Below are 72,089 nucleotides of genomic sequence, written 5' to 3'. Positions count from 1 at the left end.
ATAGGAGAGTTGTACCTGCCTGTGACTATTAATTAAAAAACCCCAGTCTGACTGGGGCATGCAGTGTGGGCCGAAGCCCCCCTGTATTTTATCTGACGTTAGCTCAGCTGTGCAGGGCACTGCAATGGGAAGTATTTATGTACCGCCGGTGGGTTCCAGGGAGCCACTCATGCTGTAGGTGCACACGGAATTCCCATAGGGGAGTTGTACCTGCCTGTGTCTATTTGTAAAAAAACCCAGTCTGACTGGGACATGCAGTGGGGGGTCAAAGCCCACCTGTACTTTATCTGACGCTACCTCAGCTATCCGGGGGACTGCAATGGGATTTATTAATGTACAATTGGTGGCTTCCTTGGACCCACCCATGCTGTGGGTCCACACAGACTTTCCTGAGCGGAGTTATAGCTACCTATGACTATTAATTAAAAAAACCCAGTCTGACTCTGGCATGCAGTGTGGGCCGAAACCCACCTGTATTTTATCTGACGTTAGCTCAACTATTCGGGGCACTGCAATGGGATGTATTTATGTACCGTTGGTGGCTTCCTGGGCCCCACCCATGCTGTCGGTCCACACAGACTTCCCAGAGCAGAGTTGTACCTGCCTGTGACTATGAAAAAAGGCCAGACTGACTAGGGCATGGAGTGTGGGCCGAAGCCAACCTGTACTTTACCTCACGTTAGCTCAGCTATCCGGGGCACTGCATTGGGACAAACTAGAGGAGCTATACAGCACTAATGAGGCGTTCACAGCTACGCTAGCATTGGAATCCGCAGTAGGCCCACGATTGCTGAGGGTTTGTGCAGAGGCCTATGTCCTGGGTGTAGTGAAAGTCCGCTTCCTGCCTACGATTGCTGAAGCTGTGGGCAAAGGCCTATGTCGTCGTCGCGCGGTGCAAGTCTGCCATGTTTGACCACTCTGATTTATTTATTTTTCATGTCTTGGGTTGCCTAGGACCCACCTATGCTGTTGGTGCACACTTAGTTCCCATCGCGGTGTTTGACCTGTCTGGCACAAAGACACTGACTGACAGGTAGGGGCAGAGTGCAGATGGCTTTCCCCTTGCAGTGTTGTTTGAGCTATGCAACACCTAGACAAAATAAATACTGTGTGGGCACATGGATTCCCCATTGCTATGTAACTCATGCCCACAATTGCAGCTCCTGACAGAGGTGACACTTTATTGGAATGAAGATCGAACGTCAATTACTCTTTGATTCTCTACAGCATTGTGGGCTATCGCCCCGCCCCTTTTAAAGAGGGTCGCTGCCTGGCCCTGCCAACCCACTGCAGTGTGTGCCTCCGGTTCCTCCTCATGGCAGACGCACTTATAAATAGACATGAGGGTGGTGTGGCTATGAAGCAAGCATGTGGCATGAGAGCAGCTGAAGGCTGCGCAGGGACACTTTTGTGTGCGCTGCGGACGCAGGGTCGTGCGGGAGGGGGGAAGGGGGGGTTGGGCAGCATGTAACCCAGGAGAAGAGGCAGCAGTGTGTCCCGCAGGCAGTGCTTGTGCTTGGTTGGACGTAGTTTGGTGCTTAGCTGAGGTGTGCCTTACTAATGAGAGTTTGTCCGAAGCAAAAATTGTTGGGGGGGGGGGGGCTCACTCTTGCCGCTATTGTGCCTTATTAGTGGGACCTGGGAACCTGAGATGCAGCCCAGCATGTTGCCCCTCGCCTGCCCTATCCGTATCTGTGTCGTTTCCATCACTTTCGTAGGTTTTTAAGATTTGCACAAATGAAAACCTTAGAGAGCATCGGCGATATACAAAAAATGCTAGAGTCACCCATTGACTTCAATGGGGTTCATTACTCAAAACGAACCCTCGAGCATCGCGGAAAGCTCGACTCGAGCAACGAGCACCCGAGCATTTTGGTTCTCGCTCATCTCTAGTATTAAGTCAAAAAACCTATATATATAAAATATATATACATACTAGCTGATATACCCGGCTTCGCCCGAGTTAATTTGGTACTGGTATTTATCTGGTGTTCACACGGAAAATCTTATGAAGTCGTCGTTACTTTAGAGGTACCGAGTAAAAAATTATGTTCACCATTTTGCATAGTTCTTTGCGTTACCCAGGAAACACCACGTGGAGGTAACCATGCGACGTTTCCTTTATATAAAATAAAAAATAAAATTAAAAAGATTTGTGAAAAACAAATAAGAAAATAATTGAATTTTAAAAGGAAATAATAATTCCTCATTAAAACTAAAAAGGTAGTTTTGTGTTGTAAATAACAAATATGAATGTAAAATACTAAACTTTGGAATCTAACTCTCAACATAGGTAAGGTTAAAACTATGCCTAAAAGAAACATTTAAAACTTCCCATTTTTCATAAATTTTACAAATAGAAAACAAATAATGGTATTAAGTGGTGAGGGCCTCTTTGTATACTATGTTGGCAGTTTCACCCCCAGGAGCCAGTATGAACAGGTTACTTGGCTGGCCGACTCGGGAACATGCCACATAGAACTGTCCATGAGAGAAACAGCCCTGTCTCACATCTATACCTGCCTTTGTCACTGACTGCCCCTGCGACTTGTTAATAGTCATGGCGAAACATAATTTAATGGGAAATTGAAGCCGCTTAAATTCAAAAATGTAGTCTGAAGGGATTATAGGTATCCGTGGAATAAACACTGTTTCACCTTCACCACAGCCTGTGAACACAGTCGCCTCAATAACATTCGGCCGCAATGTCTTTATTTGCAGCCTTGTTCCATTACACAGTTTTGGAGGGTTCAAATTCCGTAACAACATTATGGGTGCTCCAACCTTGAGATTAAGGCGGTGAGCAGGCATTCCTGGAGGCTCCAGTGTATTAAGAAACTCAACAGGATAGTTGACAGCATCATCACTGTTCAGAACTGAGTCAATCGACTTGTAAACAGTCTCACTGCCACCAAGACGTTCCAACAAACAATGATTTAACTCAGAGGCAGAAGCGTTTGTAGGCGTTAACAATGCACTTTCTCGTAGCCAAGAGGCAGGTTTCTGTCTGAGGTGTTTAATGTCAGGATATATTTCTGCTATGAGACTGTCTACAGAGTTGACAATAGTACACAGGTTTGGTGGGATCTTAAGGATGCTATAGATGTTGTTAAGATCTCCATTGCCTATTTTTAACAGAAGATCAGCAAATTCGCTGGCATTGATGTCACCTCTCAGATGAACCCTCACATTTGTAGAAAGAGATAATTTTTCTACTTTTGGCCAAAGGAAGGAATTCTTGAGGCAAGCATTGACCTCATTAGCACGAGTACCTCGGGGCATGACAGGTAAAGTTTGCCTGAAGTCTCCTGAGAACAACACTGTGACTCCTCCCATAAGTTTGTTGCTGTTACGGAGATCTCGAAGAGTGCGGTCAACTGCCTCTATTCCGGCGTTATGCGACATTGTACATTCATCCCACACTATAAGTTTACAGTCTTGGAGTACTCATGCAAGGTCACTCTGCTTCGAAATACTGCAGACTGGGGCTTCAACTCGATTTAAATTTAATGGCAGCTTGAAGGTGGCGTGTGATGTTTTTCCTCCCTGTAGTAGTGTAGCAGCAATGCCTGACGATGCTACAGCAATTGCAATGTTTTTTGTGCTCCTTACTTTGGCCAACAACAAATTTATCAAATAGGTTTTTCCTGTTCCTCCTGATGCAGCCAAAAAGAAGACTTTGTTGGAATTAGACTCAACACTTTGTAGTACTTTATGGTAGACAATCTTTTGGTCATCAGTAAGGCATGCTTCATGTTTTGTCACTGTGTCTTTCAGTATTGCAACATCGTAATTAATTTGCTTCAGATATTCTCAGTTTTCCAAAATGTCATCAGTTCGTATTGATTCTGGTAAGCTATACTCTTGTAAGGTTCGACCTCCCAAAGACAGAATGATGTCTTCCAGCAAAATCAAGGTCTTGTTATAAATATGCTCTTTATTTTGTATGTTTATTTCTTGATTATGTCTCTGCACTTGCCGCAAGATATCCTCAGAGAAATTGTCTTTGTGAGTCTCCCACAACAGCAATGGCTCAGACACCTGACAAAAGACCACCATGATGGCAAACAATTCTCTCAACCTAACTGCTGAATCAGACAAAGCTGCTTCTTCCAATGTTTTGTTCCAATGACTGTCATCCTCAAGTAAGCCGAGTGACTTACATGCTGACTGGAATGTTAGATGAAGCACACCGTCAACAGTTTTTAGATGACTGAAAGATGTGGGGCCCCGAACCCCATGCAGTAGCAGTCGCAAATGGTAACATTCAGAGTTATTTGGATGCACTGTATAAACTCTACCAAGAACTGTGTCTTTTTTCACTCCTGGATATCGGATAACACATGTTCCTTGTTTTCTTCGAACAAATCTATCTTTTTTCCATAAATAGAATGAAGGAACTTCGTGGTATAGGAGGGTTCTTGCAAAGCCATCAACCTTACACAGTTCAAAAAAGCCTATAAGAGTAGTTTTTGAAGGGGTATTAATTTTATCTATTGCATTATCTGCAGTAGAATAGACTCTTTGCCCATTTTCCAGATGAACCGCAAGGTGCATTACTGAAGGGAATCTTTCATGGATTTGAAAAGAAAAAATACGCCAAATGGCTTCAGAACTGCTAATATAGCGACTAGAGATGAGCGAACGTACTCGTCCGAGCTTGATACTCGTTCGAGTATTAGCGTGTTCGAGATGCTCGTTACTCGTGACGAGTACCACGCGATGTTCGAGTTACTTTCACTTTCATCTCTGAGACGTTAGCGCGCTTTTCTGGCCAATAGAAAGACAGGGAAGGCATTACAACTTCCCCCTGCGACGTTCAAGCCCTATACCACCCCCCTGCAGTGAGTGGCTGGCGAGATCAGGTGTCACCCGAGTATATAAATCGGACCCTCCCGCGGCTCGCCACAGATGCGTTCTCACAGAGATCAGGGAAAATGCTGTCTTGCTGGAGTTGCTATAGGGAGAGTGTTAGGAGTATTTTAGGCTTCAAGAACCCCAACGGTCCTTCTTAGGGCCACATCTAACCGTGTGCAGTAGTGTGGAGGCTGCTTTTAGCAGTGTTGCACATTTTTTTTTTTTTGTATATCGGCCGTGCAGAGCATTGCGTCCTGCAGTAATTATACATACTCCAGGGCCAGTAGTGGTGAGGCAGGAACAGAAGACATATTTATTGAATATAGGCAGTAGGCCTTTCCAAAAACATTTGGGAAAAAAAATCTATTTGGGCTGCCTGTGACTGTCCTCAGTGTACTGGGTCTGTGCTGGGGGTAGTTGTCCTCCTAATTCATACGCAGCCAGCTAAGTGTTACAGCAGGCTTGCGCAAAATTATTTCCTGGCTCTATGTTGGCTGTTACATCACCACTGTATTCCAGTCCACAGTGCAACAGTCTGCAGTTATTTTACATACTCCAGGGCCAGTAGTGGTGAGGCAGGGACAGAAGACATATTTATTGAATATAGGCAGTGGGCCTTTCCAAAAACATTTGGGAAAAAAAATCTATTTGGGCTGCCTTTGACTGTCCTCAGTGTTCTGGGTCTGTGCTGGGGATAGTTGTCCTCCTAATTCATATGCAGCCAGCTAAGTGTTAGAGCAGGCTTGCGCAAAATTATTTGCTGGCTCTGCTGTGCGTTCCGTAAGCGAAGTCAGCCTCCAACCACAGGCCAATAAGTGGCACATTTAATTACAGCATTCTGTTTCTGCACTACTGGTAATACAGCATGCTGAGGGGTAGGGGTAGGCCTAGAGGACGTGGACGCGGGCGAGGACGCAGAGGCCCAAGAGTGGGTATGGGCACAGGCCGAGCCAGTGCGGTGGCCAGGGGTAGAGGCAGGGCCAGACCGAATAATCCACCAACTGTTTCCCAAAAAGCGCCCCCTCGCGCCATTCCACCCTGCAGAGGTCAAGGTGCTCTACGGTGTGGCAGTTTTTCACAGAGACGCCTGACGACCGACGAACAGTGGTGTGCAACCTTTGCCGCGCCAAGATCAGCTGGGGAGCCACCACCACCAGCATGCGCAGGCATATGATGGCCAAGCTCCCCACAAGGTGGGACGAAGGCCGTTCACCACCTCCGGTTTGCACCACTGCCTCTCCCCCTGTGTCCCAACCTGCCACTGAGATCCAACCCCCTTCTGAGGACACAGGCACTACCGTCTCCTGGCCTGCACCCACACCCTCACCTCCGCTGTCCTCGGCCCCATCCAGCAATGTCTCTCAGTGCAGCATCCAGACGTCGCTAGCGCCACTGTTTGAGCGCAAGCGCAAGTACGCCGCCACGCACCCGCACGCTCAAGCGTTAAATGTGCACATTGCCAAATTGATCAGCCTGGAGATGCTGCCGTATAGGCTTGTGGAAACGGAGGCTTTCAAAAGCATGATGGTGGCGGTGGCCCCGCGCTACTCGGTTCCCAGTTGCCACAACTTTTCCCGATGTGCCGTCCCAGCCCTGCACGTCCACGTCTCCCGCAACATTGTACGCGCCCTCACCAACGCGGTTACTGCCAAGGTCCACTTAACAACAGACACGTGGACAAGCACAGGCGGGCAGGGCCACTATATCTCCCTGACGGCACATTGGGTGAATTTAGTGGAGGCTGGGACCGAGTCAGAGCCTGGGACCGCTCACGTCCTACACACCCCCAGAATTGCGGGCCCCAGCTCGGTGCTGGTATCTGCGGCGGTGTATGCTTCCTCCACTAAACCACCCTCCTCCTCCTCCTCCAACACAACCTCTGTCTCGCAATCAAGATGTGTCAGCAGCAGCAGCACGTTGCCAGCAGTCGTTGTCGCGCGGCGTGGCAGCACAGCGGTGGGCAAGCGTCAGCAGGCCGTGCTGAAACTACTCAGCTTAGGAGAGAAGAGGCACACGGCCCACGAACTGCTGCAGGGTCTGACAGAGCAGACCGACCGCTGGCTTGCGCCGCTGAGCCTCCAACCGGGCATGGTCGTGTGTGACAACGGCCGTAACCTGGTGGCGGCTCTGCAGCTATGCAGCCTCACGCACGTGCCATGCCTGTCCCACGTCTTTAATTTGGTGGTTCAGCGCTTTCTGAAAAGCTACCCACACTTGTCATAACTGCTCGGAAAGGTGCACCGGGTCAGCGCACATTTCCGCAAGTCCAAGACGGACGCTGCCATCCTGCGGACCCTGCAACATCGGTTTAATCTGCCAGTGCACCGACTGCTGTGCGACGTGCCCACACGGTGGAACTCTACGCTCCACATGTTGGCCAGGCTCTATGAGCAGCGTAGAGCTATAGTGGAATGCCAACTCCAACATGGGTGGCGTAGTGGGAGTCAGCCTCCTCATTTCTTTGCAGAAGAGTGGGCCTGGTTGGCAGACATCTGCCAGGTCCTTGGAAACTTTGAGGAGTCTACCCAGATGGTGAGCGGGGATGCTGCAATCATTAGCGTCACCATTCCTCTGCTATGCCTCTTGAGAAGTTCCCTGCAAAGCATAAAGACAGATGCTTTGCACTCGGAAACGGAGGCGTGGGAAGACAGTATGTCTCTGGATAGTCAGAGCACCCTCATGTCTAAATCTCAGCGTGTTGAGGAGGAGGAGGAGGGGGAGGAGCTTGAAGAGGAGGGGGAAGAGACAGCTTGGCCCACTGCTGAGGGTACACATGCTGCTCACCTGTCATCCTTTCAGCGTGTATGGCCGGAGGAGGAGGAGGAGGATCCTGAAAGTGATCTTCCTAGTGAGGACAGCCATGTGTTGCGTACAGGTACCCTGGCACACATGGCTGACTTCATGTTAGGATGCCTTTCTCGTGACCCTCGCGTTACATGCATTCTTGCCACTACGGATTACTGGGTGTACACACTGCTCGACCCACGGTATAAGGAGAACCTTTCCACTCTCATTCCCGAAGAGGAAAGGGGTTCGAGAATGATGCTATACCACAGGGAGCTGGTGGACAAACTGATGGTAAACTTCCCATCCGACAGCGCTAGTGGCAGAAGGCGCAGTTCCGAGGGCCAGGTAGCAGGGGAGGCGCAGAGATCAGGCAGCATGTACAGCGCAGGCAGGGGAACATTCTCCAAGGCCTTTGCCAGCTTTATGGCTCCCCAGCAAGACTGTTCCACCGCGCCCCAGTCAAGGCTGAGTTGGCGGGAGCACTGTAAAAGGATGGTGAGGGAGTACGTAGCAGATCGCACGACCATCCTCGGTGACGCCTCTGCCCCCTACAACTACTGGGTGTCGAAGCTGGACACGTGGCCTGAACTCACGCTGTATGCCCTGGAGGTGCTTGCTTGTCCTGCGGCTAGCGTCTTGTCAGAGAGGGTGTTTAGTGCGGCTGGGGGAATCATCACGGATAAGCGTACCCGCCTGTCAACCGACAGTGCCGACAGGCTTACACTCATCAAGATGAACAAAGCCTGGATTTCCCCAGACTTCTCTTCTTCACCAGCGGACAGCAGCGATACCTAAGCAATACGTAGGCTGCACCCGCGGATGGAAGCATTGTTCTCTATCACCATCAAAAACGTGGACCTTTTAGCTTCATCAATCTGTGTGTAATATTCCTCCTCCTCCTCCTGCTCCTCCTCCTGAAACCTCACGTAATCACGCCGAACGGGCAATTTTTCTTAGGCCCACAAGGCTCAGTCATATAATTTTTCGAAACAATTTTTATACGTTTCAATGCCCATTAAAGCGTTGAAACTTTCACCTGAACCAATTTTTATTTTAATTGGGCTGCCTCCAGGCCTAGTTACCAATTAAGCCACATTAACCAAAGCGATTAATGTGTTTCACCTGCCCTCTTGGTTGGGCATGGGCAATTTTTCTGAGGTAGTACTGTTGGTACACTAATTTTTTGGGGCCCTCGCCTACAGTGTAATCCAATTAATTTTTGGCCCACCTGCATTACAGCTGACGTTACATCAGCTGTGCTGGGCACTGCAATGGGATATATTTATGTACCGCCGGTGGGTTCCAGGGAGCCACCCATGCTATCGGTCCACACGGAGTTGTAACTACATGTGTCCACTACTTAAGAACCCCAGTCTGACTTGGGCATGCAATGTGGGCCGAAGCCCACCTGCATTAAACATGACATTACCTCAGCTGTGATGGGCAATGCTATGGGATATATTTATGTGCGGCCGGTGGCTTCCTGGCACCCACCCATGCTGTCGGTCCACAGGGACTTCACAATAGGGAGTTGTACCTGCCTGTGTCTATGAATTAAAAAGCCCGGTCAGGTTGGGGCATGCAGTGTGGGCCAAAGCCCACCTGCATTTAATCTGACGTTAGCTCTGCTGTCCAGGGCACTGCAATGGGATACATTTATGTACAGCGGGTGGGTTCCAGGGAGCCACCCATGCTGTGCGTGCAAACGGAATTCCCATTGCGGAGTTGGGGATTCCCAGTTGTACCTGCCTGCGACTATTTATAAAAAACCGCGGTCTGACTGGGGCATGCAGACACCTTGACAGAATGAATAGTGTGTGGCACATAGGTTCCCCATTGCTATGCCCACGTGTGCAGCTCCTGATGTCGGTGGCACAGGATTATATTTCTCATTGCTTCTGTACAGCATTGTGGGCCATCGCCCTGCCCCTTTTAAAGAGGGTCGCTGCCTAGCCGTGCCAACCCTCTGCAGTGTGTGCCTGCGGTTCCTGCTCATGGCAGATGCACTTATAAATAGACATGAGTGTGGCGTGGCATGAGGGCAGCTGAAGGCTGCGCAGGGACAATTTGGTGTGCGCTGTGGACACTGGGTCGTGCAGGGGGGGGGGGAGGTTGGGCAGCATGTAACCCAGGAGAAGTGGCAGCGGAGTGTCATGCAGGCAGCGATTGTGCTTTGTTGGAGGTAGTGTCGTGCTTAGCTAAGGTATGCATTGCTAATGAGGGCTTTTCAGAAGTAAAAGTTGTTGGGAGAAGGGGGGGCACTCTTGCCGCTATTGTGGCTTAATAGTGGGACCTGGGAACTTCAGATGCAGCCCAACATGTAGCCCCTCGCCTGCCCTATCCGTTGCTGTGTCGTTCCCATCACTTTCTTGAATTGCCCAGATTTTTACAAATGGAAACCTTAGCGAGCATCGGCGATATACAAAAATGCTCGAGTCGCCCATTGACTTCAATGGGGTTCGTTATTCGAAACGAACCCTCGAGCATCGCGATAATTTCGTCCCGAGTAACGAGCACCCGAGCATTTTGGTGCTCGCTCATCTCTAATAGCGACCTGTCTGGTATATGTTTATTTCATCACATTCATTCTCCATTGCAAATGTGGCCTGCTCACTACCTTTATCCACATACTTGCAAATATATTTAATGGACTTGACAGAATTGCAGTACTCAACATTGATGTGTGCATTAAAGGTGCGGAGAAGAACAGGATTAAAAGGAACTACCCAGCTGTTATCAAGAACCCAAGTCCCTTGAGCCTTCTCAATAGTTACTGTGAACCCACCCTCACTTGGCGATCTTCTTCTGTACTTCGGATACCCATCATCACCAGTCTGGGTCTCACTGAGAAATGGCTTGGGGTACCTTTTGGAACACTTGCCATCCTTTATGAACTGGAAATGTGTGTTGAAGTTTCCACATGGCCCATGTATCATATTACGTTTAACAATGTTGTACAGAATAGGATCTTCTTTTGGATTTGATATCTCTGCACAAATTATATTGTCAATCCGGTCTGGTGTGATTGCATTTTCAAGCCATAACAAAATATGAATGCGAGGGAGACCACGTTTCTGCCATTCGACAGAATACATGTAACATCTGGGCTTTCCAAAAAGACTCCCTTTGGTTAACAAACTCACGATCTTTTTAATTTTAAGATGGAAAACTCGGCTTGTGATGTCATGACGATGCTGGGGTTTCTGCCTGGGCAGTAGAGCTTCTGTAATTTCTGTCCATTTTGAGTTACACGTAAAGGTAATGAATAAGTCTGGACGGCCATAGTGACGCACATAGGTCATCGCATCCTGGGTATGTTCGTGCATGTACCGTGGTCCTCCTGTGAATGACGATGGCAAGATAACAGCCTGGCCCAACTGTCTGATGTCTGCATCATTTTTATCAATGGCGTCTTTGAGGTGAATGTAACTTTCTGCTCTCAATGTTTTCTGGTTATTTCGGATGAAATTTAACCTCTCTGTTTCTATTTTTGCATACATGTCCACCAAAAACTGGCTAAGCAAAGATCTACAGTGGAATATGTGATTTTGTTTATTTTGTCTTATCATTAGACGATACGCATAAAAATTCAAAGCTGAGATTGTTTTGTTAAGTGGCTGTTTCGTGGTAGGATGTACCTGAGGCAGAGATATGGAATAGCCGTCTTCTCCATAGCAAAACATAATTGGGTACTGTAAAGCATCATATGATCGATGAATTTCGCTGATTCTATGAAGTTTGCTGTCTGTAGCTTGTAACACAATATCCCTTTTTTCAAATGTTTGGCCTACTATGACGACTGCAACTTCATTGACTGTAGGTTTGTTAAAACAGCCCTTATGAGCATTTACAGGATTTCTTTCAGCATGAATGACTATTTGAAACTGATCCTTGTCATCACTGGGTAGACTTTCCACTGCAGATTTAAAGTCTTTAATGTACGGGTTGCAGTCATGAAGCATTCTTTGCAGCTGTCGAATCAAATTATGATTGACAACAGATGCATTTTTACATCTTATATTAATTTGTTCTTCTTCATCACCGACAAAATAAATTTGTAAAAACGTATGCTGATATTCAGGAGATGGCAATAAGCTACCTATTAAGTGGTAAACCTGTCCTTGAACTTTGAAGGTAGGCATGCAATTTCCTTCCACAACCTGCTTAGCTCCAAAAGAAGTCATTTGGAAAGCACTGTTGTATTTTCGGATTGAATTCAAAAAGTGTTCACTTTCAGGATGTTCCTCTATGAAAAGAGAATTAAGAAGTATAGGTAGGTCTCTAAATGGAGGAAGTTGAACTTTACCACTACAACAGCACATTCCAGGAGTCTCATCTTTCCACTTTAGAGCTTCACAGAAAACACAAACAGTTTCCATACTTCCTATAGTGACAGATCGATCACTTTCATATAAAATATCAGGATCATATGTAAATGCAGAATTTTCTTTTTTACTCCAAACTTGCTTTTTACGCTGAAGTCGTTTTTCATTGTGTGGATCATATCTGGAAACAGCGTCTCGATTAACATGTGGATGAGTCTGGACATATTTTGCTGCAGCATCTTGATGAACTTTAGGATTTGACCTAGTGTATTTTTTAACACAGGCTCTATTTACCTCTGGGTGTTGTTGACTATATTTAGTTACTGCCTTCCTGTTTACATCAGGGTGTTGTTGGGTGTATTTAGCAACTGCCTTCCTGTTTACATCAAGGTGTTGTTGGATGTATTTAGCAACTGCCTTCACGTATACATCAGGGTGTTGTTGGGTGTATTTAGCAACTGCCTTCACGTTTACATCAGGGTGTTGTTGGGTGTATTTAGCAACTGCCTTCCTGTGTACATCAGGGTGTTGGGTGTATTTAGCTGCTGCGTCTCTATGAGCTTGTGGATGTTTTTCAGTGTACTTTGCTACAGATTTGCGATGGACTTCTGGGTGAGTTTTTGCATATTTTGATGCAGCGTCTCGTTGCTGTTTTTTCCTGGCAGCATCTGAAAATTTCCCTTTGTACCTTCGACGTTTTGGTTTAAGGGGCCTGTCTTCATCTGAACTGTTTATCTCATATTTTTGTGTCTTAGCAGGTGTTGCCACACTTAGTGTGTGTTCTTTGACAGTTTGAGGTAAGGCTACAACTTCTTCATAAACGTCAAAGTGACCATTGCTAAAATCATCACCGCTAAATCGAAGTCTTTTGACAGGCCTCCCTTCTTGACCAAAAGCATGACACAGTTTGTTTGTATTGTAATAAATTTCAAAATAAAAAGGAAATATTTCTCCTGCTGCCACCAACTCGCAAGCACAACCATAGGTAGTAGGTTTTAACATTTCCTCCCTGTAATCTTCTTCTGTTAAATACTTACTACCTCTCCCATCATCCGTCCAGACTTTTAACATCTGCCAACAGCAGAGTACATGGTTGACAATAAGACAGCGGATGTAGTTGCTTCTAGTCAGATTTCCATAAAGTAAATAAGATAAAGAGTGGAAAAGACAGGAACCATCTGGGGGAATATTTACCACTTTGTGTGGGGTAGCATGTCCATCAACAATAATGAATTCAATAGACATTTTGTTTACAAATAAATTCAGATAAGATAGATTTAATAGTTTAATGGGAAATAAATTAAATTTTTTTCAAGATTCACAGTTTTATTCTAAATTATCACGGATGGGCAATGAATTTCTCAAAAATGCCTGCCTATTACCTGAAGTTAAAGGCCTAAAGGTAGTGTGTGTGCCAAAAAGAACTTTCCTAGGCTTTATATATTTTGAAAAAAAACCCTCTCTCATAAATTGTATTTCTTGCTGATTTTCAACACATAGGCAGATAGAAGAGAGATTTTTTCATTACATACAGGCCAGTTAGATTCCTCTCAGTGTATAGGCAGATAAAAGAGAGCTTTATCTCAGACTGTATGTAAAAATTTCCCTCCACAAAATGTCCACACCTAACACGCTGTTTATTACACACAGGTCAGTTAGATTCCTCTCAGTGTATAGGCAGATTGGAGACAGATTTTCCTCAGACTGTATGTAAAAATGCCACTACATAGAATGTCAACCTCTCACACGCTGCTTATTATACAGAGATCAGATTCCTCTCAGTGTATAGGCAGATTGGAGACAGATTTCCCTCAGACTGTATGTGAGAATGCCACTACATAGAATGTCACCCCACAGAATGTGGCACCGCACACTCTCCTCGTTTTTACCCTGAAAGGTAACGCCCCTTTTTATTCAAATTTCCTACCCAGACTGAAGGTTGCAGCCCCTTTTTATACTTAAAGGCATACTCCATCCCAGCAGTCCATGTCCACTTCCTTTTGTACTTTACAGCCTTTCAATACATACGACAGTCAGTTTTATTCCTGTCAGTATATACTCATATTTCTAAATGCGTTTTGTTTTGCTGAGAAAATAACTGTCCCATATATGGCGGGATACAGATATGTTATTAGTTTCATAACCTAGGAATGGTCAAGCCAAATTTCAAGTTTGTGCAATACAGATGTGTGTTATTAGTTACATTACATAGGGGGTCACTTACTTTTATGCACAGGATTAAATAATCAAGTTGCAATCCTTTAAATTTCCAATATTTAGTACGCAAAGAATGGTTATGGCAAATTTGACATTTGTGCGGTAAAAATTTCTATAATTATTGCAGTGTGAAGTGAGAGAATTAGATTCCGTACATAAAATTTGGACGCCAAATCTTTTTATGACATAATCAATGCTCGTGCCAAATTTTACGTTTCTATGACATCGGAAAGTGAGAAAATTACATTCCGTACGTAAACTTTGGACGCTAATTCTTTTGCGCATAGAATTGAATAATCGAGTTGGGACCCATTAGCTTTTCCTATTTATGACATAATCAATGCTTGTGCCAAATTTCACGTTTCTATGACACCGGAAAGTGAGAAAATTACATTCCGTACGTAAACTTTGGACGCTAATTCTTTTGCGCAAAGAATTGAATAGTCGAGTTGGGACCCATTAGCTTTTCCTATTTATGACATAATCAATGCTCGTGCCAAATTTCACGTTTCTATGACACCGGAAAGTGAGAAAATTACATTCCGTACGTAAAATTTGGACGCTAATTCTTTTGCGCATAGAATTAAATAATCGAGTTGGGACCCATTAGCTTTTCCAATTTACGACATAATCAATGCTAGTGCTAAATTTCCCGTTTCTATGACACAGGAAAGTGAGAAAATTACATTCCGCACGTAAAATTTGGACGCTAATTCTTTTGCGTTTAGAATTGAATAATGGAGTTGGGACCCATTAGCTTTTCCTATTTATGACATAATCAATGCTTGTGCCAAATTTCACGTTTCTATGACACCGGAAAGTGAGAAAATTACATTCCGTACGTAAAATTTGGACGCTAATTCTTTTGGACACAGAATTGAATAATCGAGTTGGGACCCATTAGCTTTTCCTATTTATGACATAAGCAATGCCCGTGCCAAATTTCGAGTTTCTATGACACCGGGAAGTGAAAGAATTAGATTCCGTATGTAAAATTTGGACGCTAATTCTTTTGTGCTAGAATTGAATAATCGAGTTGGGACCCAATTACTTTTCCTATTTTGGAGATAATCTATGCTCGTGCCAAAATTCATGTTTCTACGACATCTGGAAGTTGGAGAACTTTTGGCGAGTCAGTCAGTGAGTCAGTGAGTCAGTCAGTCAGTCAGTGAGTCAGTGAGGGCTTTCGTCTTTATATAGATATAAATACTCACTCACTGACTAACTGTCTCGCCACTAATTCTCCAACTTTCCGATGTCGTAAAAACATTAAATTTGGCACAAGCATAGCTTATCTCCAAAATAGGAAAAGTAAAGGGGTCCCAACTCGATTATTCAATTCTAGCACAAAAGAACTAGCGCCCAAATTTTATGTACAAAATCTAATTCTCTTACTTTAAATTTGGCACGAGCATTGATTATGTCATAAATAGGAAAAGCTAATGGGTCCCAACTCGATTATTCAATTCTAAGTGCAAAAAAATTAGCGTCCAAATTTTACGTACAGAATGTATTTCTCTCAATTCCCGATGTCATAGAAACTTGAAATTTGGCACGAGCATTGATTATGTCATAAGTACGAAAAGCTAATCGGTCCTAACTCGATTGTTCAATTCTAAGCACAAAAGAATAAGCGTCCAAATGTTATGTACATAATCTTATTCTCTCACTTCCCATGGTAATAAAAACTTGAGATTTGGCACGGGAATTGATTATGTCATAAATAGGAAAAGTTAATGGGTCCCAACTCGATTTTCTGAGCGCAAAAGAATTAGCGTCCAAATTTTACGTACGGGATCTAATTCTCCAACTTCTTGATGTTGTAGAAACATGAAATTTCGCACAAGCATTGATTATGTCATAAATATTAAAAGATAATGGGTCCCAACTTGATTATTCAATACTAGCGCAAATGATTTGGCGTCCAAATTTTATGTGCGCTATCTAATTCTCTCACTTCCCGGTGTCATAGAAACTTGAAATTTGGAACGAGCATTGATTATGTCATAAATACGAAAAGCTAATGGATACCAACTCGATTATTTAATTCTAGCGCAAAAGAATTAGCATTTAAATTTAATGTACATAATCTAATTCTCTTACTTTAAATTTGGCACGAGCATTGATTATGTCATAAATAGGAAAAGCTAATGGGTCCCAACCTGATTTAATTCTAAGCGCAAAAAATTAGCATCCAAATTTTATGTACATAATCTAATTCACTTCCCGATGTCATAGAAATTTGAAATTTGGCACGAGCATTGATTATGTCATAATTAGGAAAAGCTAATTAGGTCCCAACTCGAATATTCAATTCTAAGAGCAAAAGAATAAACGTCCAAGGTTTACATACATAATCGATTTCTCTCGCTTCTGGATATAATAGAAATTTGAAATTTTTTTCACGAGCATTGATTATGTCATAAATAGGAAAAGTTCATGGGTCCCAACTCGATTATTCAATTTTAAGCGCAAAAGAATTAGCGTCCAAATTTTATGTACGGAATCTAATTCTCTCACTTCCTGATGTCATAGAAATTTAAATTTTGGCACGGGCATTGGTTATGTCATAAGTAGGCAAAGCTAATGGTTCCCGGCTCGATTATATAATTCTAAGTGCAAAAGTATTAGCGTCCAAATTTTATGTACATGATCTAATTCTCTCATTTCCTGATGTCATTTTATATAAAGAAAAAAATTGCATGGTTACCTCCACATGGTGTTTCCAGGGTAACGCAAGGAACCATGCAAAATGGTGAACATTTTTTTTCCTCAGTATATCTAAAGTAACCACGACTTCATAAGATTTTCCGTGTGAACACCAGATAAACACCAGTACCAAATAAACTCGGGCAAAGTCAGGTATATCAGCTAGTACATAAATATTGCAAAACATAATTGCTATCACTGTATGCATACAAGTTCATTCTATTAAAATATATCATTATTTATTCCACAAGGAGAATATCATAGAAAAAAATGCCATAAGTGTTTTTTTGGACACTCCACCTCCTAAAAGAAAAAAAGTAATCATGAGATTTTATGCACCCTAAGGGCTCAGTCAGACGGGCGTTTTTTCGCGCGATTTGCGCATGCGTCCGGCGATTTTATAAAACCATTGCTTTGCAATGGTATCGGACACATGAGCGCTTTTTATGCGCTCGTCCAATAAATTATAGAATAGAAATCGCAGATCGCACCTATCTGCGATCTGTGATTCCTGTTCTCTTCTCTATATGCGCTCAATGGGGCCGGCGGCAGCAGCGCCGGCCCCATTGAGAACATATAGTAGACAAATCATTCTCCTCTGCCACAGCTGTAACAGCTGTGGCAGAGAATGATGTTTGCCCATTGAATTCAATGGAGCCGGCAATACAGCCGGCTCCATTTAAAGCAATGGGCTGCCGGCGAGCGCGGGATGAATTTTCGGGAAGGGCTTAAAAATATAAGCCCTTCCCTGCAATTCATCCAGAAATGTGTAAAAACAAAAAATATATATATACTCCCCTGGTCCTGGCAGACGGAGTTCAGCCGCGGTCGGTGGCAGTTCTCCTGAACTGCTCTCTGTAGTATTCAGCAGCCGGGGATTTAAAATCCCAGCCTGACCAATCAGAGGCAGCTCTCACTCACACCCATTCCTGGCCAGGGCCAAATCACATTTCAAGGAGGAAACAGGGAAGGGTAAAATAGTGGGGTGAAGGGGTATTCCCTCTTTCTCAGGGCTATCGCCCTGAGGGGCAAGGATACCAGGAAATTCTATTTAGGTTAGTAGGTTTAAACCAACTGTAGGAAAGGCGTAATTTATCCATGGAGTCCATATACTAAGACATTTATCACTTTTATCTTCTGTTATCGAAGTTAGCTTTTCATTTATCAGATACCAATTCATTCGGCGTTTAACCTCAGAAAAGTCCAGAGAAGCTTTATACCAGGAATGAGCAATAGTTTATTTTGCAGCTAAGAATTGGAAAGAGATCAACTTCCTGGAATTTGGTGGTGTATTCTCGATCTTTTTGTTCAACAGAGCTTACCATGGATTTTTGCGCAGGTTGTGATATGTTACTCAGTAAATTAGGAAGTATGACCACCATATGTGGAGCATGTCTCCAGGGGTAGAACAAGCCCCAAATATTCTTTAGAATAGTTAGGAACCGCATGTGCAATTTTTACAACATAGACAGCTTAATCCCTATTGATTTACATTGGGATATCCTGGCATATATTTTACATGCAAGTAATTACACTTTTGACAAAAATCACAGCATGTTGTATTTTGGTCCCTACTATGGACCGAAATTCCCATTAAGGTCCATGGAATTGCTTAAAAATCCAGTGAATATGTATGAAGTTTATATATTCACGGCATGCCAACGCATGTAGGTAGGAGACATCTATGGGATATCATGCATCTTTTTTCCACATGTGAAAAACAAAGTGAATACGCAAAGAAGAAAATGCAACACGGTCAAAAAACACCGTGAAAACGCATATTTTCGGTTTGGGAAAACACTGCAAATTTTAGGAAAGAAAATTGCATATGCCTGTGTGAATGAGCCCTAAATGTAACTATTTATTTACATGGCTATGGAGCGCTATGCACTACAATGTTGTTACTCCCGTTCCACCCATTTAGCACCGAGCTTTCCACAATGGAGGATGGCTAGCGTGCCTGATTAGGGCTGTTAGAGCTTTGCCGACACCTGTAAGTTGCTAAACTAAGTGGTGTGGAGATGCATGCCAGATCTAAGAATCCAAGATGGCACCCACTCCCTGCGCTGGTGACGACCCCTCTGCCAAGCACTATGACAGGGATAACACAATTTGATTAAGGCTACTTTCACACAGCAATGTTTCAGTCAGTTTTAGTATTTGTAAGGCTAAGCAGGGGAGAATTGTACAGAAAAAAAAGTATCATAGAGTGATTTGCACCTCTATAATATTTTGGACACATTCCATTTGGGGCTTACAAATACTGTTGCAAAATACTGATAAAAGTACAGCTTTTTGAAAGTGCACTAAAACTGAGGATGACATTTTTCATTTATCAATTATCTGTAATCTATTTTATCTATATTGGTGACAATCAGATGGAGGTAGTGAAAGAATTTAAATGGTCACTAACTTTCAAACAATACGTATTTCTATGATAGCCAATATGACAACTAGCAAAATACCTGATTAATTAATTTACCAAAAATTATATTTTTGTGCTCAAAATCCCTCCAAAGGGCTGGTCATTAGGGATACCCCTTTCTTGTTATTTTCTATCCACCACTTGTTGTAAAGTGAAGCTCAACATGGAGCCTTAGATAACAACATGGAGAAATGAAAACAGTGGATGACATGTGCTGTTTTTTGAAGTCCATAGAAGCAGAGGGGAGGTAGAGGAGGATAGTTTTGTGAACCCTGCATTGAGTAGGGCGTTGGACCAGATGATTTTATGATTCTATGGGTAGTAGAGACAAGCATGGACAAGATGTGCTGCTTAGTAGAATGACCATCTCATATGATCAAATTTGGTCTGCAATGTTATGTGCCACAAATAAGATGTTCCAAAAGAAGAAGAAATTTTCTAAAGGTTTTAGTATTAATGTTTCACAGAGATTTTATCAGGCAGCTGAATTATTTTACCTCATTAGATTACAGTTCAGTTCATGTCAGTGACTGTCAGATAAAAGGCTTTATTATGCAGGTTGGCTATTATTATGCAAGGGTAGATTTATAGATGGCATGAAGATCCAGTACAAACTAATTTGCAGCAAAATATTTACATGTTACATGTGGATTTTGATGTGGATCTACTAGAATCATCCATGTATTATATTGTCTGCCATTGCTGTGTTATCATTGTGAGGCAAACAAAAATTATGCATCAACAATTATCTTTTAGCAGCAAGAATTATTCATGACTGTTTTATCTCAACATAATCCAATTATGTGAATTAGAAGTAATAGTAAATGAGAAAACCTACCTTCCAAGCAGACATGTACGAACCATAAAATAATAGAATATTTCTCACTTTTTCATGAGACCTTTTATAGAATTATTTGTGGCTGTTACAGTATTCCCCATTTTACAATATACACCCCTGGGGTACAAAATATCCTCTGATACATCATTAGGATCTAATTAGAGATGAGCGAGCACCAAAATGCTCGGGTGCTCGTTACTCAGGACGAAATTATCGCGATGCTCGATGGTTCGTTTCGAGTAACGAACCCCATTGAAGTCAATGGGCGACCCGAGCATTTTTGTATATCGCCGATGCTCGCTAAGGTTTTCTTTTGTGAAAATCTGGGCAATTCAAGAAAGTGATGGGAACGACACAGCAACGGATAGGGCAGGCGAGGGGCTACATGTTGGGCTGCATCTCAAGTTCCCAGGTCCCACTATTAAGCCACAATACCGGCAAGAGTGCCCCCCCCCCCTCCCAACAACTTTTACTTCTGAAAAGCCCTCATTAGCAATGCATACCTTAGCTAAGCACCACACTACCTCCAACAAAGAACAATCACTGCCTGCATGACACTCCGCTGCCACTTCTCCTGGGTTACATGCTGCCCAACCCCCCCCCCCCCCCCGCACGACCCAGTGTCCACAGCGCACACCAAACTGTCCCTGCGCAGCCTTCAGCTGCCCTCATGCCACGCCACACTCATGTCTATTTATAAGTGCGCCTGCCGTGAGGAGGAGCCGCAGGCACACACTGCAGAGGGTTGGCACGGCTAGGGAGCGACCCTCTTTAAAAGGGGCGGGGCGATAGTCCACAATGCTGTACAGAAGCAATGAGAAATCCAATCCTGTGCCACCTCCATCTGGAGCTGCACATGTGGGCATAGCAATGGGGAACCTATGTGCCACACACTATTCATTCTGTCAAGGTGTCTGCATGCCCCAGTCAGACCGCGGTTTTTTATAAATAGTCACAGCCAGGTACAACTCCGCAATGGGAATTCCGTGTGCACCCACAGCATGGGTGGCTCCCTGGAACCCACCGGCGGTACATAAATGTATCCCATTGCATTGCCCATCACAGCTGAGGTAATGTCGTGCTTAATGCAGGTGGGCTTCGGCCCACACTGCATGCCCCAGTCAGACTGGGGTTCTTTAGAAGTGCACACATGCAGTTACAACTCCGTGTGGACCGGCAGCATGGGTGGGTGCCAGGAAGCCACCGGCGGTACATAAATATATCCCATTGCATTGCCCATCACAGCTGAGGTAATGTCGTGCTTAATGCAGGTGGGCTTCAGCCCACACTGCATGCCCCAGTCAGACTGGGGTTCTTTAGAAGTGGACACACGCAGTTACAACTCCGTGTGGACCCACGGCATGGGTGGCTCCCTGGAACCCACCGGCGGTACATAAATATATCCCATTGCAGTGCCCAACACAGCTGATGTAACGTCAGCTGTAATGCAGGTGGGCTAAAAATTAATTGGATTACACTGTAGGCGAGGGCCCCCAAAAATTGGTGTACCAACAGTACTAATGTACCTCAGAAAAATTGCCCATGCCCAACCAAGAGGGCAGGTGAAACCCATTAATTGCTTTGGTTTATGTGGCTTAATTGGTAACTAGGCCTGGAGGCAGCCCAGTTAAAATAAAAATTGGTTCAGGTGAAAGTTTCAACGCTTTAATGAGCATTGAAACGTATAAAAATTGTTTACAAAAATTATATGACTGAACCTTGTGGGCCTAAGAAAAATTGCCTGTTTGGCGTGATTATGTGAGGTTTCAGGAGGAGGAGCAGGAGGAGGAGGAGGAATATTATACACAGATTGATGAAGCAAAAAGGTCCCCGTTTTTGATGGTGATAGAGAACGATGCTTCCATCCGCGGGTGCAGCCTACGTATTGCTTAGGTATCGCTGCTGTCCGCTGGTGAAGAAGAGTAGTCTGGGGAAATCCAGGCTTTGTTCATCTTGATGAGTGTAAGCCTGTCGGCACTGTCGGTTGACAGGCGGGTACGCTTATCCGTGATGATTCCCCCAGCCGCACTAAACACCCTCTCTGACAAGACGCTAGCTGCAGGACAAGCAAGCACCAGGGCATACAGCGCGAGTTCAGGCCACGTGTCCAGCTTTGACACCCAGTAGTTGTAGGGGGCAGAGGCGTCACCGAGGACGGTCGTGTGATCGGCTACGTAGTCCCTCACCATCCTTTTACAGTGCTCCCGCCAACTCAGCCTTGACTGGGGACCGGTGACACAGTCTTGCTGGGGAGCCATAAAGCTGGCAAAGGCCTTGGATAATGGTCCCCTGCCTGCGCTGTACATGCTGCCTGATCTCTGCGCCTCCCCTGCTACCTGGCCCTCGGAACTGCGCCTTCGGCCACTAGCACTGTCGGATGGGAAGTTTACCATCAGTTTGTCCACCAGCTCCCTGTGGTATAGCATCATTCTCGAACCCCTTTCCTCTTCGGGAATGAGAGTGGAAAGGTTCTCCTTATACCGTGGGTCGAGCAGTGTGTACACCCAGTAATCCGTAGTGGCCAGAATGCATGTAACGCGAGGGTCACGAGAAAGGCATCCTAACATGAAGTCAGCCATGTGTGCCAGGGTACCTGTACGCAACACATGGCTGTCCTCACTAGGAAGATCACTTTCAGGATCCTCCTCCTCCTCCTCCTCTGGCCATACACGCTGAAAGGATGACAGGCAAGCAGCATGTGTACCCTCAGCAGTGGGCCAAGCTGTCTCTTCCCCCTCCTCCTCATGCTCCTCCCCCTCCTCCTCCTCCTCCTCAACGCGCTGAGATATAGACATGAGGGTGCTCTGACTATCCAGCGACATCCTGTCTTCCCCTGCCTCCGTTTCCGAGTGCAAAGCATCTGCCTTTATGCTTTGCAGGGAACTTCTCAAGAGGCATAGCAGAGGAATGGTGATGCTAATGATTGCAGCATCCCCGCTCAGCATCTGGGTAGACTCCTCAAAGCTTCCAAGGACCTGGCAGATGTCTGCCAACCAGGCCCACTCTTCTGTAAAGAATTGAGGAGGCTGACTCCCACTACGCCGCCCATGTTGGAGTTGGTATTCCACAATAGCTCTACACTGCTCATAGAGCCTGGCCAACATGTGGAGCGTAGAGTTCCACCATGTGGGCACGTCGCACAGCAATCGGTGCACTGGAAGATTAAACCGATGTTGCAGAGTCCGCAGGGTGGCAGCGTCCGTCTTGGAGTTGCGGAAATGTGTGCTGACCCGGCGCACCTTTCCGAGCAGGTCGGACCAGTGTGGGTAGCTTTTCAGAAAGCGCTGAACCACCAAATTAAAGACATGGGCCAGGCATGGCACGTGCGTGAGGCTGCCGAGCTGCAGAGCCTCCACCAGGTTACGGCCGTTGTCACACACGACCATGCCCGGTTGGAGGCTCAGCGGCGCAAGCCAGCGGTCGGTCTGCTCTGTCAGACCCTGCAGCAGTTCGTGGGCCGTGTGCCTCTTCTCTCCTAAGCTGAGTAGTTTCAGCACGGCCTGCTGACGCTTGCTCACCGCTGTGCTGCCGTGCCGCGTGACACCGACTGCTGGCGACGTGCTGCTGCTGACACATCTTGATTGCGAGACAGAGGTTGCGTAGGCGGAGGTGGAGGAGGAGGAGGGTGGTTTAGTGGAGGAAGCATACACCGCCGCAGATACCACCACCGAGCTGTGGCCCGCAATTCGGGGGGTGGGTAGGACGTGAGCGGTCCCAGGCTCTGACTCTGTCCCAGCCTCCACTAAATTCACCCAATGTGCCGTCAGGGAGATATAGTGGCCCTGCCCCCCTGTGCTTGTCCACGTGTCTGTTGTTAAGTGGACCTTGGCAGTAACCGCGTTGGTGAGGGCGCGTACAATGTTGCGGGAGACGTGGTCGTGTAGGGCTGGGATGGCACATTGGGAAAAGTAGTGGCGACTGGGAACCGAGTAGCGCCGGGCCGCCGCCGCCATCATGCTTTTGAAAGCCTCCGTTTCCACAAGCCTATACGGCAGCATCTCCAGGCTGATCAATTTGGCAATGTGCACGTTTAACGCTTGAGCGTGCGGGTGCGTGGTGGCGTACTTGCGCTTGCGCTCAAACAGTGGCGCTAGTGACGTCTGGACGCTGCGCTGAGAGACATTGCTGGATGGGGCCGAGGACAGCGGAGGTGAGGGTTTGGGTGCAGGCCAGGAGACGGTAGTGCCTGTGTCCTCAGAGGGGGGTTGGATCTCAGTGGCAGGTTGGGGCACAGGGGGAGAGGCAGTGGTGCAAACCGGAGGCGGTGAACGGCCTTCGTCCCACCTTGTGGGGTGCTTGGCCATCATATACCTGCGCATGCTGGTGGTGGTGGCTCCCCAGCTGATCTTGGCGCGACAAAGGTTGCACACCACTGTTCGTCGGTCGTCAGGCGTCTCTGTGAAAAACTGCCACACCGTAGAGCACCTTGACCTCTGCAGGATGGCATGGCGCGAGGGGGCGCTTTGGGAAACAGTTGGTGGATTATTCGGTCTGGCCCTGCCTCTACCCCTGGCCACCGCACTGGCTCGGCCTGTGCCCACACCCTGACTTGGGCCTCCACGTCCTCGCCCGCGTCCACGTCCTATAGGCTTACCCCTACCCCTCAGCATGGTGTATTACCAGTAGTGCAGAAACAGAACGCTGTAATTAAATGTGCCGCTTATTGGCCTGTGGTTGGAGGCTGACTTCACTTACGGAACGCCAGGAAATAATTTTGCGCAAGCCTGCTGTAACACTTAGCTGGCTGCATATGAATTAGGAGGACAACTACACCCAGCACAGACCCAGAACACTGAGGACAGTCACAGGCAGCCCAAATAGATGTTTTTCCCCAAATGTTTTTGGAAAGGCCCACTTCCTATATACACTGTATATGTCTTCTCTCTCTGCGTCACCACTACTGGCCCTGGAGTATGTAAAATAACTGCAGACTGTTGCACTGTGGACTGGAATACAGCGGTGATTTACAAGCCAACACAGAGCCAGGAAATAATTTTGTGCAAGCCTGCTGTAACACTTAACTGGCTGCGTATGAATTAGGAGGACAACTACACCCAGCACAGACCCAGAACACTGAGGACAGTCACAGGCAGCCCAAATAGTTTTTTTTCCAAAAATGTTTTTGCAAAGGCCCACTGCCTATATACACTGTATATGTCTTCTGTCTCTGCCTCACAATATATGTCTTCTGTCCCTGCCTCACAATATATGTCTTCTGTCCCTGCCTCACAATATATGTCTTCTGTCCCTGCCTCACCACTACTGGCCCTGCACTATGTATAATTACTGCAGGGCGCAATGCTCTGCACGGCCGATATACCCAAAAAAAAAAAAATGTGGAACACTGCAAAAAGCAGCCTCCACAGTACTGCACACGGTTAGATGTGGCCCTAAGAAGGACCGTTGGGGTTCTTGAAGCCAAAAATACTCCTAACACTCTCCCTATAGCAGCTCCGGCACCAACAGCACTTTCCCTCCTCTATGTCAGAACAAATCTGTGGCGAGCCGCGGGAGGGGCCGATTTTTATACTCGGGTGACACCTGATCTCGCCAGCCACTCAGTGAAGGGGGGTTGTATAGGGCTTGAACGTCGCAGGGGGAAGTTGTAATGCCTTCCCTGTCTTTCTATTGGCCAGAAAAGCGCGCTAACGTCTCAGAGATGAAAGTGAAAGTAACTCGAACATCGCGTGGTACTTGTCACGAGTAACGAGCATCTCGAACACGCTAATACTCGAACGAGTATCAAGCTCGGACGAGTACGTTCGCTCATCTCTAGATCTAATATAATAAATTATGTTCAAAACTAATGAGTCCCAAATGAATCTACAATTCTGTGCAAAATGAGAATGCTGAATCCTTTAACCCTCTCAGTGTTAACAGAAGAAGAGAACTAGTCTTGGCTACGGCAATGCATATAGGTGCAGGGCCGGACTGGGACTAAAAATTTGCCTTGGCACAACAACTCCACCAGCCCACATACAAAATCATCCAGATCATGGAAAAATAGCAGAGCCCTATTTTCTCTCTTGAGGCCTTTGCTTTACTTTGCGCCACATATTTGTGTTATTGAAGTTCTCAAAGACGCACACTTACAAATTGCTAAATTGTGTGTCTTCTGTTGTCTCTTTGGTAGTTATAGCGACCAGACCGTCTGACGGCATCTTTCCGCCCCACTTGGACTTCTCAGGCTGGTAGAATGCATTCGCTCTAACATAACCCTTTGGATGTCCCTTCTGACATCACCACGTCTCCTGTCAGAGTGATAGTGCAATGACGCGTCAAAGAGGCAAGACGAGACGTGAGAGTAGATAACTCGGATGTCGAAGGCCCGGGTATGCTACTCTAGATGTTGCACCTGTGATTGACACGGCCACATTCAGGGTTGGAACATCATGGTGTATAGAAAGGGCAAGACATGGCAGCGCCATCTTGGATATTGTCATCCAGGCCATCTGTCATCATAAATATCGGGGTAATTTATAGGAACACAGAAAGACAGCATAAATACTTTTTCTAATCGATTTGTATTAAAGGATGTAACTTAGTTCATTAATGGTGTGACTGTGCTATTCATTTCTACTGCCTTTATAGTGGGACATTAATTCCTCTACTAACTGAGGAAAATGTACCATTTATTTGGGAAAACACAGAAGGACATCAAGTACCCCAAAATGAGTGTTCTTTAGGATTATACATGTGGTCATTTATAGTATGACTGATTTTCCCAATATTTTCTAAAGCTATTCATATTAAAATGAAGTCCTTGAGTTAGCATGTATTATTAAATTATTTCAACATTTACGAGATGTTATGTTCTATCGGGACATGGTTCAATTTCTGTTGGTACGGAGGTCATATTGAAGGTTACCGCTTATTGCACCTACGTGGGATATTATTTAGTTATCTATAGTGTGGGGAACATATTTGAACAAGGAGACTTAGCTTGTCTTCTTGCCTCATCAATGTAGAGGTTTATAAGTCTAGGTAGCTTCAAGCATGAGGACTAAAGGTCATCCTATTAATACGCACAGAGGCATCTGAGGTGTCGAATTTGCAGAAACTTGACTCAGTGGCACCTCAGAGGAAGCAATTGAACAAAAAAAAATTTCATTGAAGCCCCTGGGGTGTAAGGTCTCCAGTCTAAAGATCCAAGCTACTTATTTTTGAAGCAGCAAAGGATCAATATCTCCTTTTCTCATATCAGTTTTCAGCAATTCAATGCCTTGAACTTTAAGGCAATCAGGGTCACCATGATGTTTCTCCCACACATGATTGGCTAGAGGGGTATTTTCTCTTCTGCATATTTTACCTATGTGGCCCAGGGTACACCTTCTAATTGTTGTTGGGTTTTGCTGGCATATTGTTTTGGGCAAGGGCAGGTGATAAAGTATACTACGTTCTTAGTGAGGCAGTTGGTAAAATCCCTAATTTTGTTGAGTTTATTTGTGGTAGCAGAAGTGAAATTGTCACTTTTGAGCATATATGAACATGCACATTTAGAGCATGCAAATGTGCCTTTCAATTTTGATATTATAAGCCAATTACTTTATCCGACCTCAGATTTATAGTAACTCTTGACTAAGTAGTTGCGCATATTCCATCCCCTTCTGTAGATGATATTCAGAAATTGTAGGAGTATCCTCTCTAGATCTTTGTCATTCATTAAAATGTCTCAGTATTTGCCTAGGATTTGTCTAATGTATGTTTGACTAGTACCATAGGTTCCTATGATCCTTTTCTCATTAGAGGCTTCTTATTTTTTTGGGATCAGCAAGTCAGTCCTCTTTTGTTTTCTGGCAAAGTTGAAAGCTTCATCTATAATGCCCAGCGGCAATTTTTGCCCTGCATTCAAGAAGGATGTTTCATCTGAGCAATTTTGACGAGTATACAGAAACTGGCCTTTGGTTATTCCTTTTTTAAGTGTATAAGGGTGAAAGCTGTTCCATAGTAGTAAGTTGTTTGCTGCTGTAGGTTTGCAGAACAGACGTGAAGAAATCGTGTCATTGGTTGTAACATAATAGTGACATCCAGGAACTCAATAGCGTTTGCACTTATTCCTCGAGTTGTTTTGATTGATGTGATCCACAAATTCCTTAAATTCTGAAATACTTGCGGCGGAGCCTGACCACAGAGCTTGATGGAAGCTTGAGGAGACAGCTCCATCACAGCGGTACTTTAAACGGGCTATTTCAGCAGCAAGAAGGCACTCAGGATGGGGGAAAATGGTAGGGACAGAGGAGGAGAGTCCCTGGGCACCCTGTGTCCAGCCAGAAGGCAATCAGACATGCAGAAGTTCCTGAAAGAAGAAAGTGCCAGGTACCCTCATGCTGCAAGGAAGATGGCGTTGAGCCAGACAGCAGCAAGAGCCCTCAGCACAGAGCAGGATGAAGATGCTTCCACCGATGCAGATGAAGGTGAGCTGATTTCAAAGTATTTAATGAGAGATCTGATAACTAAAGCTCTGTGATGGCTGAATTATCAGAGATAAAACAGGAGGTCAGACATATATGAGAAGGCGTGTAGAGGTCTTAGACTCCTCTTCAGCCACTATCACTGCACACTTTATAGAACTTGCTCAAGCTGTTAGGGAACAACATTCACACTTAAACAGGGCACTGATTATGGAAGAGGATATTGAAAACTATAATAAGTGCAGAAATGTGAGAATCAAGTGCCTCCTGGAGTCATGGCCTGCAAACTTCCTCCCCAAAGTGGCGTCAAAACTGTTCTCCATCTTGATTGGTTCGGATAGAGCAGTGACAATTACTATTGAGCACATACAAAGGGCGCTATGACCATCTCCTGTGGGCTCAGAAACCCCAAGAGACATTATCTGCAAATTGCTATCATTTCCAGACGTACTGGCAATATTAGATGCTGCGAGGAACAGGAAATATTTGCAATATGCAGGGGCACCGATACAATTTTTGTAAGACCTGGCACCCACCACACTGGCTAAACGCCATGTGCTGTGGCTATTATTGGAAACCTTATGAGCAAAGGGCATTGTGATCACACTCAAAGGCCAAAGACTTACTATAAGATCTCTCGAAGACTTACAAAATTGCTAGCAGCAGCTAGACCTCAAGCCGATCGACCTACAATGCTGGCTCCCAATTCCTGAGCTCCAAAAATTTCAGCACTTATCTACCCCAGAGAACTGGCAGATAGTCGGGAATCCTAAGTCCCCTAAAGGGCAAAAGAAGAAGAACAAGGATGATACCTGCTTGAGAGACACTTGAATTACAAATGAATCCCTTCTCAGGACTACTTGACCTCCTGGACTTAACTAATTCAGTAATGCTTATGTTACCTGATCCCCCCCCCCTCCTGGCTGATCGTGTTTATGCGGAAGCCCGGCATGCCATTCTCTCCTGCTCTCACCCTTGCCATACAATTTTGTTCACTTGTACTGTTCTCAAAGTGTTTGATGTTTTTTGTTAGGAATAATTGTTTTTCAGACAGCTACGGCCAAAGACTGTACCTGTCTGATCAGGCTAAGTTACCTCTCCACGTCTTAGGTAGATAGTGACCTTACGTGCCTGCTCGCTTGCCTTGCTGGCAAGCTGTGATCTACAGGATAACAACTCTCTCCCCTGGGAGGGTAAATTATGCTTTTTCTATTTGTGCAGATCTATTCCTTTTTGTACTACTGTCTTTATTCCCTACTAAGGATGAGCGAACGTGTCCGTTACGGACACATCCGCACCCGGACACCGGCTTTGCCGAACACTGCAGTGTTCGCGCGTAAAGGTCCGGGTGCCGCCGGGGGGCGGGGAGATGCGCGGCGGCGCGGGCGGCAGTAGCGGAGAACAGGGGGGAGCCCTCTCTCTCTCCCTCTCCCCCCCACTCCCCGCCGCACCCCCCCGCGCTGCCACGGCGGCCCCCGAACTTTTTCGCCCGAACACTGAAGTGTTCGCAAAGTTCGGTGTTCGGGCGAAAAAGGGGCGGGGCCGAACGTGTTCGCTCATCTCTATTCCCTACCTTTTCTCCCTCCTTTTTTCTCCTTGTTTTTTTTTCTTTTAACCCCCCCCCCCCCTTATTTTGTGGAGTCAGATTAGTCGGTCTTAATCTGATTAGACGTATATCTCAAAATAATACAACCACGAGCACAAGCTTAACTACTTTTTGGAGGCTCTTGTTCACCCGACTGCTTTAGTTTCCTGTGTAGGTTTCCTGGATCTTTTCAGGACCGGTACCGTTATGGATGCTTGCATCATTCAATGTCCGAAGTATCAACTTGCCTAACAAGAGGCACAATGTGGCTCAGCTTCTGAAAAGGTATGGTACTAAGATCCTCCTGCTGCAGGAGAAACATTTTAAAAATAGGAAACACTGGGCCTTACGGTTAGATCCTTTCAACAAAGTTACTGTAATACTCACCCTAGTTCAGCTTCAAAAGGGGTCTCAATACTGTTTCATAGGTCACTGTCCTTTACCCTAGAAGCGCAGTATGCTGATGAAGAGGTGACAGTTCTTTTTGTTAAGGACTCAATTAATAACATTAAATTAACTAATGCCAATTTATATACCCCTAACTCGAATCAAATCCCTTGGCTGCTCAAACAGTTGGAGGTCCTTAAACAGTTTGCAGTAGAATATATTTTATTTGGGGATGATTTAAATGTTACTCTAAATCCTGTACTAGACTCCTCGGTGGGCAAATCCCAGGTCTCTCAAGCAAAAATAATAAAACTGAATCGGTTCCTTCAGGATTTAGGAGTTGTGGATGCTTGGCGTTTCTTACATCCGTCTACTATAGACTTTACTTATTTGTCCCAGGTACACTTGTCCTTTCAGAGACTGGACTATCTGTTCGTCTCCCCTGGTCTCCTGCCTTACCTAGAAAGCGCTAGGATTGATCTGATGACTGTTTCGGATCATGCCCCAGTACATGTAGATTTCCGATCATTTAGGAAGACCCCTCGCGAGTGGAGATGGCGACTTAATGAGGTGTTATTAGACTCACTGGAAGACAAAATACACATCTCAGATGGGATTGAGGAACATTTTAAGATCAACTCAGTAGGAAGTCAGTAGGTGCCGATGGTTTGGGAGGCCCATAAGGCTTATGTAAGAGGACTCGTGAAAGCTTTAGAATCTAGAATTAAAAACAACAACAAAGGGAAATTGGCAAATTTCTACCCCAGATAGCTAAATTGGAACAAGTAGACAAGCTCTCCCAGTCTGCAAAAAGCCTTGAAGAGTTTACGTCATTGAGGCATAAACTTAGATGTTGCCTTGATTCCAAATTTAATAAAAAAACACATGTGCCTGAAACATGTAGTTTATGCCCAGGGTAATAGGGGGAGTAAATATATGAAATCTCTACTCAAGAAAGCTCGCACATGAAATTCTATCAATTCTATTAAGACACAATCAGCTAACTCGGTCACCTCAACCACAGAAATTGCTAGCGAATTCCAGCGATTCTGTTGTGTCTATACAATTTAAGAGACAAAACTACTCTACCTGACGATCAGAAAGTACGGGACCAAGTAGACTTCTTTTTAGGCAAATTAAATTGAACTAGGCTAAACGATGGAGATGCTGCATCCATGTTGGGTCTGATTTCAAATTCCGAAGTAGAAGGTATTCTGACCTCGTGTACTCAGGGAAAAAGTCTGGGCCTGGTTGTGCTATCGTTGGCATACTATAAAACCTTTAAGACCATACTCCTCCCTCACTTGACAGAGCTTTTTAGCGCCCTATTACAGGGTGGTGAGATGCCGAAACAGTCTTAGGAAGCTCATATCATGCTTATCCATAAAAGATAACAAAAATCATGAGCTGTGTGGCAACTACAGACCCATCTTATTGATCAATTTAGATGTAAAAGTCTGGGCTAAACTGTTGGCTAAGAGAATGGAAGACTATGTCCCTGATCTGATCAGTAGGGAACAGGCAGGCTTTGTCAAGGGGAGGGAGGGTAGAGACAACTGCTTTAGGTTGCTAAATGCTTCTAGATATGCGCGATTACACAATATTCTCATGGCCTTTGTAGGGACTGATGCGGAAAAGGCCTTTGACAGGGTGGACTGGATCTATATAGAAAGAGTATTATACCGATTCAACTTTCCTGCCCCATTTATTTCTGCAATTTTTCCCCAAATGCCAAGCCACATGCTAGATTGAAAGTTAATGATATACTCTCTCCCGTTTGATATTTGCAATGGTACTAGGCAGGGTTGCCCACTTTCCCCTACTTTTCATTCTTGCTATGGAACCTCTTTTACAATATGTGAGGAAAGATCCAAATATTGGGGGGGGGGGGAGGCGTGACTTGCAGGAGATCTAGGATGGCAGCTTTAGCTCAAGCTCCGCTGGGCACTGTCGCTTACAGCAACATTCCACATCTCCAACGGGTGAAACCTTCTCAACACTCACCACAACAACTGCCTGGGAGTGCAGAGATTACAAGGAGGAGGAGGAGGAGCCATTCAGCTCATCCTCTGAAAGACCTGCTAGAGAGTCTTTTATAAAAGAGGCAATCATTGCTCTCAGAGAATCAATACAAGCAGACTTTAAAGGGCTATCTTGCAATGTTAACACATCTATTCAAGAGTTTAATAATAGAATCGAACAAGCGGAAACTGTTGACAAGTTAAAAAACAAACTCACTGACTTAGAGGAAAGAAGCAGACAAAATAACATCAAGTTCTGTTGGGTGCCAGAAAACGTCTTAACATCAGACATCTCAAGATAAATAACACGTCTCATGCGCAAACTGCTACCACATACACCTGACCATGATCTGAAAATAGACAAGGCCCAACAGATTACCTAGGCCCAAATTCCTACGAGAAATAAGTCCAAGAGACATTATTGCACAAAGAAAGATTATTACCAGACAAAGGAAGCCTTAATGAATGCTACAAAGAAGCTTCAGGCACTCCCTGGACCCTACTCTTATGTGTGTCTCCATACTAATTTGTCCCAAGCCACCTTAGAAACTAGGAAGGGACGAAAGATTTCAATAAAGACTTATGGAACACCCTGTGAACCCTCCATGTAGCTGGCAAACCCAGTTCGTAGGCGAGCGGGTTCACTACACGAGTGATGACAAAGGGACCCACGTAACGCGGCGCCAGCTTCAAAGATGGGACCCTTAATTTGAGATTTTTAGAAGACAGGTATACCTTCTGTCCCACCCTGTAAAGTTCGGATACAGACAGACTCTTCCCACTATGCAACTGCATACGAGCCCCCGTTGCTTCCAAGTTTTTCTGTACCTCTTTCCATACTCCCTGCAGCATATCGGTGGCGGCATCAGCTGCTGGACAGACAGATGGAGTAGGGATCGCTGTAAGGAAGCGAGGATGCTGACCATATACACAAAAGAATGGAGATACCCCAGTGGAACAACAAGTGCGGTTGTTTAGTGCAAACTCTGCCAACGGCAGGAACTCTGCCCACTGATGAGCCTTTTCGCCAGCAAACAACCGTAAATATTGCACTAAATCTTGGTAGACCTTTATTACAAAATGAGCAGTATGAGCAGGTCCTGTTGTGGATGGCAGAAAATGCATCCAGCAATGTATCGACCACCAGTCTTCTACGCTGTCCACTGCTGCAACTCTGAATCCTCTCACTGCTGCTCCTCCTTCCTCCCAGCCTCCTCACTCCATGAAAATGAGACATTCTGATGAGCAGAGACTCCCAGGAACTGTTCTCGTGCCCCTGCCTTGAATGGGAAAAAATGGTTCCTCTCCCACCTGAGGAGTTTGTCTTGACAGATGCCCAACCTTTGGAAAGTTCCCGGGGTCCGGGTGATGAGGCTGGGGACTTCCGGCAACTGTCTCAAGAGCTTTCAGTGGGTGAGGAGGTCGATGATGATGAGACACAGTTGTCTGTGAGGTAGTAGTAAGGGCAGTAAGTCCGAGAGAGCAACGTACAGAGGATTCGGAGGAAGAGCCGCTGGACAATGAGGTGACTGACCCCACCTGGTTCGCTAAGCCAACTGAGGAGAGGTCTTCAGAGGGGGAGGCAAGTGCAGCAGCAGGACAGGTTGGAAGAGGCAGTGGGGTGGCCAGGGGTAGAGGCAGGGCCAGAGCGAAGACTCCCCCCAACTGTTTCCCAAAGCACCACCTCGCACCAAGCCACCCTGCAGAGGCCTACGTCTTCAAAGGTGTGGATGTTTTTCAGTGAGAGCGCGGACGACCGACGAACAGTGGTGTGCAACCTGTGTCGCGTCAAGATCAGCCGGGGAGCCACCACTACCAGCCTCACCACCCCCAGCATGCACAGGCATATGATGGCCAAGCACCCCACCAGGTGGGACGAAGGCCATTCACCGCCTCCGGGTCGCACCACTGCCTCTTCCCCTGTGCCGCAACCTGCCACTCAGGTCCAACCCCCCTCTCAGGACACAGGCAGGGGCGCCTCCCGGCCTGCACCCACACCCTCACCTCCGCTGTCCTCGGCCCCATCCAGCAATGTCTCTCAGCGCAGCATCCAGCTCTCGCTAGCGTAAGAGTTGGAGCGCAAATACGCCGCCACGCACCCGCACGCTCAAGCTTTAAACGTGCACATTGCGAAATTGATCAGCCTGGAGATGCTGCCGTACAGGCTTGTGGAAACGGAGGCTTTCAAAAACATGATGGCAGTGGCGGTCCCACGCTACTCGGTCCCCAGTAGCCACTATTTTTCACGGTGTGCCGTCCCAGCCCTACACCAGCACGTCTCCCGCATCATAAAACGTGCCCTCACCAACGCGGTTACTGGGAAGGTCCACTTAACCACGGACACGTGGACAAGTACTGGCAGGCAGGGCCATTATATCTCCTTGACAGCACACTGGGTGAATTTGGTGAAGGCTGGGACCGAGTCAGAGCCTGGGACCGTACGCGTCCTACCCACACCCAGAATAGTGGGTCCTTCTTCGGTTCTGGTATCTGCGGTGGTCTATGCCACCTCCTCTAAACCCTCCTCCTCCTACGCAACTTCTACCTCTCAATTAAGAAATGTGAGCAGCACGTCGCCAGCAGTCGGTGTGGCGCGGCAGCACAGCGGTGCGCAAGCATCAGCAGGCCATGCTGAAACTACTCTAGGTGCCTAGGTGATAAGAGGCACACGGCCACTGAGCTGTTGCAGGGTCTGAATGAGCAGACCGACATCTGGCTTTCGCCGCTGAGCCTGCAACCGGGCATGGTCGTGTGTGACAACGGCCGTAACCTGGTGGCGGCTCTGCAGCTTAGCAGTCTCACACACGTGCCATGCCTGGCCCACGTCTTCAATCTGGTGGTTCAGCAGTTTCTGAAAAACTACCCGCATTTATCAGACCTGCTCGGCTGCGTCTGTGCACATTTCTGCAAGTCCACCACGGATGCTGCCACCCTGCGGACCCTGCAACTTCGGTTTAATCTCCCAGAGCACCGGCTGCTGTGCGACGTGCCCACACGGTGGAACTCTACGCTCCACATGTTGGCCAGGCTCTATGAGCAGCGTAGAGCTATAGTGGAATACCAACTCCAACATGGGCGGCATAGTGGGAGTTAGCCACCCCAATTCTTTACCGAGGAGTGGGCCTGGATGACAGACATCTACCAGGTCCTCGGAAACTTTGAGGAGTCTACCTAGATGGTGAGCGGCGATGCTGCAATCATTAGCGTCACCATTCCTCTGCTATGCCTGCTGAGAAGTTCGCTGCAAAGAATAAAGGCTGACACTTTGCGGTCGGAACAGGAGACGGGGGAAGACAGTATGTCGCTTGATAGTCAGAGCACCCTCATGTCTATATCTCAGCGCGTTTGGGAGGAGGAGCAGGAGGAGGAGGGGGAAGAGACAGCTGGGCCCACTGCAGAGGGTACCCATGCTGCTTGTCTCCCATCTGTTCAGCGTGTATGGCCAGTGGACGAGGAGGAGGAGGAGGATCCTGAAAGTGATGCACAGCCATGTGTTGCGTACTGGTACCCTGGCACACATGGCTGACTTCATGTTAGGCTGCCTTTCTCGTGATCTTCACGTTAGACGCATTCTGGCCACTACAGATTACTGGGTGTACACCCTTCTCGAGCCATGTTATAAGGAGAACCTTTCCACCCTCATTCCCAAAGAGGAAAGGGGTTCGAGAGTGATGCAATACCACAGGGCCCTGGTGGACAAACTGATGGTAAACTTCCCATCTGACAGCGCTACCGGCAGAAGGCGCAGTTCCGAGGGCCAAGTAGCAGGGGAGGCACAGAGATCAGGCAGCATGTTCAGCGCAGGCAGGGAAACACTCTCCAAGGCCTTTGCCAGCTTTATGGCTCCCCAGCAAGACTGCATCACCACTCCCCAGTCATGGCTGAGTCGGAGGGAGCACTGTAAAAAGATGGTGAGGGAGTACGTAGCCGATCATACCACCGTCCTCCGTGATGCCTCAGCTCCATACAACTATTGGGTGTCAAAGCTGGACACGTGGCACAAATTTGCGCTGTATGCCCTGGAGGTGCTGGCTTGCCCTGCGGCTAGCGTCTTGTCAGAGAGGGTGTTTAGTGCGGCTGGGGGAATCATCCCGGATAAGCGTACCCGCCTGTCAATTGACAGTGCCGACAGGCTTACACTCATAAAGATGAACAAAGCCTGGATTTCCCCAGACTTCTCTTCTCCACCGGCGGAGAGCAGCGGAACCTAAAGAATCTTTTTGCTGCAACCACAGATAAAAGCACTCTTCTGTATCACCGGGAAAACAGGGCATTTATCTTTGTCAATCTGTCTCTGACATTAGTCCTCCTCCTGCTACTCCTCTTCCAAAAACAACATGTCATCGCGCTGAACGGCCAATTTTTCTGCGGCCCAAAAGGCTCATCTACATCTACCAATGTTTTTACCATTTTTCTAAGTTTCAGAAGTATTGAGACTGTTACATGAACCAATTTTTTCAACAGGGCTGCCTCCAGGCTCTGTTACAAATTAAGAAACAGTGAGCTGTATCTTTAAAATTTTTTTTATGGGTTTCACCTGCCCTCTCAGTTGATACATTTTTCAGAGGTACACTTGTACTTTTGGTACACTAATTTTTCGGGCCCACGCCTACACTCTTATCCAACTTATTTTCTCGGCCTTCGCCTACGCTCATGGTATCCCAATGTTTCAGAGGTTGGCATATACTATTACTACAGAAATTTTACTGTGGTCTGCCTGCCTGCCTATACTTCTGCTATGAGAAAGTTACAGGGGTCTGCCTATACTGCTGCCACTTACATGTTACAGGGGTCTGCCTATACTTCTTCTACAGAAATGTTACTGGGATCAGTTAATAGTCTTACTACTGAAATAATACAGGGGTCTGTGTATACGTCTGCTACAAAAATGTTACTGGGGTCTGCCTATACTTCTGCCACATAAATGTTACAGGGGTCTGCCTATACTGCTGCTACAGAAATGATACTGGGGTCTGCCTATACTGCTGCTACATAATTGTTACTGGGGTCTGCCTATACTTCTGCCATATAAATGTTACAGGGGTCTGTCGTGGATTTACTTTGTGTCCAACAACTTATTCAATTAGGAATGTTTACACCCTTCCATATTAATTCTGAATTGATAATGCACATAAGAAGTTTTCACACTGACACAGGTTCAGCATGTATAAGCTTTCTCAATTCTGCTTTAATGTTGGGCGCGCAGCCTCTTCTAAAAGAATGTAACATATCTGCCCATCTGGCAGGTCAAAGATTACATAGATACAACGTATTGTTCAATTATTGGATAAGCATCTTGCAAATCTTCCATCCTCCGGTCATCTGTGATTGGCCATCAGGTGGTAGACGGGATGAGTGGGTTGTCTTGGATCCACGTGTGGTTCCTTCGATATGATTGGATGTTACATCATGAATTAGTAATTGCACAAACCTCCCATGTTATTTGCATAAGTTTCCAGTAAACTTGCTTGGGTAATTATTGCGGTATCTAAAAGCGGTACTTGTCTCAAGTGTGGTTATCTGTCTGATCCTACTTCTAAATTTACAAAACAGATGGAAAGTGTAACATGTTTACACTATATATTATCTTGTCAGCGTTTTGAGAACAGAAGTTTCATTAAAGGAAGTATTGCATATTGCGTAAATGTAAGAACAGAAGGCAAACATGACATTTGGTTATACCGAGTGTTAACTCATGAATACAGGTCCAATGTCCACTACAAAAGGCCCAAAACCCAATATAGCTATATTGGGTTTCCACCACAGACCCCCCTTGAAACTATCTGTTTCACTAAACTCGCCCTGCTCTGTCCCACCCCCACCGCTGACCCTAGACCTGCATTGTGTTGTAGACTGGGGCTATCACTGCCATGGGGGTATAGGATGGTTCGACATCATCGTATTCTGGATCCGTGATGACGACATTTGCACTGACCGTGGGTTTTTTGTTGGACATCATAGTAAGACAGGTGGACCAGGCAGTCATCAGGGTCGGAATACACTGTATGCAACAACAAACAGGAATTAAAACAATTATAATGGCAACGAATATAATTAATAACTTCTTTATCAGAGTAAACTCTTGTGTAGAACGTTTTGAAAACTCAGTAGAGTGGCGGTCTTTCACAACTGTCGCTTAGGCTGTAAATGCCCCTCCGATACCTAGCTGTGGGTTCATGGCAATCGGGTCTTTGGTACATGTGGAGGTCTAGGCTATCACCTGGGATCTCGAGGCATTAGGTTAGGAGAGGTGCGGCTTTTACTATTTCAGGTAAACACTGCATAACTTGGGTAGAACCCTCTGTGTGACGCTACCTCGATTCATCGACAAAGAGTGCAAAATTAGGGCTATCTAATGCCTGATCAACATGACTGAACCTCTGTCTCATTAGTAAGTGCATGATCATATCTATCAGTCTGGAAGGAAAGAGCTACAAGGTGATTATTCCCACTTCCCTTTTCCAGAGGCGGCAAGATAACAGGACCAGGGGCGTTGTAACACCGGCATGTTGCGTGGCATGAGCAGAGTGCACTGCAAATAAAATAAAGCAAAATCTTAGCGAAAAAACCTATCACAGTGTTCTAAATACACAATGTTTTAAAACTTAGTTTTCTATTCTGCTGTTAGGTATGTACCTAACTGAGGAAACAGACTAAGGTTAGCTCTTTTTACTTAGTGCGGTCAGCTTCTTAATGGCAACTGCGTCTTTACCCGCGGGTCACGTTTTGTCTGGAATGTAGGTACAAGTCTCCCCTATCATCCTACAGACACTCCCCTTTTTGGCTAAAATCGTACCTAGTGCCATTTCTATTTTGAAAAGTCATAGTCGAGGTAGGTCCTATTGGTCGACTAGTCCCTATAAGGCATGTCTAGTATAATTTATAAACCGCTGCTAATTATAATAAACATAATTAATCCAGTCAACATTTTATTTACCATAATGATCAGGAAAATGGACTCGAATCTAGCTTTAACGTGGTCTCTAAGTTTTAAAAACTCGTCAGGTACCCCCCTTGGCTGTCCTATGACGTCAATGTACACGTGTAGGTCAAAACTACCACCAGGAGCCTCTCTTCTCACTCTAGTGTACTGTTACAATACTACTAGTATGCACAGGTACGCACGGCGTGGGACTCCCTGATCTTCACCCACACCAATGTCCCTCCTGGAGATAGCCCGGATGGTGTACACGTCCAGGCCGCCTACACTGACCCTACCCTACCTAGTGACAAGACTGGAAGGAACCGCCATACCTATGGAGAAAACAAGGATAGACCAACATGAACGGATAACTACAGAACACAGCAGCGTTGGATCGAGATAAAGTAACTATTGGGGGTAACCTCATTATCCTCAATGCTGCCTGACAGGATGTGGAGGAGCATAAGGGCTTTACCAAGGCACACTCCCCTGTCCAATTACCTTCCAGACATGATGTCACATTATTTCACCTATGAAGTGTGTACCTTCGTTTACCTCATTCACTTCCGATACCCTGTATCTGCAGATTACCTCATTCATGAGCTTCTGTGTGGTTACCTGCTCATTTACCTTAGTATCAGGGTGGGCCTCCAACCTGAAAAAGACTCGAGCAACAACAAGCACATATTCATACTCCCCAACAGGTGTGAGCTGAATGTGGTCAAATTGGCAATCTCTGAAATGGGTAGAGTGGTCCAGGCAAGTGTTATCTAGCCACCTTACTTCTGTCCGGACTCGCACATGGCAAAGATCATGCTAACTGGACAAATGATGCAGCAGCTACAGAGAACCTAGGTGTCACCCATTCTTGTTCAGTGTCGACGTCATTGCTGCTTTTGATTCTGTGTACCAGTTGGGCCATCATGGGGGGCAGGGACCTCTGTAGGCAAGTCCTGTTGATTGTTCGCCATACGCCGTCCAGTTCTGTTGCTCCCATCTTTTAGCCCATTTTGCTTTCCTTCTTCATTGGCTTGTAACAGTAAAGTCCTTGACATATCAATGTCCAAAGTTTTGTCAATGTCCAAAGTTTTATCAATGTCCAAAGTTTTTATCACTGACTCATGCTGTATCTTTTCTTCTTTCTTCTACGGCTTAAGGGCCGCTGCCTTTGCTGTGCTGTTGGCGACGGTGTCGTCTCTCGCTTCTCCATTGTAGAAATCGGTGTGAGCTCTCCATTGCCAGGTGGTAGTAGTAGTAGTAGTAGGGTTTCCATGAGACTCTGCACCGCTGCACCATTCTTAATTGGCTGTCCTACTGAGATAACAAGCTGTCTGGCCTTCCATATTGGGCCATAATCATGAGCTATGCCAAATGCATACCAGGAGTCAGTGTAAAGAGTTGCCGTCTTACCTTCTACCACTCTACACGCCTCAGTGAGGGCCTTCGGTTCCGCTTCGTGCACTGAGACATGCGGAGGCAGAGCTTCTGCGTTTAGGACATCTTGTTGTGTGACCTCTGCATCTCTGGTTCGGAGTCATCAATCCTCACCCTGGTACCATCTACAAAAGAAAACTCAAAATATGCATCATTAACAGTGAATTCTAATAACAGTTTTTGTCAGAATCTTGTTGCACACAATTTAAAAAAAATTAAAAAATAGCTGATCTTCCATACTCAGATCACCTATGTCTCCCCTCCCCCGTTTGAACCGGAATACTTGATTAAAAGAAGAGTGGCCGGGTTCAAGGTAGTACAACATTGGAAAGAAATATTGGGGGAGGCATGGAAAGAGCACATTGTAGCCGGATCTAATAGGCCAGAGATAAGTGCTTGGGTTGCACTTGCATGAGTATGTTCTGGATGTCATTTGGAGTGTGGACCACTTGGGGGTAGTCCAATACCAACTTAGAAGATTTGTCAACCATTGCCTGTACTGCTGCCACCGCACAAACACATGAGGGAGCTCCTCGAGTCACTGGATCTAACCTCATGGAGTAGTATCCCAGTGGCTGTGGTTGTCCTCCGTGCTTTTGTGTCAATATTGTCGTATGGGCGGCAGTATGAAACAAGGCCTAGAAAGGTGCGGAATTCGGCAACGGATGTAGGTACAGGTATGGCCTGGCCAGGAGAACAACCTTTCTTGCAGAACTTGGTTAGTCTTGGAGGCCTCCAGGCCTTACAGCTTCTGCAAGGGAAATTAACAGTGAAATTGTGGCCGGTCGGCAGTTTTTCCAAAGTATCAGCACCCAGCACCTAACATGCGTGGCTGACCCTTCACCCCCCCCTTTTTTTTTTTTTTTTAACCTAGGGGGATACTGTTTGACCCAAGGGTGTGTATCTGGGTCTGTCTTGTAGGTGGCCCATAATTTGTCAGTAACTGTGGAAAGCTGAGTTTGGGACAGGAGAAAAAAACTAAACTTTTTCTTCTGGCTATCTATGATTCTTACCCCCTCCTTGGATAAGAGACATATGCATCATCTAGCTCCACCCCACTGAGTGTGGCTGTATACCTACTTCCTCATTTTCTCATTCAACGTTGGCAGTCCTCGGATACACATCACAACCAAATAAAGTCTTATGCATCACACAATTTACATTTTACAAATTACGGGTCAATCTGCCCCGTCCCTCCTGTGGATACCTGGCCTTATCGTAACCTGCTTGTTTCCCATTCTTCGGCTTCTCTGTAGCAACCCCGGTTTTTCTGCTTAACCTAGATCTACCTCTTACTCCCTGTAGTTTATTTATTTTATATTGTCTGCGAATGTACTTTACTGGTGCTGGGACTACAGGGCCAGTAACTTCCTCTTTTTAGAATCTCTCCCTCCCGTGACAGTTTCCTCTAACACAGAATGGAAGGGCACCGAGACAGGATTATAAGGTAGAATGTGGCTAATTTTACTTTTACAACAGTTTTGTCCCAGGTTGCTGAGTGACTGAGATATTATTCTATCTCCCTATTTACTGAACTGTTATATTGAACGCTGGTGTCTTTGGCATGTGTTGATATCGACGCCATTCCAGCCCCAACATTGTTTGTGGTATTTGGGGACTTGGCAGATATAGATGTATTTTCTTGTGGGCATGGCGGGCTATGCAGTTTGTTACAGTTTGTAACCCTTGTATTCTTAAGAGCCCCCACAGGATGTGAGTGGCATATAACTTTTTACATTTGTATGACGGACATATAACAAAGATTAGATTACATAACAAGACATACGAACAGTAGTTATTTGTCATGGCACATGAATCTGTTTTCTCCTCTATCGATTGGGTCTAATCCACCTGCTCTAACAATTTAGTACATCACTGACCTCCATCTGTTTTTAAAGACAGTATAACTCATTATATTCCTTTATTTTATTAAACAACAAAGTTATTTCCTCCTGGAGAATGAGGAAGTAAGGGGGTCTGAAGGCTGCAGATTCGGTCAAGCAGCCTTCCTCTCTCTCACTAAAACTCAGTTAACTCTTTGTATACATTCACTTACGGGCACAAGCCTATACTTTCAACATTTAACAATTCAAAAGCAACACAGTTTAGCAGTCTGCCTTACTAGAAGGGATCCGATAATGCAATCTAACCTATAAAGTCCAAACCCACAGCGCGCCGCTGCGTACAGTGCATTAATCTTGGCTATAACTAGAGTTGAGCGAGCACCAAAATGCTCGGGTGCTCGTTACTCGAGATGAACTTTTCGCGATGCTCGAGGGTTCGTTTCGAACAACGAACCCCATTGAAGTCAATGGGCGACCCGAGCATTTTTGTATATCGCCGATGCTCGCTAAGGTTTTCGTTTCTGAAAATCTGGGCAATTCAAGAAAGTGATGGGAACGACACAGCAACAGATAGGGCAGGCGAGGGGCTACATGTTGGGCTGCATCTCAAGTTCCCAGGTCCCACTATTAAGCCACAATAGCGGCAAGAGTGGGCCCCCCCCTCCCAACAATTTTTACTTCTGAAAAGCCCTCATTAGCAATGCATACCTTAGCTAAGCACCACACTACCTCCAACAAAGCACAATCACTGCCTGCATGACACTCCACTGCCACTTCTCCTGGTTTACATGCTGACCAAACCCCCCCCCCCCACGACCCAGTGTCCACAGCGCACACCAAACTGTCCCTGCCCAGCCTTCAGCTGCCCTCATGCCACGCCACCCTCATGTCTATTTATAAGTGCGTCTGCCAGAGGAACCGCAGGCACACACTGCAGTGGGTTGGCACGGCCAGGCAGCGACCCTCTTTAAAAGGGGCGGGGCGATAGCCCACAATGCTGTACAGAAGCAATGAGAAATCCAATCCTGTGCCACCTCCATCAGGAGCTGCACACGTGGGCATAGCAATGGGGAACCCATGTGCCACACACTATTCATTCTGTCAAGGTGTCACATAGCTCAATCGACACTGCAAGGGGAAAGCCATCTGCGCTCTGCCCCCTACCCAAGTCAATCAGTGTCTTTGTGCCAGACAGGTAAAACACCGCGATGGGAGCTAAGTTTGCAACAACAGCATAGGTGGGTGCTAGGAAACCCAAGACATGAATTAAAAATTGATCTGACCGGCCAAACATGGCAGACTTGCACCGCGGCCACGACATAGGCCTCGGCCCCCAGCTTCAGCAATCCTAGGCAGGAAGCAGACTTTCACTGCACCCAGGACATGGGCCTCTGCACAAACCCTCAGCAATCGCGGGCCTACAGAGGACTCCAATTCTAGCGTACCTCTGCACGTCTCATTAGCGCTGTATTGCTCCTGTAGTTTGTCCCAATGCAGCGCCCCGGATAGTAGAGCTAACATCAGATTAAATACAGGTGGGCTTTGGCCCACACTACATGCCCCAGTCAGACCGGGGTATTTTATAAATCGTCACAGGCAGGTACAACTCCGCAATGGGAATTCCGTGTGCACCCACAGCATGGGTGGCTCCCTGGAACCCACCGGCGGTACATAAACAAATCCCATTGCAGTGCCCAGCACAGCTGAGGTAACGTCAGATTGAATGCAGGAGGGCTTCGGCCCACACTGCATGCCCCAGTCTGACCGGGGTTTTTAATACATAGACACTGGCAGGTACAAATCCCTAATGTGAAGTCCCTGTGGACCCACAGCATGGGTGGCTCCCTGGAACCCATCGGTGGTACATAAATGTATAGGGGGAGCACAGTCTTCGTTCCATTTCAGTAGTAGTAGCAGTCAAGACAGGCCACAGTAACATTCCTGTTGCAGCAGTTTAGGGAGATAACAGTCTCTTTCACATTTCAGTAGTTGCAGTATAGACAAGGCCCCAGTTACATTTATGTAGCAAAAGTGTAGGCCACACACCTTGCTGTAGCATGAGTGCAGGCGAAGCCTATAAAAATTACTAGGATTACACTGTAGGCGAGGGCCCCCAAAAAAATTGGTGTACCAACAGTACTAATGTACCTCAGAAAAATTGCCCATGCCCAACCAAGAGGGCAGGTGAAACCCATTAATCGCTTTGGTTACTGTGGCTTAATTTGTAACTAGGCCTGGAGGCAGCCCAGTTAAAATAAAAATTGGTTCAGGTGCAAGTTTCAACGCTTTAATGAGAATTGAAACGTATAAACATTGTTTGCAAAAGTCATAGGACTGAGCCTTGTGAGCCTAAGAAAAATTGCCCGTTCGGCGTGATTATGGATGTTTCAGGAGGAGGAGCAGGAGGAGGAGGATGAATATAATACACAGATTGATGAAGCTAAAAGGTCCCCATTTTTTATGGTGATAGAGAACGATGCTTCCATTCGCGGGTGCAGCATACGTATTGTTTAGGTACCGCTGCTGTCCGCTGGTGGAGAAGAGAAGTCTGGGGAAATCCAGGCTTTGTTCATCTTTATGAGTGTAAGCCTGTCGGCACTGTCAATTGACAAGCGGGTACGCTTATCCGTGATGATTCCCCCAGCCGCACTAAACACCCTCTCTGACAAGACGCTAGCCGCAGGGCAAGCAAGCACCTCCAGGGCATACAGCGCGAGTTCCGGCCACGTGTCCAGCTTCGACACCCAGTAGTTGTAGGGAGCAGAGGCGTCACGGAGGATGGTCGTGCGATCGGCTACGTACTCCCTCACCATCCTTTTACAGTGCTCCCGGAACTCAGCCTTGACTAGGGAGCGGTGACACAGTCTTGCTGGGGAGCCATAAAGCTGGCAAAGGCCTTGGAAAGTGTTCCCCTGCCTGCGTAGTACATGCTGCCTGATCTCCCGTGCTACCTGGCCCTCAGAACTGCGCCTTCTGCCACTAGCGCTGCCGGATGGGAATTTTACCATCAGTTTGTCCACCAGGGTCCTGTGGTATAGCATCACTTTCAAACCCCTTTCCTCTTCGGGTATGAGAGTGGAAAGGTTCTCCTTATACCTTGGGTCGAGCAGTGTGTACACCCAGTAATCCGTAGTGGCCAGAATGCGTGTCACGCGAGGGTCACGAAAAAGGCATCCTAACATGAAGTCCGCCATGTGTGCCAGGGTACCTGTACGCAACACATGGCTGCCCTCACTAGGAAGATCACTTTCAGGATCCTCCTCCTCCTCCTCAGGCCATACATGCTGAAAGGATGACAGGCAAGCAGCATGAGTACCCTCAGCAGTGGGCCAAGCTGTCTCTTCCCTCTGCTGCTCCTCCTCCTCCAAAACGCGCTGATATATAGACATGAGGGTGCTCTGACTATCCAGCGACATACTGTCTTCCCCCGCCTCCATTTCCGAGCGCAAAGTGTCTGCCTTTATGTTTTACAGGGAACTTCTCAAGAGGCATAGCAGAGGAATGGTGACGCTAATGATTGCAGCATCGCCGCTCACCATCAGGGTGGACTCCTCAAAGTTTCCAAGGACCTGGCAGATGTCTGCCCACCAGGCCCACTCTTCTGTAAAGAATTGAGGAGGCTGACTCCCACTATGCCGCCCATGTTGGAGTTGGTATTCCACTATAGCTCTACGCTGCTCATAGAGCCTGGCCAACATGTGGAGCGTAGAGTTCCACCGTGTGGGCACGTCGCACAGCAATCGGTGCACTGGCAGATTAAACCAATGTTGCAGGGTCCGCAGGGTGGCAGCGTCCGTCTTGGACTTGCGGAAATGTGCGCTGAGCCGGCGCACCTTTCCGAGCAGGTCTGCTAAGCATGGGTAGCTTTTCAAAAAGCGCTGAACCACCAAATTAAAGACGTGGGCCAGGCATGGCACGTGCGTGAGGCTGCCGAGCTGCAGAGCCGCCACCAGGTTACGGCCGTTGTCACACACGACCATGCCCGGTTGGAGGCTCAGCGGCGCAAGCCAGTGGTCAGTCTGCTCTATCAGACCCTGCAGCAGTTCGTGGGCCATGTGCCTCTTCTCTCCTAAGCTGAGTAGTTTCAGCACGGCCTGCTGACGCTTGCCCACCGCTGTGCTGCCACGCCGCCTGACACCAACTGCTGGCGATGTGCTGCTGCTGACACATCTTGATTGCGAGACAGAGGTTGCATAAGAGGAGGAGGAGGGTGGTTTAGTGGAGGAAGCATACACCGCCGCAGATACCAGCACCGAGCTGGGGCCCGCAATTCTGGGGGTGGGTAGGACGTGAGCGGTCCCAGGCTCTGACTCGGTCCCAGCCTCCACTAAATTCACCCAATGTGCAGTCAGGGAGATATAGTACCATGCCCGCCTGTGCTTGTCCACGTGTCCATTGTTAAGTGGACCTTGGCAGTAACCGCGTTGGTGAGGGCGCGTACAATGTTGCGGGAGACGTGGTCGTGCAGGGCTGGGACGGCACATCGGGAAGAGTAGTGGCAACTGGGAACCGAGAAGCGCGGGGCCGCCACCGCCATCATGTTTTTGAAAGCCTCCGTTTCCACAAGCCTATACGGCAGCATCTCCAGGCTGATCAATTTGGCTATGTGCACGTTTAACGCTTGAGCGTGCATGTGCACGGCGTCGTACTTGCGCTTGCGCTCAAACAGTTGCGCTAGCGACGGCTGGACGCTGCGCTGAGAGACATTGCTGGATGGGGCTGAGGATAGCGGAGGTGAGGGTGTGGGTGCAGGCCGGGAGACGCTCGTGCCTGTGTCCTGAGAGGGGGATTGGATCTCAGTGGCAGTTTGGGGCACAGGGGGAGAGGCAGTGGTGCAAACCGGAGGCGGTGAACGGCCTTTGTCCCACCTTGTGGGGTGCTTGGTCATCATATGCCAGCGCATGCTGGTCGTGGTGAGGCTGGTGGTGGTGGCTTCCCGGCTGATCTTGGCGCGACAAACCTTGCACACCACAGTTCGGCGGTCGTCTGCACTCTCAGTGGAAAACTGCCCCACCTTTGAGCACCTCGGCCTCTGCAGGGTGGCATGGCGCGAGGGGGCGCTTTTGGAAACAGTTGGTGGATTATTCGGTCTGGCCCTGCCTCTACCCCTGGCCACCGCACTGCCTCTTTTAACCTGCCCTGCTCCTGCACTTGCCTCCCCCTCTGAAGACCTGTCCTCAGTAGGCTTAGCAAACCAGGTGGGGTCAGTGACCTCATCGTCCAGCTGCTCTTCCTCTGAATCCTCCGTGCGCTCCTCCCTCAGACTTACTACCCTTACTACTACCTCACTGATAGACAACTGTGTCTCATCGTCCTCCTCACCCACTGAAAGCTCTTGAGACAGTTGCCGGAAGTCCCCAGCCTCATCCCCCGAACCCCTTGAACTTTCCAAAGGCTGGGAGAGGTGGGAGAGGAACCATTGCTGCCCAATCTGGGCAGGGGCCCGAGAACAGTTCCTGGGAGTCTGCCTTCTCCTCAGAATGTGTCATTTTCATGGAGTGAGGAGGCTGGGAGGAATGAGGAGCAGCAGGCAGAGGATTCAGAGTTGCAGCTGTGGACGGCTTAGAAGACTGGGTGGTCGATACATTGCTGGATGCACTTTCTGCCATCCACGACAGGACCTGCTCACACTGCTCAGTTTCTAATAAAGGTCTACCGCGTGGACCCATTAATTGTGAGATTAATCTGGGGACCCCAGAAACTTGCCTCTCTCCTAATCCCGCAGCAGTCAGCTGCGATACACCTGGACCAGGAGCTCGGCCTGTGCCCACACCCTGACTTGGGCCTCCGCGTCCTCGCCCGCGCCCTCTAGGCCTACCCCTACCCCTCAACATGGTGTATTATGAATAGAGCAGAAACAGAACGCTGTAATTAAATGTGCCGCTTATTGGCCTGTGGTTGAAGGCTGACTTTGCTTACGGAGCGCACAGCAGAGCTAGGAAACAATTATGCGCAAGCCTGTAGTGAGACCTAGGTGCGTATGACTGAGCTACTGGAATTCACAGCGCAGAACCAGTCAAGTGGCCAAAGGCCAGTGGTAGGCCTTAAGTATTTTGCTTCTATTTTTTAAAATGGTGAGGTGAAAATCCAGACAGACACCGTATGCAGCGCACATATGTATACTGTTTCCCTGTGGCGGGATGACGGCGATCATGTAACTGACACATTAGAGCCAGGAAACAATTATGCGCAAGCCTGCTATAATGCTTAGCTGGGTATTAATTAGCGACTACTACCCCCAGCAGACACGCAGTAAACTGAAGACGGTCATAGGCAGCCCAAATATACTATTTTCCCCCAATTTTTTTGAAAAAGCCCACTGCCTATATAGCCAGTATACCTCTTTCCCTGTACCACTGTCCCTGCCTCACCAGTACTGCCCCTATACTCTGTAAAATGACTGCAGACTGAGGACACTAAGGTCTGCATGCCCGATATACAATAAAAGAAAAAATTGTGCAACACTGCTAAAAGCAGCCTCAACAGTACTGCACACAGTCAGATGTGGCCCTAAGAAGGACCATTGGGGTTCTTGAAGACTAAAATAACACCTCCCTATAGCAGCTACAGCAAGACAGCACTTTCCCTGATCTCTCTCAGTGTGCATCTGTGGCGAGCCGCGGGCGGGGCAGATTTAAATACTCGGGTGTCATCTGATCTCCCCAGCCACTCACTGCAGGGGGGTGGGATAGGGCTGGAACGTCACAAGAGGAAGTTGTAATGCCTTCCCTGTGTTTCTATTGGCCAGAAAAGCACGCAAATTTCTCAGGGAAGGAAATGTAATGGAGTCGAGTACCGCGTGGTGCTCGTCTCCAGTAACGAGCATCTCGAACACCCTAATACTCGAACGAGCATCAAGCTCAGATGAGTACGCTTGCTCATCTCTACATGCAACCATCGTAAACAGATTTAAGGAAAAAAGATACATAAGGAAAAAACATAAATAGATTCTGCATATTGTAGAGCATTGGAAGAGGGTGGCTGCAGAAAAGGATGAAAGAAGGTTGAAGTTGAAAATAAATCAGAATATAAGACACTCTTTATAACCAAATACAGTATGCAACACATTCAGATAAAAGGGGTGTTAAATAAGCACTTGGAAATTTTAGGAGGTGAACCTTTTTTACGGGATGGACTCCCAGAACAACTTAACTTAGTTTTCTGCCATCCATGGTCTATAAAAATATTCTTGCACCTTCAAGCCTCTATAAGAACTCACAAAATTCTCAAGTCAAAAAGGTGCAAATGCTGCCCACAACGAAAACATGAGACAACTTAGATAATTATAGCCCAATAAGAAAGATGGCAAAATTCTTTATCCTTCAACTCACAGTGACTTTATAACAAGTTTTATCAATGATTGGGAATAGAAAACCAAACCAGAAAAGCATGCACAGACAGGCTGTTTTGAGGTATAGAAATTGTTACAAGCAGCACTACTCTGTTATACCAATAAGGCAGGAACTTAGATAATGCACGCTGCAGGGAGTTTGGGTCCAAAAACTCCAAGGAAGCTCATCAGAAGAAGTAAGCAGCAGCATATGCTGCAGGTGAACAAACAGACTTTATTCCTCCTCTGCCTATACAATGGAGGAATAAAGTCTGTTTGTTCACCTGCATCCTATGCTGCTGCTTACATCTTCTGATAGACTGTTTTGAGGTGATTGCCACTCATCAGTGTGCTTTGTCAGGAACCCCATTTGCATGCAATGCCAGCTTGCCTGAGAGCCATTTTTATGGGTAAAAGTGTTTTCTTAGCTTGCATTGCAGTCTAGGATAGGTCAGTAAATAGCTTGATATCCGAGAAGGTGGCTGAAAGCTGGTCCATCCTTTGTGTAACTGATAATAATGCCTCCTTAAAATGAAAAAAAGTGAATACGGCCGATAGGGTCCTGAGGAGTTGTTTCAGGTACAAATCTGACTTTAGGGAGTCGATGGATTCTGTCGATACACAGATCACGTGGAGGAGTATCAGGAAGAACCTTCAGAATAAGATGTTTAGCAAAGTCTTCTAGATTTACCGTGGTGATAGACTCAGGGATAGCACAAAATTTGATACTGTTCCATCTGCTGTGGTCTTCATTATCTGCAATTTTTACTTTTAATTGTTGGACCTCATCTTACAGAGAGAAATGCGCGTCAATTAGGTCATTGTGGGATTTGGTGAGTTCTGACATTTTATTCTCTGTGTGGTCAACTCTTTCACCCAATTCATGAACAGATTACTGAACATGGAAGTCTCTTTTCCCTGGTGATAATGGCAAAGTGTAACGTGTATTGCTAAGAATAAGTAACTTGGGGTCTTTGCCAAGAGGAACTAACTAGGTACCCTCTTCAGATCCAGCTAAAAGGGGGATTGCAACTAAGTGCTTGTTATTAAGGGCTCCCACTGCCCCCTTCTTTTCCTCTGGGACTCCATACAAATGTGGTGACAGAGGAACCCCCACAGAAGTGCCATACGACATCTGCCCTGCTTCCCCCACACTACCAGAGCCAGCGGATACACCCGCAGCTACAGCTGCACAAACTATAGGAGATGCCGGCAATGAGCGTCTACTGTCCGGTGACTCTGCGCTGCTTCCCCTCTCCACCCTTTCTTCAAGGTGCTGCGGTGGCAAAGAGGTTTCCTCAGAAGCGCTGTCTGATGTCCCCACTGCATCTGCAGTGCCTGCCAGAGCATCGGGCAGAGCCATGATTGCCACTGAGCAGAGAGAGGGTAAAGCTGCTGCTGGCTGGTCTCTAGCGGGGATTCCCTCCCAGCTTCTCCTTACAGACCCTCTCTTTGGCTGAGTTGGCAGGGAAGCTCCTCTGTTTTTGTTTGACTCACCCATGTTGTAGAAGCTCTTGGTGGCTGTGTCAGGTTGAGAACGCAGGGATCCACCACTGCTGTTAGCTATTCTCACGGCTCCGCTCCCCCACGCAGTTGATTCATTGTGCATAATTGGATGCAGCAGTAACACATTTTCTACTGTTCTCTGAAGCTGATAGCCCCTCCCTTCAGTACTCACCTTATCTCTAGAGAAGAAAGAACCTGTTAACCCTCTCTAACTCTGAACTTCTCCCCCCTTTACAAACTGCAATTCCACACTACACAAACAGCAAGAACATTTATTTATTAGCAGCTGATGGTGAACAAAGCATGGGTAAGAAAGGACTTTTTGTGGTTTGAAATGTTGGTCCCATGTCGGTCACCTGTTGCTGGTGATAATATATGCCCGATTTCCAGCAAAAACGCAATAAAAAGTGATCAAAAAGTTGCATGTATTCCAAATTGGTACTAACAAACTACAGGACATCCCGCAAAAAGTGATCCCTCACAGATCTAAGCGGACGGAAAAATAAAAAAGTTATTGCGCGCAGAAGATGGAGGCAGAAAATAATTGAAAAAAATTAAATGTCTTTGAAAAAAAAGAGTAGTATAGTGAAAAAAAACTATACAAGTTTGGTATTGTTATAATTGTACTGACCCATCGATTAAAGATATCAATGGCATTTCTGTTGCAGTTTGTGTGCCATAGAAAAAGACGCACTGAAAGTATGCTGTTGTTTTTTTTTTCATTTTACTCCACTTGAAATTTTTAAAAAGTTTTTTAATACATTATAAGGTACAGTAAATGACAGCATTTAAAAATACAACGCATCAATGAATGCAAAGTGGATGTAATAGGAACCGGGACCTTGGTTCCACATAGGAAACAACAGCAAAAGATGAGGCCCACAGCAGCATAAATAGATGCAGTTTAAAACTTGGAGCTTGTATTCCTCTATGCAGACAATTGCTACGTTTCGACCTGTGAATAGGTCTTTGTCGACCTATTCACAGGTCAAAACATAGCAACTGTCTGTATAGAGGAATAAAAGCTACACGTTTTAAACTGCATCTTTTTATGCTGCCGTGGGCCTCATCTTTTGCTCTTAGTAGTATTCCATATCGTACCCTTTACAATGTATTTATTCAAGGAAATGAGCAGTTGGGTACTCTTTTGTCAGGCTGACAATAACTCTCAAGGGTACCCAGATTACAAAAGCACAAATAGCAACACTATAGTAGTTATTAGCAGTGCAATCCATTCAAATTCCTCAATACTCAGAACAATTTTGTCATCTATGGGGGTTACTATTTCTCAAAGTCAATAGATGGGCACTCCTCCAAAAGGATTGTACTCTCTTTTTTCAATTAACAAATTCCACAGCTTTAGCAGGTAAGAGCAATCAGGTCTGACATGCAGGTTAATCTGCCAGAAGGTATATCACCTTTCTCTCCACGTTGCATTAAAGTCACTTATGGGTACAGGCTATGAACAGTATCTATGGAAGATCATTTACCTATTTGCTTTGCAAGACAATATGACACTAAACACACAAAGCACACTACTTCACCATTTGGAGATGAAAAACATATACGTATTAACCAACAAGATCACATTCCAAAAGTGACTGGTCATTCTTTCACACAACAGTCACACAACCCCAACCAAAATTGTACCTCTGCCAGATTCTTTGACATGGATCTCTAAGTACAATAGTAGTGCCCTCTTTGGCTAGCAAAGAGGGACAATCACAACCTCAGAGAAGGAAGAAGGATATGGTAGCAGAAAAGATGCAAATAAAAAAAAAAAAAAACTTTATTCCTCCATAATAGCCAAGGACAGCGAAGTTTTGACCAAGTGTTGGTCTTTCTTTGAATGCTAACCTCTAGGAGGCACAGATAGTTTTGTAAGCAATAAGGTTTCATACATATTGTTTATAGATCACTCTGTCCTTCCAAGAGAAGAGAAAAATCACTGAATTCTTTGCCAGATCTGGCATGAGATTCTAGTCATGCCTCACATTGGGATCCAAATTTGTTAGCGTAATACCTATGCTCCAGGTATATTTTCAGGTGGCCAAATTGAAAGATTTAATGTATAAGCTTGAGGAAACTTACAAATCACACATCGACTATGATTAGAAGTCGTCTCTCTTTATTAGTGCTGCTTCTTAATTCATAGTGTTAAGTAAAACAGAACATATTCTTAGGGACCTGGTGCTAATAACATCAAAGTGAAAGGATGACAGTCTGAATTTCTTGTTCAACTTTGGAAATGCTACGTTTTGTGTCTGGTGTATTCTAGTTATGGAAAACCACATGTATGATATAACAAACGGAAGCATATAAGAAATACAAGATACAAAATAGATATGTATTTATGCGCTCACAGTGTAAATATATTAATTCTGACTGCCGCCTGTCATTGAGAGACTGTTTAGATGTGTTCTGATGTCATCATCTTTATGGTCGATAGACCTTTCATCTGTATGCAAAGCAATGTTAAAAGTGTATGTGCCCTACCATGGGGTGTTAGTCTAGAAATATGTACATCAAGGTTGCTATGCTGCAAAAAATCTAAAACATGCTTTTGCCTGCCATGATTTTAACACCATCCTGTAACTTGTTCTCGAAATTCTTGTTCTCCAAAGAGTATGTTTTTGGAAGGCAGATTTGAAGGAGCTACGATGCTGCTGGGACTGCACACTGCTAGTGTAGGTGATAGGGGATAAGTAAGTATTAGGAATACAACTTGTAACCAGTGATGGGAAGAGAAATGAAAGAGAGAAGGTTAGAAAGACTCAAAAAGAAATACAAGCATTCCACAGACCAGTAACTAACCAGAACTCGTTTACCAAATTCTGGTAGATGGTTTACAGAGTCAGAGACTCTTGTCATAGTATAGATGTACAATGTAAAAGTGTCATGAATGACTGCACACATATGTTGAGAGGAAGATGCAATTCCACATCCAAAAAAGTCAGTCATTATCACTTTAGATCATCTCTCGTTGATAATTATACCTCTTTGTTAAATATTGGGAAGAGGTTACAAAAAAGGAAAAGATACCAGAAGATACGATATAGAGAGGCTAAGTATTTTAGTAACACTGGCTATACCTATTTGATGCCCATCGATGGAAGTTGTAGTGGCTAAAATTTAAGGTACATGTTACAAATTGGTTGCAATATTAATTAAAATAAAGTACTATTACTATTATGCAGTGCAATACAAGCACAAGATCACAGCTTGGTAGTTAGTCTTCATAATGCATGGGGAACCACCCAAAAATCGAGGATGATGTTACATATCTACGTAAAATGTGTGCAGAGCCCAGCAGCATTGCACATTGTAATTGACAGATAAATTTGTAGATATTGAGTTGTTTCAGATGCCGGTCAAGGTCTTTGGGCACCCAGTATATCTGGACGACCCCTGCCAGATGGTGCCAGAGGGGCTGTATTTCAACCTTCAAGTCTTCATAATTGGTTATTTTTTTGTTGTTTTTCATTGAATCTGCCATCACTGGGTATAGCAATGTCAACGAGCCACACCCTTTTCTTTTAAATGATGGACAAATCAGAAGTGTTATGGGCCAATACTTTGTCTGTTTGTATATGGAAATTCAACAGTATTTTTACTGCTTCATTTTGAACCACTTTTCCATGATTATGGTCCTATCCATTCTTAGTTGTTCACAGATGGTAGTTTTTCAGAGGTTCCACTGATTTATATTTCCATGCAATTGTGTCTTTGTTTGTACTCAGTCTGTGCAATTTTTTTTTTAGACCAGATGAATATGTGGTCAGTTGCTTCATTAGGTCCTTTTATAGAGTCAGCATTTTGCATCTAGTATAGATTTTTTCAACCTGGCTTTTAGTCCTGAACACCTATGCTTGTAAAGCTAATACTAGTGTTTCTGTTTCTTTTTTAAACTTCCTTATTTTCAGACACAATAGTATCCTAAAACTTTCATTTTGTAATCAATTTTACAAATGCATCTTTCACATCATTGTTTCTCAGTGTATAAATCATGGGATTTAACATCGGTGTAATAATTAAATACAATACAGCAATCACTTTATCAGTGCCAGGTAGAGAACTCGATCTAGGTTTCATGTAGGCAGCCATTGCTGATCCATAAAAGATTGCCACAACCATCATATGAGAGCTGCATGTGGAAAAAGCTTTCTTCCGCCCGGATGATGATGCAATCTTTAAGATATTTTGAATGATATTAACATAAGATATTACAATAAAGGTTACAGGAGTCAGAAGAATAATAATGCCAACGATAAAAATGACTAATTCCACTAGTATAATGTTTTCACACCCCAGTGACAATACTTCTGTCACTTCACATGCAAAGTGATTTATTACATTGTGTCCACACGTGTCAATATTAAGTGTAAGACTTACATGGGAAATAGACAAAAGGAATCCACTCATCCATGTACCAACTGCCAGTCTAATACAGACCTTCTTACTCATAATAGTGGTGTAATGTAGTGGATAACATATAGCCACATAGCGATCATAAGCCATAACAACAAGCAGAACACATTCACTTCCACCTAAAGACAGGAAAATGTACATTTGTGCTGCACATTCACCATAAGAGATGACTTTATTGATGGACAACAAATCCTTCAACATTCTTGGTAGAGTTGAAGTAGAATAACAAAGATCCAGAAAAGACAGGTTGGAAAGGAAGAAATACATAGGAGTGTGAAGGTTGGCATCTGTCAGGACTAGAACAATGATGAGAAAGTTTCCAATCAAAATAACTGTATACACTGATGTAAAGATAATAAAAAGCCCAACTTGTGTCTTTGGGTCACTGGAAAGTCCAAGAAGAATAAATTCTCTGAGTATGGTCTCATTTTTCAAATGCATTCTGAAAAAAAAGAAATTGGTAACCTAGTTGGATAATGTTGATTTGTTAAGAAATAATATTTATGTACATTCAGATAAGATATTTCTTTTCAAGCCATAACTCATCCTTTGTGCATATTTTATTGAGCAGCGTATGCATATTTTAACTATTTTTCTATCAGGATTTTTGGACGTTTTGCACCTCTGGAAACAAATACAATATTTCAACTTTGAACATGTAGAAATAAAACCTAAATTGCAAAATAATTAAAACATACAAAACCTCCACACCCATACAGTTGCAATCCAAATTATTCAACCCCCCTTTTGTAAATTAGGTTTTTTGCAAAGTTTACAAGCATTCAGTTGTTTGTAAAAAAAAAAAAAATCTAAAAAGCTCAACACAACTATTACAACAAGTGGTTTATCCAAAGCAACCAAAAAGGTCACTCTTTTAAATTCTGCAGTTCAGAATTATTCAACAGCCTGAATAGAAACACACCAAATATCTGAACTAGCAAGGGCCTGACTGTGATGTTGGATTGCACTTTAAAACATGGCTCAGTAGCAGTTTTCACTGGTTTGACTCCTATTTAAAATATAACTTTTAATGATAACTCGTATAAAATATAAATCTCCACAGAGAGAGTCAAAATATACTTGTGGTTAAAAAACCATAGTCTACCCGTTCTATATGTGGTCCATCAGTAGTGATAGAGAGGCTCTCGTACAGTTTCAATAAAGATAAATGTTTTGTACTGTATTATTGAGTTTGACCTCAACAATCTGGGCACCACTGGAACCTTTCCAGCGGTGGGAGTGGAATAGTAAAGTTGTATAACATATCCACTTTCACCGTAGGACTGAATAGTTGGAACGGATGGACTACCGTCCAGAAGCAACCCAATTTGTCTAGTATTGTGATGATACAGACCGTAGGTAGCCAACCCTTGGGTTCAAAAAGATTCAAAGATCAATAAAGTTAGGGGTAATTGTTTGATTCTGGATACAACCAGATATTGATGTAATCAATAACCCCAGCTTTTATCTGTATTCCTTAGCTCAAAATGAAATTTAAATATCACTAGAATCTCCAATAGATAGGCTCTGGCTCGACGCGTTTCCGTCGCTATGATGCAACCTCATTAGGAGCCCTAATGAAGGAGGGATCAGAGAATATTTTTGTCCCTGTAGCTGATATTTGAGCAATCACGATAGATGGAAAAAAGTTTTTTTCAAAACCTGATTTACAAAGGTATGGACCTATAAAATTCTATGTGATAGAGTAATGAGGACAATGCCTTTCTATGCTAGAAAAAATGTTTGCGCTAATGTATATTAATCAAAATATCCACTGTATTGAGCAGTGGATATCCAGTCCAAGATACTATTATAGCCTCAGAACAATATCCTTGATAAGACTGGGCTAAAGGCAAACCCTATTTTCAGTCAGTCAATACTGCTCAGGTATGGTCCCTGATAAGGCCCTAAGTAGGTGCCCAGAACAAAGTTTGATATTAGCAGAACCAAATGATATTCAATAGAGATCCTAGCATAGTCTCCAGCCCTTAGGGTAGGCTGGAGGCATCTGAATTGCTTCAGGAGCTTGCCTGCTTATAAAGCCTGATTAAACCCCTCCCAGACTGGGGGTGTGTGCTTTTTGTCCAATAGAGAACCTGGTATCCGCCCTTTGGTAAATACTAGTTAATGATTCCTTAGAAGGCTACACTAGTAGGGTGCAGAGCCTAAAGACCTCTAGCCCCATTTTAACCTGCTACATGCTGAATAGATCGCTATATAATACATCACCTTGATGTCCCCGATGTACATTGCCGATCCATAATGTCTCCGGCGTAGACGTGGGTCACCTGAGCTCGGTCACGAGATCCCACGCGTCATCATAGTGGAGTCACATGGCACGTTTACGTCAGCGACGTGTGGTCACATGATCGGACGTGCTGCCCGTGCTCCAAGAAGGTAGACATTGCAGGGGCCTAACAGGTAGTCACATAATCTAGTGCATTGTCATAGTGACCTAGACGCTCGTTTAATATGGTAATTATAGCGGCAATCAGAGATAGTGGCCGATAGCTAAACGGCAAATAGAGACAAGGTAAATTAAACCAGCAGATCCCTGTAATTATGCCACAGATGTAGATCATAAGGATTACAATATCCTGCCCCAACGCCTATCATGCGTATTTCCTCATTTAATGATGCATAAGTTGGAAGGGGGAGGGAAAAGAAACATTCCTCCAAAGATATCCAATTTATTACAAGAAGCTGCTGATTGCAAGGATCCTTGTAAATATGCCACAGATGTAGATTATATGGATTATAATATCCTGCCCCAACTACTATCGTGCGTATTACTTCATTCACTGATGCATAAATTGGTGGGGGGAGGTCTTCATGCACCAAATCAAAAATATCCACCTCTACTGATTCAAAAGGACAAGAAGAGTCACCTCTGATATGCTCAAAACCATATCAATAGGCCACAGAGGTTTGTGGATTTTTTTCTGTAGAGTGATGAAACAAAACTGAAACTTTTAGGGCGCCCACCCACTGGCGATTTTTTTCCCTGCGAAATTCGCAGCATTTTTTTCTCTGCAGGGGTCTATGGGACTTGTAATGTTAAAATCGCGATCGCGCAAAATCGCAATTTACCGCGAAATCGCCAGTGGGTGGGCGCCCTTAGTGAAAAGGAATCAGCTGTATACTACCCTTCTAAAGTTTTAGAACAGCTCATTTTTTCCAGTTTTTATTGTTTTTTACATAGTTTAATGCCTTAAAGGAGTTGTCCAGCCATGCAGGGTGACATTTTATTTTATTTTATATTAATAATGCTTTCCTTTCACTAAGCATTGTAAAACACAGCATACATGGGATCAAAATGGCATACAGATTAGCTATAATGTCTGTTTCTTACTTTGTAATCTGATGTTGAAAGAAATATTTAAAGAGGGTGTCGTTGTGCTGCAATACCTCAATGCCCTGTGCTTCTCCCCTCTTTGTGTGCGTCCTCAATTACAGCAGGACACGCTGTAAAAACTGCACCCAAAAACCGCACCCAAAAAGCACGCAAAAATGCACCCAAAAACCGCACCCCAGAACTGCATCTAAAACCACATTCAAAACCCGCACCAAAACCCCAGCAGTAATAGTTTTTTTGGGTTTTTTTTTCCAATCAATTTTTATTGAAAAATTTTTGGATTCATTACAAACAAAATCCATTAAGGAAGGTTGACAAAGGTACAGGTATTGACAGTATTCTGTACAACATTACTCACAAAGTTATACCAGAGTCTCAGCCCCCCAACGGATGACATACAAAATTGCATGAAAAATTGGGTCAGCTCTGCCCACGGGGTGGCCCACGGAGCTGGCTAAACCCTGAGCATAATAGAAACAACCAAAAGTGAAGACAAGACAGACTGGGGGGGGGGGGGGGGGTGAAGGAAACAGGGGGGGGGGTATATCATGCTGTATTGCCCATCGGTGGGGTGAGAACGTCTCCTAGCTGTGTCCAGGAGATGCTCTGACACTGGCCCTGACTGCGATTGAGAATGCGGTACGGGCACGGACTCCTGGTTTGCCTCAAGGACCCCTGGAGGAGGGCTTCAACACCACGCTTCAGTTTGCCTACCGAAAAGGGAGGCACATCAACTGCAGGTTTGACCAATTTCATCCCTGATTGACCTCCAAGGGTACCAGATTTTTAAGAACGTATCATGGGAACACCTCGACCAACTAGAGAGTTCTTCTAGATTCATTAGAAGATCTACTTTATCTTTCCACAAAAACAGAGTGGGTGGGTCTAGTTGGCGCCACTTAAGTGGACTAAGAGACTTTGCTACGTCAATAAGGAACGCTATTAATTTGTGTTTTAGGGGGTGAAAGGCCGCTGTAGGCTTCCACAGGAGAACCACTTCAGGGGAGAGGGCCAGACCGGGAGAAAGCTTTTTGAGCACACATCCGACATTGTTCCAGAAAGATAGCAGACAAGGGCAGTCCCACCAGATATGGAGGAATGACCCAGTGGGGGAGTCGCATCTCCAGCACATATCCTGCGAGGCCAGTTTGTGATCAGATAACCATTGAGGGGTTCTATACCACCTCACTAATAACTTATAGTGCGATTCCTGGGAGGTGATACAAGGAGATAACCCATATGCTGTTCTCAGAATGAGCTGCATTTCGCTAGGAGTGAGGGAGATCCCTAGCTCTTTTTCCCAGGAAGTAATAAAGGTGGGTTTTGTATTAGTTGGGGGCGCAATAAATTGTTTGCGAATATACGCCACCTTCCTTTTATTTGGATTTCTTTCAACTAGTGCAGTCTCAAATAGAGTTATGGGTCTAGATGTTTTATGCACCTTCAAGAAGTCCTTAATCACTTTGGTCACATGTGCCAAAGCTAGGAATGTGAGATTATGGTTGGGGAGCAACTCCACTATTATTGCGGGGGTAGGTTCGTGGGCCAATGAGAAGACATCCGAGATAGTCTTATCCTTAAATAACTGCCATGAACTAACTGAGCACGAGTCCAACCGAAGTCCTAGGATTTTATGCAATGCGCACAGTGGAGTGAGAGGGGAAGGGCAGGGAGCTAGGGAGTCTCTTAATTTATTCCAAGTCTCAAATGTCCCTCTAAGAAGCAGATTACGTCCTCCTCCACTACAGGCCTTCACATTGGGGAACCACAGATCGTGTAGGATGGTGGGGCCATATGAGCCCTTTGCTAGCATAAAAATCAGAGGGTCTTTGGCCGGATGCGCCATTTCCATCCATTGACTGAGTTGGGTAGCCAAGTAGTACTCCCTGGGGCAGGGTAGGTCCACTCCTCCTTCATATCTCCTCCTTGTTAATAGACAGTGAGGCAGTCTTGGTCTTCTCCCTTTCCAAGCAAACTTCGAATAGGCTACTCGCACTGTTTTAAAGAATGTGTTTGGAATAAAAATAGGGAGAAGTCGAATTTTGTATAGAATTATAGGGAGAACATACGACTTCCTCCCCAACCAGGATATGAAGGGGAGGTCATATGAACAGAGTAGATTTTTAATCTTGGTTAGTAGGGGAATAAAGTTTGCGGAGTACAGGGCCTCTGCCTTCTTTGTGAATTTTATACCTAAAAAATCTACGTCAGAGTTAGACCAAGAGAACGGAGATTTACTCTTCAGCTCTCTGAGGTGAGCTAGCGGTATGGAGATATTTAAAACCGTGGACTTAGAGTAATTTATTTTTAAATTGGAGATGACTCCAAACTCTTCCATGAGAGTGGTGAGTCGAGGAAGCCCCCTTTCCGGGTTTGTGATCAAAAAGATAATATCATCTGCGTAAGCTGCGGTAGAGAGGACCGCCTCGCCAACCCGTAAACCCTGGATAGCTGAGTCATTCCTGATCTTTTGCAGAAGGGGTTCAATGGAGAGAATGAATAGAACCGGCGAAAGCGGGCAGCCCTGCCGTGTTCCATTATTTATATCAAAGGGGGGAGATAAGATGTTATTTATCTTTAGCCTGGCATGGGGTGCGGCATATAACGAAAATATGGCTGATATAAATGCAGGAGGGAAATTAAAGTGTGAGAGGACGCGCTTCATGTAGGACCAATTGACCCGGTCGAAATCTTTTTCTGCGTCTGAGCTTACGAAAGCTAAAGGTATATTTTGTGTTTGAGCATATCTTGCGGCATGTAACAGTCTAATGCAATTATCTTCCCCTTCTCTTCCCTTGATGAATCCGGTTTATTCGGGATTTATCAAGGAGGGGATGAATTTTTCTAGCCGCTTTGCTAAAAGTTTAGCCCACAACTTCATATCGAAGTTATTCAACGAAATAGGCCTATAACTCCCACAATCTTCTGGGTCCTTCTTGTCCTTGTAAATTAGGGTTATATGGGCTTCTTGGGCCTGCTTAGGGAGGGGTATTTCAAGTAATAAGTAAGTAATAAGCACAGTAGTGTATTTGCTACCCCTATTTCCCTGGGCGTAGACCATATGTTTGAGGTATAGGTGTTTTTTGTTATATCTTTTCTCCAGGTATAGTTTTAGCTCTTTTCTGAGGGAAATTAGTTTGTCTAGTGAGGACTTACTCTGAGAATGCTTTGTTACTTGCTCTAATCTGGCAATTTGTTTTAACATCTCGTCAATCTCTTTTTGTTGGCTATGCTTAACCCTAGAACCCAGGGCAATCAGTAAACCTCTCGCGAATGCCTTATGGGCTTCCCAGATTACTGGCATAGGCCCCTCATTATTTTTGTTGAGTAGGAAATATTCTTCAATAGCTGTTTTTAATTGTTGCCTATCTTTTTCAGTGTCCAAGAGCGATGGGTTCAATTTCCAACGCCACTCGTGTGGTGAGGTGGTAGCTAGATTTATATTGGTATGAAGGGGGGCATGGTCAGATATTGCGATAGGGTCAATAGAAGCGCTCACTAAAGACTCCAAAAAGGAGGAGGAGATGAATAAGTAGTCTAGACGTTGGAAGGAGGAGTGGACTGTTGAAAAATATGTGTAATCCTTTACGGACGGGTTTGCGTATCGCCAGGCGTCTACCAGTCCCATATTAGTCAATTCTCTGCTCAGTCTCTTTAATCTAGTCTGTGATATATGCGATTTTCCCGTCGAGGAATCCAGAAGGGGACAGAGAGTTAGATTTATGTCCCCTCCCATAAGGATCGGTCCGGCAGCAAACTGTTTTAGGATTTTGAGCTGTTTTATCAGCCACGGCACCTGTCCCTTATTGAGGGCATATAAGTTCGCAAGTGTCACCTTGTTGCCCTGTAAAGTCCCTCTTAGGTATAGAACCCTTCCCTCCTCGTCCGAGTATTGGGCCTCGCAGGAAAAAATGATGGACCTGTATACTAAAATCGAGACTCCCTTGGACGCAGATGTCGGATGTGAGCTATAGTATCCCTGTGGAAATTGTTTTCCTGGAAGGGATATGCACCTGTTTCCCTTAAAATGGGTCTCCTGTAAGAAAGGTATTTTAGTGCCATACCTCCTCAAAAGCAGCAAAACTTTTTTCCGGGGAGTTGAGACCTCTTACGTTGAAAGTAGTAATCCGAAGAGATTCAGTCATATTGGTGAAATGAGAGTTGCGGATATATCTCTGAGGATGTCTAAAGAGAAAATACAATCGTTAAATATCGGAGCGTGATTTCGTGGGGATCTTTGATTCAGTTGACCACCTCTGTCAGGATGTGGAGATAGGAAGGGGGGATGAGGAGAATACAAAAGGAAAGTAAGGGGTAGAGAACACTGAGGGGTGGGGAAGGACAAACAGTTACACTGTACTCCGGAACGGAGTTTGAAAAGACCCACTGTAGCAGGTAAACTCGTAACGATGGGATGGGACAGGTTGACTGGACTAGTGTTTAAATAGGCCAGTCAACTTCATACAGCCTGTGCTGTCAGGCGCTCTCCCTGACCCAAGCTAAGTTAGGACATTGAGAACAAACAGAGAGGAACATAACCAAGGGGCTCTCCTCAAGCGAAGAGCCTAAAAAATATTGGAACATTTTTTGAGCAGTTGGAAAATAGAAATAACATGAATCAACATTTAGCCAATGAATATAGCCAAAACATTTAGCAGCTTGAACTCGGAGCTGCGCATATAAATTGTGCTACTCAGGTGTGGTATCTCATATAAGCAGTTTGTGCGAGATACATGACCGTCTTCCTCCCCTGGAAGGTAGCTCTTTAACTGAAGTGGAGAAAATGCCAAGTGAGGCTAAAGTGCTTGTGTTAAGTGTCTGCGTAGTTGTTAGCCTCCTTCATCTTTTTCTTTTTCCCTTTTGGGGATTTCGGGTTCCCCGCCTGTTGCCAGGCTTCCGGTGATGGCAGGTTCGGGAGTTTGGGGAATTCCGGCAGGGGGAGCCAGCATGGTAGTTCAATTGGCTCCATGTCAAGATGAGTCCAGGCATTCTCTAGGTCCTCAGGGGAGCGGATAGTAAGCCTGCGACCCTTCACTGAGATCCCCAGGCCAAAGGGGAACAACCATGAGTACCTTATATCTCTGGCCCGGAGGACCTCCAGGAGGGGGCGGAGGAGGCGACGTTTGTTTAGGGTGGAGGGAGCTAGATCCTGGAAGATCTGTATGGGGTGGTCGCTGTATCTCAAGTCCCTGTGAGATCTAGCCGCTTTGAATATCGCAAGCGCATCTTGGAAGCACAGAAGCTTGCAAATGATGTCCCTTGGGGGATCAGCTGCAGAGGGGGGGGGGGGAGTCTGAGCGCTCTGTGTATATGCTCTATATTTATAGGGGCTGAAGCTTCTTCTCCCAGCAACAGACTGAAGATCTCTGCTCCCACTTTAAATAGGGACTCCGCAGCAAAGGATTCCGGGAGCCTCTTTATCCTGATGTTGCAACGTCTGTTGTGATTTTCCAAGTCTTCTTGGGAAATCAGGACTCTTTTTATTTGCTCATGTTGGTCCTTTAGGGCTTGTGCAACAGCCAGTGCATGGGAGGTGATGTTAGCTGAGGACCCTTCCAGCTCCTCCACTCTGCACCTTATGTGTTTAATGTCCTCTTTTATATCAGCCAGCTTAGTCATAATAGGGCGCAGGGCGCTTGAGATGAGCGGTTTCATGAAGCCCTTAGAGATTGCTTCACTATCCTCCTCATCGGAGGAGAGCTCTCCCTCCCCCTCCTTACTGTGAGCTGCAGAGACGTTGTGGGCCGGCGCCATCTTGGCCGCTGGGTGCGGAGAACGGGAGCCGCGGTCCTTAAGGTATTTCTGCATACCCAACTGATTTTTATGGGAGCGGGGTGTGCTCAGCTGCTCGCTGTTCCTCTCCTTTGCCTTTCTCTGCATGTCCGCTGCAAATTGCCGCTGTTTCAAGCCTTAGAAGGGCGCCTCACAGACAGAGCTCAGGGCTTAGGCAGCCATTAAGCTCGGAGGTCAGGCTCCGCCCCCCCCCAGCAGTGATAGTGACCCCCAGTAGTTGCCCAAGCAGCAATAGTGCCCCGCCAGTAGTATCCCCAGCAGCAACAGTGCCCCCCCCCCCAATAGTATCCCTAGGAGCAACAGTGCCCCCTCAATAGTTGCAGCAGCAGCAACAGTGCTCCTGCAACAGTTGCACCAGCAAAAACAATGCCCCCAATAGCATCTCCAGCAGCAACAGTGCCATCCAATAACATCCCAAGCAGCAACAGTGTCCTGTAATAGCATCCCCAGCTGCAACAGTGCCCCCCAATAGCAACTCCAAGAAGCAACAGTGCCATCCAATAGCATCCCCAGCAGCAACAGTGCCCCCCTAACAGCATCTCCAGCAGTATTAGTGACCTCCAATACTTCCTCCTGCACTAATAATGATCCCCAATCATTGCCCCAGCAGTAATAGTGACCCCAATAATTCCCCCAGCAGTAATAGTGGACCCCAATAATTACCCCAGCACTTAGCGACCCCCAATAATTGCCCCGGCAGTAATAGGGACCCCCAATAGTTGCTCTGACACTAATAGTGACCCCCAATAATTGCCCCAGTAGTAATAGTGACCCCCCAATATTTACCCTAATAGTAATAGGTACTCTGAATAGTTGCCACAATAGTAATAGTGACACCACTCACCTCAGCAGGACTAGTAATAGTGCCCAATGATAATGCTCCCAGTAGTAATAGGGACACCCCCCACCCCCAGACACTTCCCCAGTAGTAATAATGACACTACTTGCCCTTAAGACACTGCCCCCGTAGTAATAGTGACACCACCTGCCCCAGACCCTGCCCCCAGTAGTAATAGTGACACAACCCACCCCCCGACATTGTTCCCAGTAGTAATAGTGACACCACTCACCCCAGCAGGACTAGTAATAGTTCCCAATGATAGTTCTCCCAGTAGTAATAGTGACAACACCCACCCCCAGACACTTCCCCAGTAGTAATAGTGACGCTACTTGCCCTTAAGACACTGCCCCAGTAGTAATAGGGACCCCAGCTGCCCCAGACCCTGCTCCCAGTAGTAATAGGGACACAACCCACCCCTCGACACTGCTCCCAGTAGTAATAGTGACACCACCTACCCCCAACACTGCTCCCAGTAGTAAAAGTGACACCAGCCACCCCCCAACACTGCCCCAGTAGTAATAGTGACACATCCCACCCCCTGACACTGCTCCCAGTAGTAATAGTGACAACACCCACAGCCAACACTGCCACCAGTAGTAAAAGTGACACCAGCCACCCCCCAACACTGCCCCAGTAGTAAGAGTGATACCACCAGCCCCTGACACTTCCCCCAGTACTAGTATTGACAGTACCCAACCCCCAACACTACCCCAGTAGTAAGATTGACACCAAGTGCCCCCTGACACTGCCCCCAGTAGTTATCGTGACACCACCCTCCCCCTCAACACTGCCCCGGTAGTAATACTTAGCTTTCAGCTGAGGACAGTCCTGTTGTCAGGATGAGCTTTAGTATGGACCTCTGAGTAAACTGCGCATGCATGAAGAGTAGAGATGAGCGAACGTACTCGGATAAGCACTACTCGTCCGAGTAATGTGCTTTATCCGAGTATCTCTCCGCTCGTCCTGAAAGATTCGGGGTGCTCCGCTGCTGACAGGTGAGTCGCAGCGGGGAGCGGGGCAGAGCGGAGAGTAGGAGAGAAAGATCTCCCCTCCGTTCCTCCCCGCTCTCCCCTGCAGCTCCCCGCTCCGCAGCGCGTCCCGAATCTTTCAGGATGAGCAGAGAGGTACTCGGATAAAGCACATTACTCGGACGAGTAGTGCTTATCCGAGTACGTTCGCTCATCTCTAATGAAGAGACATGCGTTCCAGATAGTCGACAAGCGCTACTGCACCTGCTCGACAAGAAAATAAGACCGGCCGGAGAATTTGTAGGGATAATGGAATAGTAAGAATTAGGGCGAGCACCCACTGGCGTTTTTTTACCTGCGTTTTGCGTTTTGCGTTTTTCCTGCACAGGCATAGAGATAACATGTGTTCCTGTCCACTGGCGTTTTTTTTGCGTTGCGTTTGCGTTTTTAACATAGGAACTGTCAGTTGCATATGTGTCCTTATTTTTCTCCATGGAAATTAATGGAAAAGCCGCGAAAACGCGGCGTTTTTTTCCCGCGAAAAACGCAAACGCCAGTGGGTGCTCGCCCTTATATACTTACCTACCCTCCTGTAGGTAAGTATATAACTTCCGTATGGCTCATTTACAAAGCACACAGTATATTACGAAGTGCATTGTAATGGCCATACAGAAGTGCTTACATAAACTTGTCACGGCTGGACAACCTCTTTAAATACACTTTGAAACTAAAGCAGAGAACAATCAAATAAATTAAGATAAATAAAAATAATGGATTAACTTTGTTTCATCAAATGAAATCTAGATTTCAGACTTTTCAAAGTTACCCCCCCCCCCCCCCCCCCCTCAAGCTGATATAACAGCTTTACACAATCCAGGCATTCTTTCTGTTGTTCAGAGATCTCTACCAATAATTTCTACTCCCACAAATGTGCTGCACTTGTAGGTTGCTTTATTTTCACCCTTTTGTCCAGTCAGTCCCAAACAAGCTCAACTGAGTTTAAGTCTGTAGACTGTTCAGGTCATTCCATTCTTTGAAACAGACCAGCTTCTACTTGTCTTCTTAAGAAGTTATGATATAACCTGGAAGTATGTTTACATGTATGGTGTACACCAGGGGTTATTGCATGGCATTTTAAAATCCTGTGGTAGCCCTTTTTGTTCCATGTTACTAGTTACCCTGTGGAAGTTGTCAACTCTAGAACCCACAAAAGAGACCCAGACCATCACATTTCCTCTTCCATATTTGACCTACTCAACAGCATACAAAAACCATTCATGATGTACCAAAATGTCAAATTTTGATTTATCAGTCTATAAGACTTTCTTCCACTCTTCATTAGTCCACAGCATGTGCTTCTTAGCCCAGGCAAGTCTTTTGCTTTTTTTATTTTGTAATCTTTGTAGTGGCCTTCCTACCAATACTCTACCTGTCAAACCTGCAAATAAGAGTCTTCTGTTAACAGTTGAAATGGAAACTTGTTTTAACTTTTTTGCTGCATCAAGCTGTGTTTGAATATTTTGTGCTGTGAGGCAAACTGTTGACTCTCAGAAATGACTGATTTTGTAGTGGCCTTTGATCTGACAGACCTTGTCCTCTCAGAGTTTCCTCAAGCTTCCAAGTGCCCCTTGATGGTATAGGACACTGTTTTTATGTAGGACAGACCTACAGTGGGTCAAGAAAGTCTTCATAACCTTTCATTTTTCTTTTTTTCTTATACATTTTTTTTATGTTGTGGCCCACTGCAAATTTTAAAAATATTCCAGCTTTCCCTATTATTCTGTTCTCAATACCCCATAATGACAAAGTGAAAAAAGAACGTTAAAAATCTTTTGTAAATTAAAAAAAAATTAAAAAAATAACATTTTGCATTGACATATGTGTTTACACCCTTTGGTATGACACTTGATCTAAAATTTAGCTCTAGCAGTCTCCTACATATCTTGATCATCTTTGAAATGTTTCTACACCTACCTTTGAGTCACGTTTGGTAAATTCAGCTGACTGGACATAATTTTAAAAGACGTCCTGCCTATCTGTATAAGGTGTCACAGCTCAAAATGCATATCATTATTGTGCAGAGGCACAGAACTTGAGAAGGCTACAAAAAATGTTCTTCTGCACTGAAATTTCCAATAACAGAGCGGTCTACATAAGTTTTACATGGAAGAAATCTGGAACAACCAGGACTTTTCCTACAGCTAACCAACCAACTAAATTAAGTCAATGGTGGGAGAACGGCCTTTATAAGAGAGGTGACCAAGAAACCAATCGTCAGTCAGGCTCAGCTCCTGTAGAAATTCCAGTAGATCAGCCATCACTGTAGCATTCCACTACTCTGGACTTCATGGCAGAGTGGCCAAAAGTAGGACTCTCCTCTGTAAAAGACAGATGAAAGCCAACATGGAGTTTGCCATCAATCCCCCTAAGGACTCTCAGACTGGGGTAAACAAGAGTCTAATGAAGATTTCTAATGAAACCAAGATTGAACTTTTTGGCGTTATGTCTAGAGGAAACCAGGCATTGCTCATCACCCATCCAATACCTTTCCTACAGTGGAGCCTAGTGGTGGCAGCATCATGCTGTGAGGCAGGGAGACTGGTCAGGATTGCTGGAAAGTTTAATGGAGTAAAATAAAGAGATCTTAATGAAAATCTGATTCAGGGCGAGCACCCACTGGCGTTTGCGTTGGTAGTGCGTGAAAAACGCAGCGTTTTCGCATCTACGCGTTTGCGTTTTTCGCTGCGTTTTTTTAACGCAAAACGCGGAGAATGTCTCATCCTAAAACGTTGCATAGCGTTTCTATACCAACACACCCTAAAGCACCTGTGAAGAATGCCCGCCCTTCCACAGTCTTCATTACTGTTGTCTGCAAAAACGCGACGCGCGCGAATTGTGTTGCGTTGCGTTTTTTCCGGGAGCATTGAAAACCATGTGAGAAGTTAGATTAAAAAAAGGAGCCAGAGTGAAAGGACAGCAGCGATGCGATTTTGCGGGGCGGGGCGATTTTAAAAACGCCAGTGGACATGAGCACACTTTATCTCTATGCCTGTGCAGGAAAAACGCAAAACGCAGGTAAAAAAACGCCAGTGGGTGCTCGCCCTCAGAGTGCAAGGCACCTCACACTGGGCAGAAGGTTACTCTTTTAATTAGACAATGATTTTAGCACACAGCCAAGACAACACAGGAGTGGCTTAGGAAAAGCTCTGTGAATGTCCTTGAATGACTCAGCCAAAGCCCTGAGTTGAACCCAATCGAACATCTCTTTAGAGATCTGAAAATGGCTGTATAAAAATTCTCCAAAAGCTGACAGATCTTGAGAGGATCTGTAGAGGAGAAGAGCAGAAAATCCTCAAATTCTGAAGTGCAGACTCTGTGACAGCATACCCAAGAGGTTTGGAGATTGTAATTGCTGCCAATGCTGCTTTAACTGAGTGCTGAGTACAGGCTGAGAGTACGTATTTCAATGGACATTGTTAGTTTTTCCTTTTTAAAACTTTACAAAGAACATTATGTTTTCACTTTGTCATTATGGGGTATTGAGTATAAATTGATGGGGATTTCTTTTTCTTAACTTGCACAAGTGCACAACATAAAATGTAAACTAAAGTGAAAGAGTCTAAATACCTTTTGGACTCACTGGACACTTTTAAGGGGTATATTTGCTTTGTTTTTTTTGGTTAATTGCATGTTTTGCCACTAAGATAGCGATGGGTCCCTACCTGAAGAGCAAAACTGTTCAAATCCTGCTTTAGAGGGTGTTGTAATGCAGTTTGTTCCAACATTGGTTATATAAAACCAAAACTAATTATGTACTTACTAATTATGTAAGTTAGACTTGATTGGTTATGGAGTGTTGTAACTTGTTATTTATATGTGGTCTGTTTGTGAAGGGGGGAAGCTTGAGAAAGATCACATGGCGTGATCAAAACTTCGCTGCTATACATATCTATGGAGGAATAAAGTAGTTTTTTTCTACATCTGTTTGGCACTCATATATGCTGCTGCGGATCGATTTATCCACATTATTTGCTTGATTTAAACCATGTTATTGTCAAAAATATCTGGAAATTTGAGTTGTTCTAAAAAAATGTAATAGTGTATGTCACAGTAATGTAGTGAATTAGGCAAATGGTTAAAACAACCCCCTGCCTACAGTGAAGTATTTCTCTCTTTTATGCTCTGTGGCTGGAAACCTGCAACATGTGGAGGGCAAGATTAATTCAATCAAGTATCAGGAAATCCTAGAAGAAAATATCATGCCTTCAATGAGGAAACTGAAACTTGGACGTCTCTGGATCTGTCACGGTCCAATGCGGGTTTTGAGCTTCTTATTGTAACCAGTGCGGGCAGGTAGCATGGTCAGGAGTAGCCACAGGTTGATACACAGGAACAGCAATAGCAGTGAAAAGGGGCGGGTAGCGGAGATTGACTAAAGGCTGAATGCACAATAATCCTGTCAGGAAGGAAGTGCAAGGCCAGGCCTAAATAGGGGGTCAAATCAAGGAAACAGGGTAGAGCCAATCAGGAAAAAAGGAACTGAATTTACAGGAGCAAGAAACAACAACAAGGTTCAGCAGAGGAGCTATCCTGGGAGCTGAATAGTTCAGCAGGAAGATCTTCCACCTGGAGTACAGGAGCACCTGGGTTTGAGTCCTGACAGAAGCTTCAAAAAGGACAATGATCACAAACAGACTTCAAAGTCAACCAAGTTTTGGTTTCAGAATTCGTCCTGAATGATTATGGAGTCAACGTCATCATCACCTAACTTGAACCCCATAGAATGTCTTTAGTTGGATGTGAAGAATGCGATTGAAGAACATAATCCTAACAATATTAATGAGCTTGAGACTATTTTATATGATAAACTTGGTGAGCTTTCTCGGGGATCCTATCAAAAGCTGTTGTCCAGATCAGCATCATGTCTACATTAACTCATACCATCAAAAGGTGCTCTACTAAGTATTAATTGCATTTGTCATGAAGGCAGTAATTCTGAGAGTAAGGGTGAAGTCACACGAACGTATATCGGCTCGGTTTTTATGCCGAGCCGATATACGTTGTCGTCATATGCAAGGGGGGGAGGCTGGAAGAGCCCAGGAGCAG

At 45.4% G+C, this 72,089-nt stretch overlaps 2 protein-coding genes across 2 annotated transcripts; both read right to left on the bottom strand.

The window, feature by feature from the left end:
• Window positions 1–10,187: 10,187 nt before the first annotated feature.
• On the bottom strand, window positions 10,188–12,023 carry LOC136578056 (uncharacterized). Its single transcript, XM_066577966.1, has one exon. The coding sequence runs from the start codon at window positions 12,021–12,023 to the stop codon at window positions 10,188–10,190; it is 1,836 nt and encodes a 611-aa protein (XP_066434063.1).
• Window positions 12,024–55,543: 43,520 nt separating this feature from the next.
• Window positions 55,544–56,467, bottom strand: LOC136577713 (olfactory receptor 2B6-like). Its single transcript, XM_066577630.1, has one exon. The coding sequence runs from the start codon at window positions 56,465–56,467 to the stop codon at window positions 55,544–55,546; it is 924 nt and encodes a 307-aa protein (XP_066433727.1).
• Between the last annotated feature and the right edge of the window lie 15,622 nt (window positions 56,468–72,089).

The sequence above is a fragment of the Eleutherodactylus coqui genome, chromosome 8, assembly GCF_035609145.1.
Source record: "Eleutherodactylus coqui strain aEleCoq1 chromosome 8, aEleCoq1.hap1, whole genome shotgun sequence".
Classification (NCBI taxonomy): domain Eukaryota; kingdom Metazoa; phylum Chordata; class Amphibia; order Anura; family Eleutherodactylidae; genus Eleutherodactylus; species Eleutherodactylus coqui.
The sequence above is the reverse complement of the archived record's forward strand: the minus strand, read 5'-3'. Positions and strand labels throughout refer to the sequence as shown.

Excerpts from the sequence above, each read along its gene's own strand:
- LOC136578056 (XM_066577966.1), bottom strand. The coding sequence starts at position 12,023 with ATGGAAACTGTTTGTGTTTTCTGTGAAGCTCTAAAGTGGAAAGATGAG.
- LOC136577713 (XM_066577630.1), bottom strand. The coding sequence starts at position 56,467 with ATGCATTTGAAAAATGAGACCATACTCAGAGAATTTATTCTTCTTGGA.